This window comes from Schistocerca nitens, chromosome 2 (genome assembly GCF_023898315.1).
Source record: "Schistocerca nitens isolate TAMUIC-IGC-003100 chromosome 2, iqSchNite1.1, whole genome shotgun sequence".
Classification (NCBI taxonomy): domain Eukaryota; kingdom Metazoa; phylum Arthropoda; class Insecta; order Orthoptera; family Acrididae; genus Schistocerca; species Schistocerca nitens.
In genome coordinates this window covers 772,112,305-772,184,393 of record NC_064615.1, presented here as the reverse complement: position 1 = coordinate 772,184,393, position 72,089 = coordinate 772,112,305, and positions in this window count along the sequence as shown.

Genomic DNA, 72,089 nt, shown 5'->3' with positions numbered 1-72,089 from the left:
AAAATGACATAGGACTTGTCAATAAACATTACAATTTAAAATACATGTACATGAAAATTTATAATTGAATTTACTTGTCACTTAGACATCACAATTTTAATAGAACTATAAGAACATTAACATAAAAATATACAAGTAGGATAACAACGAACAAGAAAAGGTAATGATTCTCACATCAAAGATTATTTCCATTCTTACATTAACACTGTTTCACACTTTCATAGAAACAGCAAGTATTTAAATGTGAGCAACTACACATATTTATTATGTCAGAGAAATATTAACTGAGCTTTTATTGTCAACGATTCATAAACTCTTCAATACTGTTAAAACTATTGTTCAATAACATGTTTTTTAATTCTCTTTTAAATATGTGCAGTTTTGGTATTATTTTTAGTTCTTTGGGGAGAGCACTGTAGAGGATTTTGGGTTGGTATAGTACACTTTTGTGATACATAGCTGTTTTATGAATTTCTCTGTGGAAATCATTCCTATTCCTTGTTTCGTAGTTGTGAAATTCTCTGTTTACTGTAGCAAATTCCTCGTGTTCTTTTAAGAAACATATGCTTTCATATATGTATAAGGATGATAGTGTCATAATTTTTAATTCTTTGAAAACATGCCTACAAGAGTCTCTATATCCTATACCTTTTATTATTCTGACTGCCTTCTTTTGTAGTCTAAATGAATGTTTTGTTAGACTGTTGTTCCCCCAAAACTATACACAGTATCTTAATAAATTGTGCATGAATGAGAAATAAACACATAACACTGTTTTAATATTACATGAGCTTTTAAGCATTCTAAGTATATAACATGTCTGCTTGTGTCTGTGTATGTGCGGATGGATATGTGTGTGTGTGCGAGTGTATACCTGTCCGTTTTTCCCCCTAAGGTAAGTCTTTCCACTCCCGGGATTGGAATGACTCCTTACCCTCTCCCTTAAAACCCACATCCTTTCGTCTTTCCCTCTCCTTCCCTCTTTCCTGATGAGGCAACAGTTTGTTGCTTGAATTTCGTGTGTATGTTTGTGTTTGTTTGTGTGTCTATTGACCTGCCAGCACTTTTGTTCGGTAAGTCACATCATCTGTGTTTTTAGATATATTTTTCTCACATGGAATGTTTCCCTCTATTATATTCATAAGTATATAACATGTTTGACTTAATTTTTTGTTCAATGATATTACATGCTTTTTCCCATCTTAAGTGTTCATCAAACCATACTCCCAAGAATTTAGTGTATGATGCTTGTTCAATCTTACACTTACCCATTTCTACTGTAAGGTTAGTTTTTATTTTATTTGTAATATGTCTGAAGTTGATCCACTTTGTTTTTTTGGCATTCATAATGAGTCTGTTTTCATTAAACCATCTGTTTGCTTCATCTGTTGCTAATGCGACTTTTTCCTATAAGTCAGCTTCACTATTTGCTTTAACAAACAAACTTGTATCATCAGCAAACAGCACTGCCTCTACTTCAGATAGTTCACTTGGTAGGTCATTGATATATATTAAAAACAGTAATGGCCCTAATACAGATCCCTGGGGTACTCCATACAAAACTCTCTCGAATCTTGATGAATATGTCCTATCTGCATGGCTTATCTCCACCTTCTGATACCTGTCTGACAGATATGATTCAAACCATTTGTGGGCAACTCCACGTATCCCATAGGCATATAACTTCCTAAGCAGTAACTTATGGTCGATGACATCAAAGGCCTTTGATAAGTCTAAAAACAACCCACAGTTTAATTCCTTTCTATTCATGGAATTTAGAAGAAGTTGCAAAAAACTGAAGATAGCTGTTTCAGTTGATTTATTTTAACGGAAACCATTTTGCACATTAACCAATATTCTATCCTTAATAAGAAATTTGCATAGTCTATGATACAGTATCCTTTCTATTATTTTTGAGAAACCTGACAACATTGATAAAGGCCTAAAGTTACTAACATCATATTTATCACCATTTTTGTAAAGAGGCTTTATAGTTGACATTTTAAGTTTTGATGGAAACACCCCTGTGTTAAAATATTCATTTATAATTTCAGTGAGATGTGAGGCTATGTTTCTTGCACTTTGCTTAATGACTTTGTCAGGAATCCAATCGCACCCACATGACATTTTATTTTTTAACTTATTTATAGCATTTAGTACCTCTGTTTCAGTTACTGGATAAAGAAACATTGTCATGTCATTCATGGGGATTTTTAACTTGCTATTGGAATTGCATTTAGTTTTAATTAAATTTATGGCAATATTTGTGAAATATTTGTTAAATATGTTGGCAATCTGAAGTGGGTCCTTAACAGTTTTACCCCCACTTTTAATGACAAAGCTGTTATCTTTTCTTTTGTATCTACCTATATTTTTATTTATTTCCTCCCAAGTTGACTTCATTTTGTTGTTACCTTTCTCAATATATGAATCATTATCAAGCTTCTTAGCTGCAATTATTACTTTCTTGTACAGGCTTCTATAACATTTCACATGTGCTTTCAGTACTACATTCTTCCTGGCTGATTTATTTAACTTTCTGAGGGTATCTGATGACTTTCTAATCCCCTGTGTAACCCATGTTTTGGTTTTATGTTTAGTCTTGACTCTTTTTATAGGAAAGGCAACATCGAAGCAGTGTTAGTAACTTTCAAGGAATGAGTCAAACTTTGTGTTGACATCACCACTTGATTCACTACCCTAGCTGTTATTTTCCAGAATGTAATTAAAATTCTTATGCTGTCATCATTTATAAATCTCCTTTCTCTGTAATTGTTATTGATAACAGGGTCCTTGTAAGATGTGACATTTAAACTCAATTTGATACCCTTGTGATCCCAGAAACCAGTGTCAGTTACTTCAGTGTTATATTCACACTTGTTCTTGTTTATAAATACTTGATCTATTATAGTTTCAGACATATTTCTGCATCTGGTAACTTCATTTACAGTTGCCATCATATTATGATACAAAAACAGATTGCACAGTTGCTGTTGCTTACTAAATCATTCTTAAAGTTAACATTAAAATCACCAAGAACAATTACATTAGGTTTAAGTTCATTCAGTAGTCCCTCAAGGTTTTCCATAAAAATTGCAAAGTTGCCCAATGGTGATTGGTACAAACGCACAATAGTAATTTTTAATTTGGTTAGCTCACACATACTGTATTCAAAATCTTTTTCTATGCATTTTAGTTTACATTTAATTTCTTTTGATTCTACCCCTGTCCTAACATAAATACATGTCCCACCCCCTTTATGGTTGATTCTACAAAATTTGCTAATCATTTCAAAATTTGGAATAATTATGCTAGACGCTTGCATTTCTTTTACCCAGTGCTCACTTATGCATAGTATGTTAATGTCTTTTAGATGGTCAGTTAATATAACTTCTATTTCAACTAATTTACTTTCTAGTCCCTGCACATTTTGGTATACAACTGTTAAAGTTTCATGTAGTGGATTTGCTGCACTATTTACCTTTGTACTTTCTTGTTGCTGACACTGTAAAGATTCTGCCTTTTCTTCTTCTTCGAATTGCAAAGATCCCATAAAAAATAGTCACTACGCACAGCAGCTCTTCTTATCCTGAGGCTCTTCCTTTGAGATGTCTGCAGAGCAGGTGATGAATTTCTGGATCTAGTAGTTTGGTTATTGGCTGTTGGTGTGGTTGCAGTCCTAGTTACAAGTGAGCATGAGGCATTAAGTGTGTCGAATGTGCTGACAGCTTCATCCTTGGAGGTTTCAGGCGCACATGTGTTTACACGAGGTTTGTAGGCTTTCTCATCTGGAGAAATTGTTTCCTCTTCAACTCTGCTGGATGTTCCTGACATTTCTGCTGGTACCCCATATTTTACCACTCCTTCAGATACTGGTACCGGTATGTTAGATATCTCTCTCATCTTAGACGTTTCCTTGCAAATTTCCATTTGTTCAGTTACTGCTATGGTGAGGATACCAGGCAGTTTGTGTTGTTCATTAAGATTATTTATTGTTTTCATAATTTGAGCACAGACATACAGTTGTCCTGCTCTTTTTAGGAGATCTCCACTGTTTATGAAATGTTGTTTTCTGAAATCTAGCTGGACAAATGTTGAATTTGGGTAGCACTTTGTTATTTTGTGAAGCAGTGTGTTCGTTTTTTTTATTCCTTCGTTAACACGAGATTTCTTAAAAAAATCGTATGGAATGCTGGTTACCATCTCATGTACAATTCTGAGCTTTTCGAGTGTCTCTCTTAGCTCTCATCTTGCTGAGATTACATCATTGCAGCGGACGTCTACTCCGCCCCCTAGGAGTAGAGCACAATCATTTTTCTTTATCTTGATACTCAGATTTTCGCAGTTATTGATGATATCTTTCAGTGGAGCATCAGGTTTTATTACGCAAGTAACACTGCATCCTGAGTTATATAGGGTTTCTTCCAGTCTTTTTCCGAGACTGTTGGCAAGTATATATACAGTAAAAGCATTATTTGTTGTGCTCAAGTATTCCAAAGTTTTGCAGTCTATTATACAATCTTCTTTCTTTTCACAGTCTCTATGTATTATATTATTAACAGATTTTAATGTTTTGAGCACATTATGGGCTGAGTTGTTAAGTTTTTGCTCGAGGTTTTTGTTAACAGTTGCTTGTATGTTAGGTGTAATGAACTTTTCGGAGGTTTGTTTACTTTCAGTTCTCATGACACTTATTTCTTCCACTCTGTCGCCACAAGTTTTTATTTCATCACATATTTCCAGAGCATTGTATCTGATTTGTACAGTGATCTTATTAGTTGCTTTTAGTTTGTATTTTTTTTTAAATTTACACTCATTTTAGGAAGAATAGATGTGTTGTAGATTTCGGAGTTTGTGTTAAGTGACGATACTCCATTCAATTCACATTCATGAAGCTTTGCTTTTAGGACTTTTAGTGTTTCTTTAGCACTTTACTGCACTGCACTGAAATTGTGCAGAAGTTATGTTGTACTTATATATATACACACACAAATCAGTTGGTTCAATGGAGTAAAAGGAGTTGGCCACCAATAAATCCTTTAGGCTTCTCTTAAACTGAATTTCATTGGTTGTTAAGCTTTTTATGGCTGCTGGCAAGTTATTGAAAATGTATGTTCCTGAATAATGCACACCTTTTTGTACAAGACTAAGTGACTTTAAATCCTTGTGAAGATTATTCTTATTTCTAGTATTGATTCCATGAATGAGCTGTTAGTTTGAAAAAGTGATATATTTTTAATGACAGATTTCATTAAAGAATAAATGTATTGGGAAGCAGTAGTTAGTATCCCTAGTTCCCTAAACAGGCTTCTGCAGGATGTTCTTGAGTTTACACCGCATATAACTCTTACTGCATGTTTTCGTGCCGGAAAACTTTAGCTTGGCTTGATGAATAACCCCAAAAAATAATCCCATATGACACTATGGAATGAAAGTAAGCATTGTATGCCAGCTTTTTCATTTTTTTTATCCCCTATGTCTGACACAATTGGCATTGGAAATAGGGATTTGTTAAGACGCTTCAGCAGTTCTGTGGTGTGCTTTTCCCAGTTGAATTTATTATCAAGCTGTAATCCCAAGAATTTAACACTGTCTACTTCTTCAATCTGCTTGTCATCATATGTTAGGCATATACTCATGGGACACCCCTTACAAGTTCTGAACTGCATGTAGTGTGTTTTTTCAAAGTTTAGTGACAAGAAATTGGCTAGGAACCAGTGATTAATGTCCACAAATATTTTATTAGCTGATATTCCTAAGACTACACTTGATTTGCTATTTATTGCAATGTTTGTATCATTGGCAAACAAAACGAACTTGGCATCAGGTAATGTCAATGATGAAAGGTCATTGGTTCAATGATGAAAGGTCACTGGTACACACAAGAAAAAGTAAGGGCCCTAAAATGGAACCTTCTGGGGACCCTACATGTAATTAGTTCCCAGCTGGATTATGCCTGATAGCTTGATACATGTCTCTTTCCTAATAACACTCTTTGTTTCCTGCCAGAGATATAAGATTTGAACCATTTTGCAGCATTTCCTGTTACATAATAATATTCTAATTTACTTAAAAGGATATTGTGATTTACACAGTCAAATGCCTTTGACAGATCACAAAATATACCAGTTGACTGCAATTTTTTATCTAATGAATTAAACACAGTTTCACTGTAAGTGCAGATAGCCTTCTCAATATCAGAACTGTTTAGAAATCTGAACTGTGACTTTGACAGTATGTTATTTGAGATAAAATGGTTATAAAGCCGATTGCACATTGCTTTTTCTAAAATTTTTGAGAATGCTGGCAAAAGTGAAATTGGACAGAAATTTATCTCCCTCCTTAAACAATAGCTTAACTTCAGCATATTTTAACCATTCAGGAAATATTCCACTGATAAATGACTGGTTACACACATAGCTTAATATGTTACATAACTCAGAATCTTTAATTAGCTTTGTTGATATTTCATCATACCCACTAGATGTTTTTGATTTTAAAGATTTTATGGTGGACACTATTTCTGCTGGGGTAGTGAGGGTCACATTCATATTATGGAAGTTACTTGAAATGTCTGGTCTGAGGTATTCCACAGCAGCATCTACAGAACCTGACAACTCCATCTTTTCAGTAACAGTTATGAAATGTTTGTTAAAAAGTTCTGCAACACTAAACACATCTGTCACCAATGTATCATTTACTCTTAATGCTATTTGTCCCTCTTCATGTCTGGTTCTACCGGTCTCCTCCTTCACTATATCCCATATTGCCTTTATTTTGTTATCTGATATGACTATCTTTTCCTTGTAATATATTTGATGTCCATATAACAGTCTTTAATATTTTGCAGTACTTCTTGTAATGTGTTATAGCTTCAACATTGGAACTCTTTCGGATTGACAGATACATTTTTCTTTTTGTTTTACAAGATACCCCTATTCCTTGAGTAATCCATGGCCTCTTTGTAGACTTTGCTCTAACCTTGGTAAGTTTTTGGGGAAAACAGTGTTCGAATAAGGTAAACAGTTTATTCACAAAAGTGTTATATTTTTCATTCATGCCATGAGCACTGTAAACATCAGTCTAGTGAATGTCTCTGAGGAGTGTCCTAAAGTAATCAATTTTTGGCTTATTGATTACCCTCTTGAGCTCTGATTTAACAGATTTTATATCCTGTCCAGTGTTAACATTTGACAGAAGGAACTGCATGTCATGATCTGAGAGGAGGCCATTGATTATTATTGGTTTTGTAATATAATTTTGTTCATTGGACTTTTCCATAAATATATTATCAATGGCTGTTTGTGAGCAATTGGCTACACTAGTAGGGAACTTTACAGTGGGAATTAATTTGAATGATAGTGTTACTAACTCAAATACACTCCTGGAAATTGAAATAAGAACACTGTGAATTCATTGTCCCAGGAAGGGGAAACTTTATTGACACATTCCTGGGGTCAGATACATCACATGATCACACTGACAGAACCACAGGCACATAGACACAGGCAACAGAGCATGCACAATGTCGGCACTAGTACAGTGTATATCCACCTTTTGCAGCAATGCAGGCTGCTATTCTCCCATGGAGACGATCGTAGAGATGCTGGATGTAGTCCTGTGGAATGGCTTGCCATGCCATTTCCACCTGGCGCCTCAGTTGGACCAGCGTTCGTGCTGGACATGCAGACCACGTGAGACGACGCTTCATCCAGTCCCAAACATGCTCAATGGGGGACAGATCCGGAGATCTTGCTGGCCAGGGTAGTTGACTTACACCTTCTAGAGCATGTTGGGTGGCACGGGATACATGCGGACGTGCATTGTCCTGTTGGAACAGCAAGTTCCCTTGCCGGTCTAGGAATGGTAGAACGATGGGTTCGATGACGGTTTGGATGTACCGTGCACTATTCAGTGTCCCCTCGACGATCACCAGTGGTGTACAGCCAGTGTAGGAGATCGCTCCCCACACCATGATGCCGGGTGTTGGCCCTGTGTGCCTCGGTCGTATGCAGTCCTGATTGTGGCGCTCACCTGCACGGCGCCAAACATGCATACGACCATCATTGGCACCAAGGCAGAAGCGACTCTCATCGCTGAAGACGACACGTCTCCATTTGTCCCTCCATTCACGCCTGTCGCGACACCACTGGAGGCGGGCTGCACGATGTTGGGGCGTGAGCGGAAGATGGCCTAACGGTGTGCGGGACCGTAGCCCAGCTTCATGGAGACGGTTGCGAATGGTCCTCGCCGATACCCCAGGAGCAACAGTGTCCCTAATTTGCTGGGAAGTGGCGGTGCGGTCCCCTACGGCACTGCGTAGGATCCTACGGTCTTGGCGTGCATCCGTGCGTCGCTGCGGTCCGGTCCCAGGTCGACGGGCACGTGCACCTTCCACCGACCACTGGCGACAACATCGATGTACTGTGGAGACCTCCCGCCCCACGTGTTGAGCAATTCGGCGGTACGTCCACTCGGCCTCCCGCATGCCCACTATATGCCCTCGCTCAAAGTCCGTCAACTGCACATACGGTTCACGTCCACGCTGTCGCGGCATGCTACCAGTGTTAAAGACTGCGATGGAGCTCCGTATGCCACGGCAAACTGGCTGACACTGACGGCGGCGGTGCACAAATGCTGCGCAGCTAGCGCCATTCGACGGCCAACACCGCGGTTCCTGGTGTGTCCGCTGTGCCGTGCGTGTGATCATTGCTTGTACAGCCCTCTTGCAGTGTCCGGAGCAAGTATGGTGGGTCTGACACACCGGTGTCAATGTGTTCTTTTTTCCATTTCCAGGAGTGTAAGTTCTTATTGGGTCTTTAAGGAAGTCTACATTGAAATCACCAGCAACCACTATTTCTTTATTTTTGGTTGTTAAATGGGCCATTACAGCTTCAAGGTGGTTTTTACGAACACATTAAAGTTACCTGCAGGTGCTCGATATACACTTAATATTATCAAGGATTTTTTTCTGAAATTCTACTTCTGTTGCACATGCTTCCATATGCTGTTCTAGGCAAAATTTATGAATGTCTATGTTCTTAAATTTATGACAGTTCCTGATGAATGTGGAAACTCCTCCTTTCTCCATTTCTGATCTACAAAAGTGAGATGCTAGCCTAAACCCTGTAACACCTAAAAGTTCTATATCAGTGGTCACATGATGTTCAGAGAGGCAGATTATGTCAGCTGGGTTTGAAGACTTATTTCTCATTCCTCGAATATTTTGATGCAATAAAGGTAGCTGACATTTCACATTGACTGAGTTAAAATTGGGTAGAGTTAAAATATCTGCTGACTGTTGAAAATTCTTAACCAATTGCTGTTTATGCTGATGTAATAAGCTAGAATAACATTTTTTGGTTTCTTTCGCAAACTGAAGGTTTGTCTCAGTCCTAACCTCTCTTAAAATTCGGTTTCTTTCTATCCTAACTACCCTAAAGAAGGGTCTCTTCTGAAACCTATAACCACTGGTATTTTATCACTCATGACAGTGCCTGCCCCTTTAACTTTCCTGCTATTTTCCCAGCCTGTTTACCCTTTCCCTTCCTGTTGAGGTGAAGGCCATGCCTAGTATAATTGCACCTATTAAGAGAATCAACAGCAACCACACCAATGTGTGACCCTGCACCTGACATAAGCAACTGTTCCAACTCCAAATTAACTCTCTTGACAGAAGAGTTCAAATGAGTTCGGTCATGGTGACCAAGAAAAGATACAAACTCAACACTAGTATGCTTCGATGCTGATGCAATCTTTGCCAGGTCACACTTTATACTGTACCCAGGATCTCTGTCAATACTATTACCTGCCCCACCCACTATAACCACAGCATCTTCCTTAGTAAAATCTTTGAAAAGTGATCCTAAATCCTCTGTCCCCTGCTCCAGACCAGCACTATGTTTAAAAAAATTTGTATGAAAGTAAATCTAATCTAATCCAATCTGATGATGACTCTCCATCCAAGACAACACACTACATCCTCCCTATCAAAAAGTATTCAATCCAGTCACAAATTTCACTGAATACCCATATCATCATACTTTTGACAATAAATGAATGCATGGTACTGTGTCAAATCATTTTTGGAAATCAAGAAATACTGCACCTATGTAACTGCCTTGATCCAAAGTTTTTGGTATGTCTTGTGAGAGAAGTGTGAGTTGTGTTTCACATGATTGTTTTCCGAATCCATGCTGGTTGGCATTAAGGAGGTCATTCTGTTCAAGATACCTCATTATGTTTGAGCTCAGAATATGTTCTAAGATCCTACAAGAAATTGATGCCAAGGATATTTGATGGTAGTTTTTTGGATGACTTCTACTATTCTTCTTGTAGATGGGTGTGACACACGCATTTTTATTGAAATGGGATCTACAATAAAGCTTTGTTCATTTTTAAAGATTTCAGCTGTTTCTCAACATCACTGATACTAATAATTATTTCATTCATTTTTCCAGTGTCGAGGATTACACGGGGGCAATTCTCCTGGGTTTTATTTGTAAAGGAACATTTGAAAACAGAGTTAAGCATTTTAGCATTTGCTCTGCTACCTTCAATTTCAGTTCCTGTCACATTTTCTAGGGACTGGACACTAACTTTGGTGCCGCTAACAGTCATTACATAAGATCAGAATTTCTTTGGGTTTTGTGAAATACCATTTGACTATATTCTGGTATGACAATCATTGCAGGTATCATTCATTGCTCTCTTGACAGCCAAATATGTTCCATTCAGCATCTCTCTGTCTACAGCCCTATGCTTTGTTTTTCACATATTATGTAGTAATTTGTATTTATTTAGAAGTTTCTTTACAGTGACAGTATACTATGGAGGATCCCTACCCTTATGAACTTTTCCGTTGGGTACATGTCTGTCCAGTGCATGATCTATCACTCTTTTAAACTTGAGCCATAGTTCCTCCAGATGCTTCTGCCCTGCGCTGAAACTTTCAGGTTACTCACTGAGATATGACACTAGTGATTTTTTATCTAGTTTATTGAAACCCTGCCTTTTCCAGTCCATACCACCATTAAACCACGACCTGTCCCTTCTCCCACCTAACCACATGCTGGTCACCTTCCAGGAATTCCTTGCCTCCAATTTGACCTCACCATTCTTTCCCAGTTCCCTTCCTCAAAACACCAACCTTTCAGTGGAAGAAAGAAAAGCCATACACAACCTCAATACAAATCATGACCTAATCATCCTGTCTGCAGACCAAGGTTCCACTATTGTTGTTATGAACTGCAGTGACAACCTAGCAGAAGGCCTCTGCCAGTTTCCTAATTCCTCCACCTATAAGCCCTGCCAGAGTGAACCCTACCCATATGTACAACATAGCCTTCAGTCCCTGCTTAAAACATTGGGCTCCTCCCAGAAAACCTCTCCCCTAAATCTATATCTCCCCTCACCCCTATGACACCCTGCCCACCCACCTTCTACATGCTCCCCAAAATCCACAAACCCAACAATCCTGGACACCCCATTCTGGCTGGTTATTGTGCCTCCACTGAAAGAATTTTGGCCCTCATTGACCAACAATTCCAACCAACTGCCCATCATCTAGCCCCCACATCAAGGACACCAACCACTTCCTTTACTGACTCTCTGCCCCCCCCCCCCCTTTTACCTCCTGGATCCCTATTCACCACTGTTGACACCACCTCCCCTCATGCCCATGGTCGTACCTTTCCCAGCATCCTTCACACTCCAAACCCACTGCCTCATTCCTCATATATCATACTAACTTTATCCTAGCCCATACTACTTCTCCTTTGAAGGGAAGGCATATAAATAAATCTGAGGCACAGCCATGGCCACCTTCATGGCACACTCCCATCCCAGTCTTTTTTTTAACCATTTAGATGGGACTTTCCTAGCCTCCCAAAGCACCAAAACCCCTGGTCTGGTTCAGATTCATTGATGGTATCATGATCCAGATTCAAGGTCAATACACCCAACCTTCGTTCCTTCACTACCTCAACACCATCTATTTCATGTGGTCCTCCTCAACTCAGCGTGCCACCTTCCTAAATGTTGAGCCCCTCCCCTTTGATGGCTCCATTCACATCTCTGTCCACATTGAACCCACCAACCAACAATAGTACCTGCATTTTGACAGCTGTCATCCCTTTCACACCAAAAAATCGCTTCCGTACAGCCTGGCCACCCAGGGACAGCATATCTGCAGTGACAAAAATTCCCTTGCTCAGTATGCCGAGGGTCTCACTAAGGCCTTCACAGACAGACACTATCCCCCAGACCTAGTCCACATGCAGATCTACCATACCATTTCCCCACACACCCCCAATACTCCTACTACCACCAAGAACCAGCCACAAAGGAGTGTCCCCTTTGTCACTCAGTAGCACCCTGGACTGGCACAACTGTACCAAATCCTTCACCAGGTCTGTGTTACCTATCATCATGCCCGGAATGAGGGACATCCCACCCGAGATACTTCCCACCTCTCCTAAAGTGGTGTTCCATCGCCCATTCAACCTCTACAACATAATATTCCATCCCTGTGCCACTCCCAGTCCCATCTCATTTCCTCAAGAATCATATCACAGCTGTGAAAGCTGCCATGTCATTTACCAGCTCTGCTGCAATCATTGCAAAGATTTTTATATTGATATGACTACCAACCAGCTGTCCACCAGCATTAACAGCCACTACCAAACTGTGGCCAGGAGCAAAATGTACCACCTTGTGGCACAGCATGCAGGACCAAAGCACACTTAATTTCAATGGCTGCTTCACTACCTGAGCAATCGAGATCCTTCCCACTACCACCAGCTTTTCTGAACTGAACTGCACAGATGGGAGTTACCCTTACAGCACATTCTCTACTCCCATAATTATCCCAGCCTCAACCTATAGTAACATACTGTCCCCACACCCTCCACCCAACAGTTTCCACCCCCTCTGTCATCATCTCCTCCCCATTATCATCTCCCACCCTGTTTATTTGTAGCCCTCTGCCAAGGCATCTGCCTGTCTTTCTCCACTCCTCGCCTTTTTAGCTCCTTTTTTCCCCACATCCCTGCCCACAATCTCCTGATGGTGGACCGATTGCTGCTTGCATCCCACATGAGAGTTGCATACTAGCCTGAGATTGCTGGAGTTGGTGGTCATGTGGTCATGAGGTGTGCTTGCTTTTGTGTGTGAATGGTGTGTGACACTCTTTTACTGATAAAGGTTATGTCTGAAAGCTTTATGTATGTGTCTTATAATTGTGGCTGTCTGCAACTTAACTTATCTTCTTTACCGTAAGTAGCAATCTGTCTTTTCCTACATTATTGTTACTGAAAGTATATATCTTTCTGCTTGTTTCAGTTGTCCTTTATACTTCGGTAACCATTGTTGCCACTGCCATCTTGTGGCCACTGATACCAGTTTCAATGTGGACATCCTCAGAGAGGTCAGGTCTATTTGTTGTGATCAGATCAAGTATGTTTCTATCATGAGTGGGTTCAGAACTATCTAGTTTTCAGAGAAGGCATTCACTAATGTTTCACAGGATGTCTTATCACACCCACCACTAACAAAACTGTAGTTTTCCCAATTAATTCTAGGATAACCAAAGTCTCCACTAATGATTACAGTGTGATTGTAAATGTACATCCAAGTCAACTGAGATTTTCTCTAAAGTTTTCAGTTACATCAGGAGGTGAGACTGGTGAGCAATAGAAGTACCCAATTATCATTTTATGCCCAAACAATCTCACATGCACTTTCAGTTATTATCTTGATGGATCTGAGTTTCTTGTCTACTGTGGCAAATACACTACCTCCATTTTCCATTTGCCTATTCTTTCAAAACACACTCATATTTTCTTCATAAATCTTACTGCTATCAGTTATACTACAGCCCAATATGCATTTCTCACAAAGGGCCTATGAAGGTAAGATGAGACTAATTCAGTATACACAAAGGCACGAACAGTCATTCTTCCCATTCTGCATGTGCAAATGGAGAGGGAAAAGGCCTTAAGGCCTTAATATGTGGTACAATGGAAAGTACCCTCTGATGTGCGGCTCACAGTGGTTTGCAGAGTACGTATGTAAATGTAGAAAATCTACCTGAACACATCAGTAACACTCTACTCCAAAAGCCTGAAATATTCCTTTTGTACTACTCGGTTTCTGTTAACTCCATAGGCTTGGTCCACTATGAACATTATCTGATGAGAATGATGATTCCAGGACCAGTAGGATGAAAATGGTTCTCAGTTATAAAAATTGTTAAACCAAGCTAAGGGTTAGATCGGTCTTTCTTTTTAAACTTGGTAGAATGATAAACTAAATAAGAAATTAAGACATTTATTTTGTAGTTACTGGGGATAAATTGTCAGCACATCATTAAAGAAAACAAAAATAAATCACAGTGTGGGTTTATAGAGCCCATAATTCACTCCACTGAGTCTGTTGTTGCATCTAGTTGTTGTTGTAAGATAGAAGGCACCAGATAGTATAAGACATTGGCGGATTATTTTGACTGAAACAGTGCCACCACAAGAACTGCCAGTGGTAGTTTATATTTTTGTTACATTGTTGACACAACCTACTATCAACATTTCTTAGTAGGTGAGCTATGTTATACCAATAGAACCAGTCACACATGCAACCTCTCTGCTGAAGTGATGGGGCTGTCATTTGCCATTTATTGCCGCAACTTCATAATTTTCAGCAATAAATTATTATTGTCTGTTCAGTATCACTGCATCTGTGTAATTGCTTTTCCTGCCATAGAACCGAAGTCTATAAACCACTCACAAGTAAGGAAGCATTTGGCATCTGCATGCAACAACACATATTCACAAGTTAAGTCAACTGCCATACATGTTGATTAAGAGTCCTGAAATATTTTGGATTTGCTATATCACAAGAGGGGGTGTACTTCAAGGGTTTTTTTCCAGTGTAAAATATTATGATGAATCTAGACCGGGAGTCAAACTTAAGTGACACTAACTGAACATGTTCTGAAGATCCATTTGGTTCATAAATTTGCTGAGTTTAATACAGAACTAAAAGCAATCTTGATGAACTAAAAGCAATCTTGATGACACTAAGGTAGATGATATCTGTTCACGCTATGAAATTCATCCTCCATCCAGACTGTGTGAATGTGAATTCAGGTATTCAGTACCCTCTAGAGTAGTGGTTCCCAATCTTTCTAAGATCATTACCCCTGAGGAGAATCAGATATTAGCTAGTACAACCCTTCCCACACAACCAATTCCCAGATTGTCATGAGTGCTTCCTACAGCTCCTTCTCACAAAAGAAAGCTAACTCTCCACAGTGATTGTAGATACTTGTTAAGCACCCTTATTTAAAATCAACCAAATTAAAATGTGTGCACTGTATTTGGGCCTACTGTCTGTAAATCACTTGATTTGAGAACTCTGTACTTCTGAACTGGCAGGAACTGAAAGACTGAAGGCTGCCAATGCTCTGTATGACCACTGCCATTAATAACAATAATAATAATAGTGATTCAATCACCTCAGACATGCCATTTGTAGAATTATTTCAAACATATGGGAAACTGAACAAATACCTACAGAGTGCAAATGAGTAAAAATTCATGTTCTTCACAAAAAAAGGAGATAAAAACCAATTAAAATAATTTCAGGGGAATTTCATTGCTCCCTGTTGTGTACAAAATTTTCTCAAAAATCCTGTTATTGCAACTGGAAGAACAGGCAGACCCATAAACAGGAGAGCATCAGACAGGGTTTGACAAACGCCTATCTTATATAGAACAGATATAGAACCAAATGGCAGTTTTACAAATAAGAAGAGGTATAAATACTATGGTAACTTTTGTCAACTTTAGAAAGGCTTATGATTTGATAGATAGGCAGACATTTTCCTATACTTTAGAGGAATTTAAAATTGATGGAATACAAGGTCAGCTATCCAAAATGTACAATCTCAAAAGTTAAATTCGTAGGAGAAACTTCAAAAGTATTTAAAATGACACCAGTGTCCACCAAGGAGGTGGACTCTTCCTCCCCCAACCCATCCCCCACCATGACCCTCTATTTAACATAGCTCTGCAAAAAATTGTGAACTGTGAAGACATGGTAAATGGAAATGAAAATTCAACTCAGGGCTGAAAAAGAGCATATAATCAATATGAAGTGTCTGGATCTCACAGATGATCTTGCTATTCTAACAAACAACAAAGAGATGTCAAACTTGTCAAGGTGAAGTTTCAAAAATCACACAGATATCTGTCCTACAAACCTCTTATGAGAAATCTCAGTATATGGAAAGGAAGCCTGCTGATAATTTCCCCATTGTAGCTTGGAATGGGGAAGTTTCATAAGTGAAGCAATTAAAATATCTAGGAGAGCTCATCCAGTCCTCAGAATGGGGCACAGCAGCCAATTTTTTTTTTTTTTAAAAAAAAAACATATATAGCCTATAAGCTCACATGGACTGATTTCAATAAAAAAATTATTTCTTTGAATGCAAAACTAAAGCATTACAACACAGTAGCTCTGTCAGGAGTCCTCTGTGTTGCAGAATCTGCAGTGATACATGCTCAAACAAAAGTATGAGAGACTGAAAAACAGGAAAGGAAAATTCTCAGTGGTTTTTTATGAAGGAATTTTAATAAAGGGGCCATCAGGAGATGTCTATAGACATAGAGAAAAAATAACAGACACCTTTAGGTACAGGAGGAGGAAATTTTGTCCACATATCCACAGGATGAACAAAAAATAGGCTCACTGGGCAAATCTTCAAAATAATAAATACTAGCAAAAACAAGACAAAATGGGTCATTGAAGCAGAAAAATATTTTAAAGAAGTGAGAATGGCACAGAGCAACATTAGCAGTTGAGTACATTTCAGAAATATCATAAAAAACATACACTTAAACAAAAACACATGGAAAAGAGAACAGGAAATAATTTGTTGGAAGAAGGCAAGAGAGAACATCATAAGAGTGTGAAGAGAATTTGGGAAGAACAAAAGAATCAGAAAAACTCATGGCTACTGAAATTCAAACACTCTATTAAAGGGGAATATTTGAAAATAAAATAATAATGATAATGATAATAATAATAATAATAATAATAATGTAAGAAAAATAGCATAGTCAAGGGAAAACACACTAAACAAGAAGATTACATACTGGATAACCACAGCGACTGCATAGAAGCGATGGAAAAAACAGATGCCTATAAATATCTAGGATACAGACAAAAAATAGGAATAGATAATACAAATATTAAAGAAGAACTAAAAGAAAAATATAGACAAAGACTAACAAAAATACTGAAAACAGAATTGACAGCAAGAAACAAGACAAAAGCTATAAATACTTATGCTATACCAATATTGACCTACTCATTTGGAGTAGTGAAATGGAGTAACAGAGACCTAGAAGCACTCAATACACTTACACGATCACAATGCCACAAATATAGAATACATCACATACATTCAGCAACAGAAAGATTCACATTAAGCAGAAAGGAAGGAGGAAGGGGATTTATCGACATAAAAAACCTACATTATGGACAGGTAGACAATTTAAGAAAATTCTTTATAGAACGAGCAGAAACTAGCAAAATACACAAAGCAATCACTCATATAAATACATCGGCTACACCATTGCAATTTCATAACCACTTCTACAACCCTTTAGATCACATAACATCAACAGACATGAAGAAAATAAATTGGAAAAAGAAAACACTACATGGCAAGCACCCGTATCATTTAACACAGCCACACATCGATCAAGACGCATCCAACACATGGCTAAGAAAAGGCAATATATACAGTGAGACGGAAGGATTCATGATTGCAATACAGGATCAAACAATAAACACCAGATGTTACAGCAAGCATATTATTAAAGATCCCAATACCACAACAGATAAATGCAGACTTTGCAAACAACAAATAGAAACAGTAGATCACATCACAAGCGGATGTACAATACTAGCAAATACAGAATACCCCAGAAGACATGACAATGTAGCAAAAATAATACATCAACAGCTTGCCTTACAACATAAACTTATAAAACAACACGTTGCCACATACAAGTATGCACCACAAAGTGTACTAGAGAATGATGAATTCAAATTATACTGGAACAGAACCATTATAACAGATAAAACAACACCACATAACAAACCTGACATCATACTCACCAATAAAAAGAAGAAATTAACACAACTAATCGAAATATCCATACCCAATACAACAAATATACAGAAGAAAACAGGAGAAAAAATTGAAAAATACATCCAACTGGCTGAGGAAGTCAAGGATACGTGGCATCAGGATAAAGTTGACATTATACCAATTATACTATCAACTACAGGAGTCATACCACACAATATCCACCAGTACATCAATGAAATACAGCTACATCCAAACTTATATATACAACTACAGAAATCAGTAATTATTGATACATGTTCAATTACCCGAAAGTTCCTAAATGCAATATAACATATACTGTACTGTTAAAAGGAAGTGACGCTTGATCAAGGTCCGTGTCACTCCATTTTTAACCAGACTTAACGTCTGAGAAAGTGAAGAAATAATAATAATACAGTGTAGGCCTTACAGTAGTGTTGTTTTTTTCATAGTTACTGTTGTGTTGTGCTGCCAGTTAGTTAATTCATTGTGGCAAAGTGAATCATGAATTAATTTATTATCTATTGTGGGAACTACCTGAAATTCAGAGAAGGCATTTCCATGAGGTAGTTAAGCATATGTGATTTATATGTCTGAACTTTACTGACATAGATGCACTGTACAAAAGCTATAACTCCACCACGTTGTGTCATGCATTAATGCTATTATTTAAAGAAAACTTATGTAATCAATATTGCTGTCTTATGAAATAGTAATTATCCTTTAAAAATAATATAGTTTTCTGACCAAAACACAACTGAACCCTTCTGTTTTTACCCCTCAAAAAATTACATTTTACCCATCAGGGAGTAATTACTGCCAGGTTGGGAACCACTGCTCTGGAGAAATGTGTTATGATGATCCAAGACTCCACTCTCTGCCTACAAATGATAGGGTGTAGGGAGTCATTTTACTTTAGGAATTCAGTGATTTTAAACAGTATGTGCAGCAACTGGGAAACCCTGCATGATACATACTATGGCACAATGTGCTCCCTTTCACACATATGGCTGCTTTGCTGTTGATGCATTTGATTATACATGAGTAAGAGGAAAAGTATCCACTGATCAGCAAAGAAACATAAGAGAAAGGCAAGGTTTGGTCAGTGAGCCAGTCATCTGTACAAGGAATTGCTACACTGACAAAAGGAGACATACACTCATAACCAAAGAATAGCCAGGACACCAACAGAATACTCAAATAACTCCAGCCAGCATCAATGTCAAACCCTTAAATAGCAACTTAGCACTAATCATAGCAAGATGGCATTCTGATGGCAAGTGTGTGATATTAAGCTGGAAGAAGCAGACTTATAGTTCAGCTAGTGGTGCAGCTTGATCCCAAGACAGCACCACGACAGTAAAGGTTGCAGTACTGCGAGAGATGAAGCTTGATACCTTCTCTGTGTTGACACTGTTTATATTGGAGGAGGTCAAAAATTTTCAGAAGCCCCTGGCCTCTGTGATGTAGCAAACTGGGATCTCTTTACTTCTCCTCTTGTTTTGCCATCTGCCTCCTTAAATTCAATTTTATATTCATTATTGCCTAATTACCATTAGAATGCATGAGTATAATCTGCATTTCCATAAAAGAGAAAAGGTGTCCCTCCATCTTAAGGAATATAGCACCAGGTCTAATTCTGTGCTTAGTTTTGTGTATGTGATTAATTTCCTAATTTATTTTGACCATTTCTAGTTAATACTTTTGTTATAGTGTTAAATCTGTAATAGTTTTGTGACATAGATTCCATAGTTGACTTAAACAAATATAAATTCTGTACTAATCATAAGCATTTGGGAGAAGAACTACTAGAATTCTTAATGTATTTATTTGGCTCTATTTGAAAACATGTTAGCAAAGTCAGCCCTTCATTAATTCCAAAATAATTACCAGGTATGTCAAAAGTATTGTTTGTATAACTTTATCTGATAATTTCATTATTTAAACAAATAATTTGGCCTAACCTTTGTGGTAGAAGAAACAGTTAAAAAGCAGGAATTTTTTGATGTATTCAATTAATTGAATTAGTTATGTTTTAATTGCCCATTACAAAACTAAAAACAAAATAAAAATTATGGCTCCTAAACAATTCTGTATATTCATATTTATTTATTTATTTATTTATCCCATGTGATCTGATACCACAGTGTGTTGCAGATGTCGTAAAATATCATTTAACATTGTTAACATATATTAACATAGGCCTATAGTATCCTAATGTATTATATTGCTCAATGTTTTCAGTTTAACACAAACATCAAGATTACTGTTCTAAGTATTCATTTACAGAATAAAAACAGTGACATAACAAATATGACTTCACGACTTTGCTAAATTTTATGTTGTCTTCGATGTACTTAATACTAGTGGGAAGATTGTTGAACAGTTGGAGGCCCGGGTGGAAAACTCCCTTTTTACACAGTTGAGTGTTTGTACGTATGACATGCAGGTTTGCGTTTTTCCTGGTGTTGTGTTCATGTATTTCATTATTTTTTACGACTCTGAGGTCAGTTGGCACTATGTGGTTTCTGAAAAATTTTAGAGTCTCAAGAATGTAGAGACAAGGCAGTGTAAGGATTTCTAACTTTCTGAAGATGGGTTTGCAGGAGACTCTAGGTTTGCTCCCAGTACTAATCCTCATTGCTCTCTTCTGGATTCTGAATGTGCTCAGAGCAGTTGGAGAATTTCCCCAGAATATTACACCATATTTTAAGTGGACTTGTATATAAGCGTAGTATGCACTGGTTAATGTTTTCAGGCTAGCATATGTTTTCAGTACACTCAATGCATAACAGCCAGTACAAATCCTGGCATTTACCTTTCCTGAACGTGTATTCCATTTCAGGTTTGTTGATTTTTGCCCAGTTGCTGAGTTGTTCAGTGGCCAAGTTCACAGCTCTTTGCACAGCCTCTGTATTCTCCCCTTTGAGGAGTATAGTTGTGTCATCAGCAAATATTATTGTTTTGTGTGCATCAACATTCAGGATCAAGTCACTAATATACAGGAGGAAAATTAGGGGTCCTAATACTGACCCCCGTGGAACACCTTGCTTTACAGTTTTATTACTTGATAGTATTTCGGTTATTGAGTTGCTTTGTCTATTAGTATATTCCATGCTGACTCTCTGCATCCAATTGGTTAGGAATGTAGCAATCCAGTTGTTTGCAATACCTCTGATACCGTAGTGTTCTAATTTTTCCAGTAATATTCTGTGGTCAACAGTGTCAAAAGTCTTTGACAGATCCAGAAATATGCCTGTTAAGGGTTGTTTTCTATCTAACAGTTCTAAAAGCGTATTTATGCAATCATATACTGCAGTTTTAGTAGATTTGTTGCTTCTGAACCCATGTTGAGCTAAACTTAGTAAATCTTTTTTTTTTTCAATGAAGTCCATCATTTTTTTGTACATTATTTTTTCAAAAACTTTAGAAAAGCAGAATGAGATTGAGATAGGCCTGTAGTTATTCTTATCTTTATTATCACCTTTTTTGAAGACAGGAATTATTTTAGAAAGTTTCAGAGCTTCAGGGGAGATACCTGCCTGGGAAGAACAGTCACAGAAGTGAGTTAATGGTTCAGCAATTGTGTGTTCACAATTTTTGATTACAGTTGTTAGGATACCATCAATTCCAGCTGAATATGAATTTTTTAACTCTCTGAGGGCTTTTGCAACATCATTTTCAGTGACTTTGGTAATGAAAATTGACTCTGCACATGTGTGATATTTTTGGTTTGCTGGTTGGTAATTTGTGTTAGGATTATTTTGGACCAGTTTTTCAGCTATGTTCGTAAAGAAATTGTTGAAAGAGTTCACCACAACTTTGGGATTAGATATAGATTCATTGTTGAGTTTGATTTCTATGTTCATGTGTGAAGCTTTAATTTCCCCTCTTTCCCTTTTTATGATATTCCACATTGCTTTTACTTTATTGCTGGATTTGTCAATGTACTCATCATTCTGCATCCTTTTTGCTTGTTTTATCACTCTTCTTAGGATACATGTGTAGTTTTTATAGTATTCTGTTAGTTGGGGGGAGTCACTACTTTGTTTACATAACATGTGGAGTATTCTTTAATGAGATTATTATAGCTGGTGTAATCCAACTCTTGTTTCTATTATTATTATTATTATTATTATTATTATTATTATTATTATTATTATTATTATATCTAAAAACAAATATGATGTGACTTACCGAACGAACAAACACAAACATACACACGAAATTCAAGCTTTCGCAACAAACGGTTGCTTCATCAGGAAAGAGGGAAGGAGAGGGAAAGACGAAAGGATGTGGGTTTTAAGGGAGAGGGTAAGGAGTCATTCCAATCCCGGGAGTGGAAAGACTTACCTTAGGGGGAAAAAAGGACAGGTATACACTCGCACACACACACATATCCATCCGCACATACACAGACACAAGCAGACATTTTGTGTGTATGTTTGTGTTTGTTTGTGTGTCTATCGACCTGCCAACACTTTTGTTCGGTAAGTCACATCATCTTTGTTTTTAGATATATTTTTCCCACGAGGAACGTTTCCCTCTATTATATTCATATTATTATTATTATTATTATTATTATTATTTATTCTTACTGGTTTTTGCAGAAAGGCCTCTTCAAAGTGGTGGATTATTTTGTCAAGAAATATGTTGAATTTCATGTTGACAAAACTGCCTGTGTACATCTCTGTCCACTTTTCTTTACTAAGGAGGGCATTTAACTTGCTCAAGTTCTCTTGGGTGAAAAACCTTCGTAAAGTTTTAGGTGGGACTGGGTTTGAGGTATCTTTGCTAACATCGACCTTTAGAATGGCAGCATGGTGGTTGCTGAATCCTGCATTGTATACTTCTAGAGTTGTGTTAAGTTTATTTATATTTGCAAAAATTTGATCTAGAGCTGTCTTGGATGTGGGTGTTATTCTAATGGGCTCGTTTACAGCAGATTATGAGTTTTTGCAATGTTAATCAATGTTTCCCTGTTTATGTTGTGGGTGAGAAAGTCTATATTAAAATCACCACATATAATCACATCCTGTTTCCACTGACTTATTTTGGATAGAAACAAGTCCATTTGTAACAGAAAATCATTAATACTACTGGAGGGGGGACGGTAAATTGTAGCTACAATTAGATTTAGATCTGTAAGCTTTATGGCTGCACATTCAAAGATCTTATCTGTTCCTATTTCCTTTAGGGTAGGAAGTGGGCTATATTCAATGTGTTGTTTGATGAAGATGGCAACCCCACCATGTCCATCATTTGATCTGGAGTAGTGTTCACACAATTTGAAGTTGGGTAGTGAGATTAACTTAACCACATCAGTGCAGAGCCAGTGCTCTGCTAGGCATACTACTGAGATATCACTGAGTTCACTGGTCAGCAAAATGCTTAAGTCATCAGTTTTGTTGCTCAAGGATTGGACATTGTGATAATAGATTTTCAGGTCTGAGTGGGGTTTACTCAGGGGGCTCGAAGTCATATTTACTGTGTCACTGACCTTTAATTTAAATTGTGCTGTATTCCAAGTATGTTGACTTCTGAGCAGTTGTGCTGGTTCTGTTGGTCGTCCTTGGCAGTGGACTCATCTTCCAGGTGGGCCTGAAAAGTATGCACTTCACACTGTTGAGGCATCACATTGACGTTTTGGAGGGATGTCTCGATAATGTTCACCATCACATTATTGATCCTTTCAGGTTCCTGACCTTTTTGAGGGGTCAAGGGGTTTGTGTTTTGTCTCTGCGACTTCGTGACCCATTTGTCTAGTGTAGTTTGCACAGTATGGCCACTATTACTCTTTTTATTTCCCATCTTGTTTGTCTTTATCCAATTGCTTATTAGTGTCTGTTTATGGTTTCTGACTTTTGGTTTCTTATTGTCCCCCATAATTGTCAGAAAGGTCAGTCTATTGCAGATAATCTCCTTGCCACATTTGTTTAGGTGTAAGCCATGTGTTGTGAAGTGGTTTCTGACTAGTCTCTCTATTTCAAAGTTCACAGCAATTCTTTTTTGTATGCATGTTTAGCTAAATTCAGAGCCTGTATCAGGTGGAGATTTGCAGTATTAATTTCACTATTTAAATTTTGAACATCATATCTCCTGGGTATAGGATGGATAATGATATTCGTTTTGTGACTTAGAGCGAGTATTGGTTCCAATGGTTCTACCACATGTTTCAACATTAGATCGAGAGGTTTGTCTATGTCGTTAGAACCCCCTATTACAATCAAAGCATCACGTGTACCGAAGCTTCTTGTCAAATTTTCTGTGTTTTTTATCACTTCTTTTAGTGGGGCGCCAGGTTTTACTATGCTTTTTACCTGGTATGAGGGCCCTAGTTTGTCTTGCAGTATTTGAGCACAGTCTCTTCCATGACTGTCACTTAATATTAGTAATTTCATTTTTTCGGAGATTTTCTTGCTATGTAACGTTCTGGAATTACTTTTGTTTTTGTTTTGGTGCTTGAGAGATTATGTTCGTCGGTGGATTACTCATACACTTTGTGGCGGATTGTTCACTTTGTGTTAATTTTTGCATAAGATATTCAATAGATGAGTTTCTGGATTTAGTAAACTTGTATGATGGAAGACCATCTATCTAAAAATATATGCAATCTCAGATCTTAGACTGTGTCACAAACTGTAAATATTTGAATGTCAGATAGGAATACTATGTCACAAACTGTAGATTCCTTAATCTAAGTATGGCAATAACAATTTTTTATATATAGTCCATATATGTAACTCTGTTCTCTCAACTAAATTTAGAAAAAGTTGTGTAGATGGAAGTGCCAGCCAATAATATGTAACCCTAGTAAGTAAGGCTCTGACTTATCCAGAAGACTGGAACAAAAAAACCTTTTTTTTTGTAATCAGTTGATGTTGGATCAAAATAAATAAATAAATTGTAATTTCTGTAACTTAAAAATAGAACAATGTATAGTTTCAGTGCCTATTATTGTGAGGATATATAAAGGACCAATTTCCAGTCCCAAGACAGTCAGTCCACGGACGATTTTCAGACAGGATATGTGTATTGGTTAGACTAACAACAATGCATCAAATTAAAAAGAGGAATAAGTGTAACACAAATAGGCCATGTGTTAGAACAATTAATGACAATGTCATGTTTAATGTATTTGAAAAATAGTGTCACACTGAAATATTACTGTATCTCATTGCTACCGATCAGAACCCCTCGGAGAGCATTAAAGATAAACACCAGTCCTAATTGCCCAATTGTAAAGTGACCTGTTTTCAAATTACATTCAAAAATAACCACTATTTCAGTATACATATAACTCGAAAATGATACTTTGCTGATTAACATTGTTCTTATGTGAAAAACACAAATAAATGTGAAATTAATACTGTAACTAATCAAAAGAAATGGACATGGTCAGGATGTACCAGTAAACCTATCATTATAAAATTACTACAGAAAATTAAATAGAACATATAAATAAAGAATGTTAATTGAATCTCCGATACATGTTAGAACAAAAATTCAGGCACTAGTTGATTTGTTATAAACAAATTTAGAAATATAATTGTTACCTGTAAGATACTTAGTCAGAAAATGTTATATTAACTCTTAACTAAGTTGAAAATAGGTTCACCTTGTTCAGCACTGAGATTGTAAATTTTTAGCAATGTGTATCTCATATTCGGTTTAACTTTTAATTGTGATTTTACATAAAATTGTAATTTTCATTGTAGGCAATTGTTAACAAAAGTATAAATAGAGGTCACGCAGGTGCCTTGGGGCACTCGTTTTTTGGCTAGGGTTGCGAGCAAATGTATTGTAGGCTCACTCGTTTGTTGATTGTTGTGAACTCTTTGTCGTTTGATGTCAACTTTGGGTACATGTCATGTAACCGGTACAGTTCTCCAGGCTCGGACACCAGAGTCCTGTAAATATATTGGTGTTAAAACTGCACTGTACTTTGGAATTTATTTGGGAGTCTTCCGCAATCCTTTTCATAGGCTGCACAGTGATGAGACGAATCCAGGAATCTTACAACACCCCGAGAACTAAACAACTCTCACTGTTGGTAGAAATGACGTGAAAACAACAGCACATCGACTGGCATTTCACTCAAAAGTCAAAACATTTGCAACAGGGAGGTGGGAAAATATAAACATCTCAACACATATCATATTATTCTGCAAGAATTGTGGACTGTGTGGTTAGGTTTTTACTGCTAATAGATATTCAGTACCAAACTATTGTATCGGTATGCTGATGTTGCCTGCAATCTATTAATGAGGCTTTTCAACATTCGCCTATAGTGAACTGGCCATATAATTGTGTAACATTGGGAGGGGGGAGGAGGGGGGGGTTGTGAACAGTGAAAGTAAACAACTGTGAAATGGCAGTTGTGCACCTGTCGGCCACATCATTTACAGTATTCAGTGTTGAACTTCCACCCCATATTTTTCCACCAGTATAACAATGCAGTACGCCAACACTGAGAGCTATCAATGAAGAAATAAATAAGGCAAACATCACACCTCTTAGGTACTGGTTTCTTCTATGGCTTGCAGCCACACTGAAATGTATAACTCATTGAAATGCATTTCAGTATTTCACATTTTAGTGGGATGCTTCATGTTTTCTAGGTAAGTAGTATCCCATGCTTGGTGAGTATTTACCTTCTACATTTGTGTGACCTTCCATATCATACATAAATGATAGGAAGGGGAACACACACACAAATGGATTTAAATTTTACAAGCTTCCTCTGGCAGAAGAGTTGAAGGGGAGAAAAGAGGGATGAAGGAAAAGGACTGTAGAGGTTTAGGGAAGGAGATACAGTTCAGAAAGTCACCCAGAACCCTGGCCCAGGGGAGACTTATCAGACAGGGTTAGAAAGTCAGACTGATTGTTGTGGACTGCACCAGACGAGATTTGAAAATGTGAGAGGTTGAAGGTGGAAGTCAGAGTAATATGCAAGACAGAGATTACTACTAAAACATTGTGCATAAGTTAATAAGAGTGAAAGCTAAGTGCATTGTATGTAACCTCTTCCTTCCCCTTCAACTCTTCTGCCAGAATAAGGAACCACTGGCTCTGAAAGCTTGTAAAAGCTAAATTCTTGTGTGTGTGTGTGTGTGTGTGTGTGTGTGTGTGTGTGTGTGTGTGTTTTCCCCTACCGCCACTTGAATGCCACTTGGTGAGTAGATTTTTTATCTATCCATTTACATTATATTATCAGTAATTGATTATTTACATTGTTATTAATGATAGAAAGAATTATTTATTTTTGTCAGTTGTCTGGTTTTATCAATAAATGGAAAAAATGTTTATCTTTGTGGTTTCCTAAGCATTACTGTATTACTGTAGCACTCTATACCTTAGGATTAATTTAATAATTTCATAGGAACTGTCATGTTTTACTGATGTTATTTCACTGACTATATTTTTCCAAGATTAAAAACGTAACTAGTTCAGATCTGTGTCTGTATATACAAATTTCACAAAATCAGCACAATAGCTTCTACATCACTCAGTTTTTACCTTTCAATAATACTGCTATTATACAGGGTGTAAAAAAAATCATCCAAATTGGTACATCTGTATTTATGAAACTAATAAATATATACAATAATTTTTTTTTATGAACAGGAAACACAAGAAGTTTTCTTCACATGACTTTTCGTAGGTCTTCAATATGCTCTCCTTGAGATGAATGGTATATGTTAATGTGCTACTAAAATTGTCCCACACTGCAGTGAGCATGTCTTGAGTTACAGCTTCCACAGCTGCTGTTATGCAATGTCTCAAGTCATCGTTGTCGTTGGTGATGGGGGCACAGAAACAGTCTTTTATAAACCCCCACAAGAAATTATCACATACAGTCAGGTCTGGTGGCCTTGGGGGCCAGTAATGTAAGGTTGAATCATTAGGTCCAGTGTGACAAATCCATCATTCAGTAATCCTTTGATTTAAAAAGTCCCGCGTTTCCAGATGCCAGTGTGGCAGAGCCCTATCCCATTGGTTAAATGAAGTCATTTGAATCAGTTTTCAACTGTGGGAGAAGAAAGTTTTCAAGCATATCAAGATATGTACTTCCCGTAATAGTGTTCTTGGCAAAGAGAAATGGAGCATACGCCTTTTCCCATGAAACTGCACAAAACACGTTAAATTTTGGAGAGTCCCTCTCATTTTGTACAACTTCATGTGGCTGTTCCATACCCCATATTCTCACATTATGACAGTTCGCCTTTCCATTTAAAAGGAATGTTGCCTCATCACTAGACACTGAGTATGGAAAAAAACTGTCATCCTCCATCTTGCCAAGAATGAAATTACAGAACTCCATGCATTGTTGTTTGTCACCTTCATGAAGAGCTTTCAGTAGCTGAATTTTGTATGGTTTCATGTGTAAATGTCACCAAAACACATGCCAGATGGACACTGGGAACATGCTAAGCTGTGAAGCTATGGTGGATGTGTTCGACACATGTGTCAGACACTTGGAGATGGCTTGGTGGTTTGCCTTCACGCAAATGACCTGTTTCTGGAAATTGTTCATGCCATCATCTAATGCTCTGTGCTGTAGGAGGAGCCACACCATACCTAGTATGAAAGACACGCTGAACAGTTATTATTGATCCGCATTGTGCAAAACATAGAACACAAAATGCTTTCTGTTGTCCCAACACCATTTTTATTTGAACTAAAGTGGGCAAACTCTGTTGCTACCTAGAGGGAATCATATAAAACTCGAGAGTTTGCTCTTTCCAACAGTATTTTGTTCACATACATATCTCAAATAACATAATAGTTATGATTTTTCCTAAATTGGATAATTCTTTTTGATACACCCTGTATATTTCAGCACAAATAGTCTAAAAATGCACATAGAAGTATGTTACATTGCAGTATATGCAACTAGAACACATTTTTATTAATCTTAGAATTTTTGCTACTTATGCACTTGAAGCATATACCTATCTGTAGTTCGCATGATGTTTTAACTTCGCATGATGTTTTAACTTCACCATTGACTAAAGGAGTATAATATTGCACCAAGTTAATGACAAGCATGGTACATTTTAACTAGATTAAAGCAACATGAATAAATATTTACATTATTATTCTTATGATTACATGAAATCAGTCACTGATGTACGAGGGTAAGTCAATTATTATCCGCAAAATAGTTATAAAATTTTATTGTAATCAAATAGGAAACTTACAAGAACATCATTTTTTGACATAGTCTCCTCGCATTTCATTGCACTTGGTCCATCATTGTACAAGCTTCCTGATGCCTTCATAAAATGTTTCTTGGTTGGGTTGCAAGCCAGGAATGCATCACTTCTTTCAGTGCTTCATCTGAGGCAAATCAGCAGCCCCTTAATGCCTGTTTGAGTGGACCCTCAAGTGATAATCAGAAGGGGCAAGATTGGGACTATATGGGGGATGATTCAGTCCTTCAAATTTGAGTTTTTGGAGTGTTTCAGTAGTGTGGGCAGCAGTATGCAGATGGGTATTGTCATGCAACAACACAACACCTTTTGACAGCAATCCTCAGCATTTGCTTCAAATTGCACGCTTTAGCCTACCAGTAAGAACCTCACTGTAATGTACACTGTTTATTGTTGTGCCACTTTCCCCATAATGTTCCAGTACTGGATCTTGTGCATCCCAAAAAACTGTAAGCATCAGTTTTCCTGTGGAGGGTTGGGTCTTGAACTTTTTCTTGTATGGCCAATTTGGATGTTTCCATTCCATACTCTGCAGCTTACTCTCTGGCTCATAAAGATGGAACCATGTTTTGACACCAGTAATGATCCTGTCTAAGAAGTTGTTTCCTTCTGCCACTTACTCTCTGTCTCATAATGATGGATCCACGTTTTGTCACCAGTAATGATGCTGTCTAAGCAGTTGTTCCCTTTGTTACCATAGCGATCCAAATATTTTTTGCAGATGTACACCTGCATTTGTTTATGCAACTGTGAGAGTTGTTTTGGGACCCATCTTGCACAAACTTTATGAAACCCAAGTCTGTTGTGGCAGATTTCATAGGCAGAACCATGACTAATATGCAGATGATGTGCCACTTTGTCAATAGTTAATCATCTGTCTAAGAGAATCATTTCACATGAGCGCTCAATGGTTTCTTCATTTATGGTGGTAAACAGTCATCCGGCTCCTTCATCATGCGTAATACTTGTACAATCATTTCAGAATTTTTCAATCCATTCGTAGACACTCTGTTATGGTAAAACATTGTTCCTGTACTGTACCAAAAGTCTTTGATGAATTTTGGCCCCTGATATGCCTTCTGACCACAACAAATAGATCATTGAACGTTGCTCTTCTTTGGTGCAAATAGACAGCAGAGTAGCCATGATTAACAGCACGGCAGCAATAACAAAACTAACCCAGCAGCTTGAAAATTGCAAAGATATAACAACAAATAAACAAAGCATGCATCATCAGTGTAAAATGACAGTACTACCAAAGTAAACAAAAATATTGCAGATAATAGTTGACTTACCCTCGTAATTTGATACAGGGTGTAACTTAAACAGAAAATAATTTTGCAGGATAAGTTCCACAATTTCTGTCTTTCTTTTTTTAACCATACTTGGTGAGCCTTTTTAATTACATTGTGTGATTGCCTCATTAGGAGAGCCTCTGCTTTTTATATTTTTATTTTTTTGTTTCCAAGCATTGAGTTACTTTATTGATCTTCTGGTGATACAAATTCTTTTCAGGTTATTACTATGTAAATCAGTTAGTGACAATCCATGTAAACTTAACAATACTCCGTAAAGCTCAATGGACACATATTGATTTAGTATGGATGATGACAATGCATCAAATTTGGTTGGGACAGGTAGCAAATATTTCAAGTGACATTATTGAATCATACAGGTAAATAAAATGTGGTAATACAAAAGTTGTGAAATGAATATGTTCTGATATCTATATAATTTTTATACAATGGAAAATTTAGGTTTATTATAATTAGCATATAGCTATTTGTTTGTTTTTGCTATCAGACTTGATGCTAAATAATTTAAGAGTATAGGTAACAACTCACTAAATGGTGTAGCTCTTGAGTTGTTAATAGGCACATAAACAAGACTGAAATTTTTCTAGCAACATGTATTGAGCAAGTGCAGTGTAGCTCTCTCTCTCTCTCTCTCTCTCTCTCTCTCTCTCTCTCTCTGTGTGTGTGTGTGTGTGTGTGTAGTTCAAATAAGGATTCATCGAAAAGCTAGCAAATTTTTCAGGCTTGTATACGAGCCTTTGATGACTTAATACCTCCAGTATTTGGTGAGTCATTACCTTTACTCCTAAATTATTAAATTCTGACGTAACTCTCCACATCACACTATAAGATTTAATTTTCTCATTTCAGGATTATTATATCTATCTTTCTTTTCTATTCAAAATTAAAGCAAAAACTCAATTCAAACATGTGTCATAAAAAAGTATCTGCCTATGACTCACTGAAAAATTAACAATTGCAATAGGATTCTTAGTCATTTGAATTTTAAAGCAAGTTGAATTTTGAGATTCAGGAACTTTTGAAAGGAAAATCTCAGTGAAGGAAAGAAGAAATAGCTCCTAGCATTAAATTAGGAGAGAAATGTGGTACAGCAAGTGAAAGGAATTAAAAGTGGGATAACAGCATTGATATATTACAGAGTACTTGTGATAATGAACTATGTGTGATTAATCAGTTAAAAGTAAGCCCTACAATCAGATGAGGTAAATAACAAATGATACAAATAAGATTAGAACTTTGCTCGAAGAAAATAACTCTATGAAAAACGAGGAAAAAATACAAGGTGCCAACACCAATGAAATAATATTTAAAGATAAAGCAGAAAAATGAAACAGCAGAAAAGGCCTTGTGAAGGATGTAAATATAAACAGAAAAGAATGAAAAGTGGAGAACAGCAGAGATAATAAGGCATTAAGAGAACCACTGAAGCAAACTCTTGTTTATTTTATGCTTGTAATACTAGTGATTAATGACTGAGGTATGTTAAAGTAATTAGTGTGAAGTGACAATATTATGAAAAGGAAAGTTGCTACTCACCATATAACAGAGATGCTCAGTCGCAGATAGGCACAACAAAACAACTGTCACAGTGTAAGCTTTTGGTGGCCAACAAGGCCTTTGTCAAAAATAGATGACACACACACACACACACACACACAACTCACATAACATGACTGTAGCCTCTGGCAGCTGAAGCCGCACTCAGCTTCAGATGACCGGGGATGCAGTCATGGGTGTGAGTTGCATTTGCATATCTGTGTGTGTGTGTGTGTTTTTGTGTGTGTGTGTGTGTGTGTGTGTGTGTGTGTGTGTGTGTGAGAGGAGAGAGAGGAGAGAGAGAGAGAGAGAGAGAGAGAGAGAGAGAGATCTGTTTCCAACAAAGGCCTTGTTGGCTGAAAACTTATACTGTGACAGTCTTTTATTGTGCCTATCTGTGACTCAGCATCTCCAATATATGGTGAGTAGCAACTTTCCTTTTCTAATATTGTTACATTCCATCCTGGATTTTCCATGTTTTATAAGTGTGAAGTGAAGTGAAGTTCCTATTCATCAGTTTTTATGAATTTCTTTCATTTTCCTCATCCAAGAAACAAGAACTATAGATATCAATCTGTACTGTGCTGCGTACATTCTGCAGTGTAATGTACAACTTGAAGGACTGAATCAGGCTGCCAGACTTTAAAAGTACTGTATTTATATTCCTAATGTCTGCATTTAATTTTAGCTATTCCAGAAGAATAATAGAAAGATTTCTTCAACAAAGGAAAGTCTGATGTTTTCCTTCTTTCTTGTTATATCTAGCCTCTTGCTCTACTACAAATTATTATATATAAATGGACTGTAAAACTATAACCTTCTAGTATTGTTTAATGTTCAGTGGGCTGGTCTGTGAGAAAAATCATGAATCAGATTAACTATCACTAATCTTGTGACATTATGAGCAGATGGCTAGATTGCTGCTGGGTGGTCTAAAGCAGACAGGATGGTGGTAGGACAGTATGTATGTTTGTCACCATGGCCAGCTGCCCACTGGGCTGTGGGCTGCTGAAGTGAGATGGACAGACTGCTAAGCGCAGGTACAGGGGTGACTAGCAGGCAACAAGGAGCAGCAGTCCTCGAGGTTTTCCTGTGTGTAAAAAAGTGTGCAAGAGTCTGGCAGTCATCATTGTGGGATGAGTTAAGATGGAGCAGCCCCTGTTATGTGAGGTATTGACATTAAATTTAATATTACTGGAAATCTGTAAAATGTCTTGCAGGCATGCTAGGAGAAAAACCAATGGCAACTTTGAAATCTCAGCTATGGGACAAGCTCATTGAAATTTACACAGTTTTTTAAAATGGTTAATAAGTTATTAACATACTATTTGTATTATTTATAAAAGTTGTAAAACTCTACCATTGTTCCTTTTACACTTGTGGTACACCCAGCAGTCAAATTAACAGCAGTTTTCTAACTAAACTAATATACAAAAGTTATAAGCAATTTAGTTAATTTTATGTAAATATAGCCACAGTGGAATCCTTCACAGATACATGACTCAATGTCTGTTTACTTGTATTCATGAGTTATAAATTATATATGTTTGTGTTTTGACTGGAGTGTTGGATATGCCAAACATATGTTTAAGGTGTACCAGGTGTACCAGTATGAAATGCGCGTTTTTTGTGAAAATGAAACACTAATTTTGAATTGAAAAGTAAAAATATTTTATGCAAAGTACTGACCATTGCTTTCTATACGTTTTGACCACCTTTCTGACAGTTTGTGGATACCACGCCAATAGAAATGTTCGTCTTTTGAAACAAACCAATCAGACACCCAATTTTCGACTTCTTCGTAGGAATCGAAGTGTTCCTCAGCCAATGTGTGTCCCATTGATGAAAACAAACGGTAGTCAGAAGGGGCAAAGTCTGGTGAATACGACAGGTGGGGTAGCAGCTCCCAGCCAAGTGTTTTGATTGTATCCTGAACCAGTTTTTCTTTGTGTGCAGGTGCAATGTCGTGTAAAAAAATAACTTTCCCATGTCTTCTGGCCCATTCTGGTCTTTTTTCGATCAATGCATAGTTCAAATTGATCATTTGTTGTCTGTAGCAATTAGTATTCACAGTTTCACCAGGTTTTAGAAGCTCATGATACACCACATCTTTCTGATCCCACCAAACACAGAACATTGTCTTCTTGCCGAATCAATCTGGTTTCGCAGTCGATGTTGATGGTTGTCCCAGATTAACCAATGATTTTCCCCAGTCAAGATTCTTAAAATAAATCCATTTTTCATCACCAGTAACAATTCCATGCAAAATTGATTTTCTTTCATGTCTTTGAAGCAAAATTTGACAAATGCTTTTTCGGTTTTCCATCTGTCTTTCATTCAATTCATGTGGCACCCATTTTCCACACTTTTGGATCTTTCCCATAGCTTTCAAACGGTCAGAAATTGTTTGTTGTGCAACATTTAGCATTGCTGCCATTTGCTTCTGACTCAAAGTATCATCTTCATCCAATATTGCTTGCAATTCGGCATCTTCGAACTTTTTTGGTGATCTTCCACGTTCTTCATTTCTTACATCAAAATCATTATTTCTGAACCATTGAAACCATCTTTTGCATGTTTCTTCTGATAGAGCATGATCATGATATGCCTTGACAAGCATCTGATGCGACTCTGCGGCAGTTTTTTTCAAATGAAAACAAAAAATTAATGTTTTCCGCAAATCATCACTTTCTGGTACAAAATTCGACATTGTTAACACGATGAAAACATATGATGATGTTTGTTCCATGACTTGATGTATACTAAATCTCTTTGACAGATGTCATATCAACCAAAAAAACAAAAATTAAGGCTCATTCACAACAAATGTTCCCTATCGACACATTTGTATCTTAACGCTCATTTCATACCAGTAAACCTGGTATGTTAAATTATTGAAATAATCCATAAATGTTTTATTAAGAGGTTGCAAATTGACAGCGAAGATTTACCATTTGTTATATCATATGTATTTACATGAAACTGCTGTAAAAATTCTGAATGCTGGTCAGGATGAAAGTATCTACATTGAGTCAAGTAGCAGCAGAGCATAGGGTCTTTCACTGCAGTCTTTCATTTCCAGCCATTCATCTTGTGTCTCTCATCTTCACTCTGTCATGAGGAGTATGTTGTGGTAAAGTTCTGGGTGTCACTGTGCCACAAATGTTTACTCTGTGATAGCAGTACTTAGAATAATTTTGCTGTTGCTTGTGAAAACTTGTTAATACATGAACTCTGATTTCAGTCAGGAGTTAGAATCTGTAAAGTCATTTCAGTGAATGACTAGCAGCTGTGACCTTTTAGGAATTTAGCTGTGCTTAAAATATTTGTATTGGATGAAAAGGAACATAATAGTATTGTGGCCTACTGTGTTCAGATCTGCTGAGGATAATAGTGAGAGGTCATACTAATGAATATCAAGAAGTCATTATAGCTTTTTGCAAGTTAATGTGCTAAAGTGTGTAATTATTTAGTGCATACTGATGTTTGAAAATCCTCTGTCTGCAAGAAGTGATTATAAACTTTGCACTGCTGGTTCAAATATTGACCAATGATTCATTTGGTTTTAAGTAGATGAGGCCACCATTCACACATGTTGTCCACATCTGAATTATTTATCTAAAGCTGTTTGCAAACAACCTGGTGTGAATAAATTTATTCTCCTTTGGGATTTTATTTAACATTTTTATCCTTACTTCAATTATTTATTAATATATATTTCACTAATTTGTCTCATTACTGTTATTAGATTTTGTATGAACATTATTGTGTTGAATGTTTGGGCTTTAGAGCGACTGTGTATGGCCAACTCCTACTGATGACAGTGAGCCACACTAAATCCTACAGGCTGTACATTGCCTGTATTTCATTTGTACCTTCTACTGCATTGTGGTTATTTATCTAGAAAGAAATACATGGCGTGTGAGAGTAAGTCCCATAGGTGATATCATAATTGGGTTGGCTCATTCAGAATAGGACTGCATTTGCCATTCTAAGTGTGAATTATTTCAGGATTAGTTGTCCCAGTAGATGTTCCAAACCTTAGTAATGAGCGTTTAGCTTGGAATCTTGTGAGTTTCTTCATTGTGCAGCAGTGGCAATAGCAGCAGGAGCAGTAACAGTATATTTAGTGCAAATGTTATAACTGATAGCGCATGTTAGTAACAGCAGCAGCAGCAAGCAGTAGCAGTGAACTATAGCTTCATGGCACATCATCAGCACAGCGGTCCACATTGGCAGTGTCATCGAGCAGCAGAGGCAACATCTTCAAAGCAGAATCACCGAGCAACAGAGGCAGTGTCTTCACACAGTATCACACATGGCCAATGGCAGCCCACATGGTGGGCAACACAGAATCAGCAGTCTCTTGTGAATTCTGTGACATTTAGCTTGAAACCAAATACTTGAATGAGAGCAATAAATTCTGTAGATTTTCTGGATTCATTTATTTTGTTGATGTTAAAATCAGCAGCTAAGAAAAGTATTATTATAGAATTCACGAGATAAAGTAAACAAACTGCAACCTGTGTAAATACCATTCTGAGAACTTAATTATCTGATGATGTAAACAAATTTCACATTGATTTAGGTTTTCCTGATCATCCTGCACTATTTTTGGAGCTACCAAAAAGAAATAAACCAGCCATTAGAGAGACTTCCATCAAATGATGCTTTAGTAAGGAAAGTGGAAACTTGTTTTATGGTGGCTTAAAGAAGTAAACTGATCAGTGGATAATTGTACTACAAGTTCTAAAAACTATGGCATATTTCTTGAGGGCTCTTTGCATGTTTTTAACAAAATGTTTCCCCAACAGTCTGCCATAAAAATATAACAAACAAACTGAAATAAATAACTGCTGGCATGAAAGCTCAACAACTAAAAAAAAAAGTTACACAATGAACTTAAAAGTGATACAAATGTAGATTTTATGAACCATGTAAAAAGGTATAAAACTGTATTTAGGAGGGTGGTAAAGGCAGCAAAAGAAATGACACACAAAAAATGAATGATACGAATAAGTCAAAGGCAGTATGGTGAGTCATAGAATCTAAAATTGGTGTACTAGCCAGCAGTTCACAAAATACCAAAATTAAGGTAGGTGACAAATCCATTGTAAATTCCTCAGAAATATCAGAATATTTCAATGTATTTTTCCATAAATGTATCAAAATCAGATGTTGAGTAAATGGTTACCTAGTGAATGGTCCTATCTTTTGTTTCAATCAGGATAGCAGGCAAGTTATAACTCAATTTGAATGAATTATAGCTATTATGATGTAGAGAAGTAGTATTCTTCCTTAAAAATAATAATTCAACTTGATGGAATGAAATACCCACTAGAGTAATTAAAACAGTTTCTGGTGTAATAACAGTATCCCTATCTGAAATAATAAATCAGTCATTTGAAGAAGGATGCTTTCCAGATACTCTAAAGTATGCAGAAGTAAAATCATTATTAAAGAAAGGCTCAAAGGAAGATGTAGAAAACTACTGACTAGTAAGTCTTCTCCCAATATTTTCAACAGTATTCAAAAATGTTGTTTCAATCCAGATTCAATATTTCATGACAAAATCTAGTATCATCACATTAAATCACTTCAGCTTCCTGAGTGTGGCTGTGCCAGCAACAAATTTGTTAAGAAAATTCACTTATCTCTCGATAAACCCAAAAAATAACAGGCATTTTTTGTGACTTTACATAGTATAAACCATTCTTTACTGTTACATAAATGGTAATGCTTTTAAATGGTTCCAAGGAAGTAGTTTTATTTATTTATTTATTTATTTCATGTTCCATAGATCCATATGAGAACATATCCCTGGATATAGAATGAGTCAAGGTTTTTTTACAGATTATTGTTTTGTGCACAGATACATTGATCTTGTCATTAGATTAAAGAAACTGTGAAGTTTAGCATATACCCTTACATATTAGTTAAGATACAGGACATCTGAAAGAATATATAGTCATACATAAATTTGAATATTGTTCTTAAGTTAAACAGGCATCATATACAGACATACATAAATTTGGGTATTGTATTAAGTTACACTGTACTTACAGAGTATGATTTATCAATTGTAGAGGTCACACAGTAAGGTTTAAGCACAAACAAGAGATTCTATGCATTTTTGCTAAGAAATTCATCAATACTGTAACAAGATTCATCTAAAAGGAACTGCTTCAGATTTTCTTTAAACTTTGGCATGTTTCCATCCAGTTCTTTAATGTGCGGTGGGAGGGCATTAAAAATCTTGGAGCCACAGTACAAAACCCCCTTCTGGACCATGTTTTTCATTTTTAGCTCATAATGGATATCCAGTTTCCTTTGGGTGTTATAACTGTGGTATGAGCTATTGATTTTGAATAAGTTGCTATTTTTTGAAACAAAGCACATCAAGGAAACAATATATTGGGCAGGTGTTGTAAGAATTTGTAGAGCTCTAAACAGACCCCTGCACGAGTGCCTAGGATGTTCTCCACACATAGTTCTTATTGCTCGCTTCTGTGCATGGAACACTTTTTTTGCTATTGGTTGATTTCCCCAAAATACTATACCTTAGGCCATAAGTTGGTGAAAACAGCCAAGCTGGAAAGGGAGCAAGGGGGGAGTGGGGGGGGGGGGGGGGGAGTCCAAGGAGCCCAAGCCCCTCCTATCATCTAAATGAAATGACATATGACCTAGTTGCTGTATAGTGAAATTGAAAGATATTTTGATTTTGAAATTGAAAGATATTTTGATTTTCAATTATGTGACTAAGAAAGAATATTCACTGTCAATATCCAACAAGACCACTGACAGAGTTAAATTGTTAAATTAGTAATATATCAACAGAACTATCAGCTATTGGCCGATTGCCCATCCATACTTTAACTAAGACCAATTACTGGCCATTGTTGGCCTTACTTGAGATCAGTTGTTGCTTTGTTAATCAGTTCAGTTCTTAACTGTAGCTGAGTTTAATGTATTGATTTTGTTCTGTGAGCTATTGTGATTGTTCCTAATTACAGGTAAGTTTGTAACAAGAAAGAAAAGGAAAACCAATTTCAATTCATTCACTAGCATTAGGCCTAATTCAGAGTGTCACTGTCACATCACAGAACCATCACAACAAGGTGCATTCACACTGCCTGTCACATAATGGTGCACCAAGTCAGTTCAAGTCACTTGATCCCAGGTTGCCCTGCTGTCCTCAACTGTTCTTTTTATGGGAACTGCGATCTTTGCAAGCTGATTTTCAACTGTTTTTACATAAAAACTGCTCATATACAACATGGTAGCTTATATATGTGGATGCTGGAGTCCACATTTGTACGAAAATGGCATTTATTGGGTTCAAATGGTATGTAGATTGCAGGCACAGCATGTATTTCAGAAGGGAGACATAAGTGCAAAACAACGCAAAATGAGTGTGGGTCCAAAAACATGTCATTACATGGTACAGAAGACTCAAAGCATCAGTTTTTTCATTTGTAACATCCAATTTCATCAAGTATTACTAAAAGGAACACAGCGTTATGAGCTATCATGAGACCCCGTGAAAATTTGGTTTACTTTAAGGTTAACTTTAGTTGCTAGTTCAATTCAAATGCTGGGCAGTAGTTTTACTGAATCTCTCTCAATAGCTTTCCCTTCAGGTTACCCAAGGAGTTCAAAAAAAGTGCTAAATACTTTGAGAACTGATAGTAGTCATCAAAGTATGAAAAATAAGACCAATAAACATAGGTCCATAAATGCAACTTTCTGAGATAAATCCAATAAATTTGGGTCCAGAAGTGCATAGTTTCTGCAGAAATCATGTGTTTACAGGAGGTGTTCAACATGGTGTCCATTCATGACAATGCTCCCCTCTGTCCTCCAGCATAAGGAATGATGCACCCTTTGAAGTATACCCAGTTGTTGTTGTACCTTCTGGCACACATTGAACACACGATCCTGTAGTGCTCACACATTGCTGATTGGCATGGTGTATGCCAATTCCTTAAAATGTCCCCATAACCAAAAGTCTAGGGGACTGAGGTTTGGGGAATGAGCAGGCCAAAGTGTGGGGCCCTCCTAACCAATCCAGCAGTCCTTGAATGTCTGCATCAGATGTTCATGGACACTGTGAAGAAAGTGTGCTGATGCACCATCACACAAGAACCACATTTGTATTCATTGCTGCAGTGGCACAGCCTCCAGTAAGACAGGTAAAACATTAATGAGAAAGTCAAGATAATTTTCCCCAGTTAACCTTTGTGGTATCACATATGGTCCTGTTAATTTATCACCAAGTACATCTGCAAATACATCGATTGATAATCAGTGTTGATGCCCCCTTTCCTGAATTTCTTGGGGATTTACATCTGCTCAAACATGTCAGTTATGGAAATTCACAACACCATCTCTTGTGAACCCTGCCTCAACAGTAAATAATGTCTTAGATGTGAACAGTGGATCTGCATAATGCTTCTTCAACAGCCATTGACAGAACCATCATCTGCCATGGTGGTCCTGTGAACTTAGAGCTTGAATGTGCTGTAGATAATATGGGTACAGCAATTGTTTATTAAGTGCTCCCCAGATAAGAGTGTAAGACATGCCTTCTACTGCTGCTAATTGGCACACACTGGTCCCAGGGGTTTCTTCCACCAAACATAGCACATGCTCCTCCACGTCAGGTGTGCAGACTGGGTGGGGCCCTCCACTGTCAGTCTTCCAAGGTGCAAGGGTACCTGTGCTCCTCAGACACTAGAAAAGTCTGATGAACAGTTTGTCTGAGGGCACTCTGTGCTGTGGGTATTTTTCATGGCAGAGGGCATGGGCTCACAGGCTATGTCCATTTGCTAAATCATAGTAGAATATCATACCTGCCATTTCACTTGTCAAGTAGTGGCTTCCATTGCTAACAAGTGTTTAAAGAGAAAAAATGTAAATGTACTACACCATTTGTACGCACAAACAGCAAAATAACAGTAAACACATAAGTGAATCTGCATTTGGAAGAAAGTAAAACAACTTGATACATACCCAGAGTTGATAGTACTGTACAATAACGCACACAAACATGATGAAAACTAATGACTCGAACTACATGATTGACTGCAGTCCACCTAATAGTAGGTAGAGTACTCTGAGTAAGATATCACAATACCATGGTGACACATTTGATGGAGTGCCAATGCAATAACTATGCTAATATCTGCAACCAAGCATCACACAGCCCGTCCTATAAGCGTGTGTTTATCTTGGAAACTATGCATTTCTGGACCCATGTTTGTTGGTCTTATTTTTGTTGTTATGATGAGTACTACCATCTCTTGAAGTATTCGACACTTTTTTTTATCACCCTGTATAGGTTTTCTTTACATGTAGTATTTGGCTTTTAATAGATTAAGTGCCTTATTTGTACTGAGGTTCACTAGTGATACCATGCAAATATTGATCACTGATGCTTGCAAAATTGTTTCACACACAATTCAGAGAACTACTTAACAATAAATAGGTGTGCTACAAATACAAAAAAACAACTTGCAGTGTCTGAAGGTTTCAGTGCATTTCTTTATGTAACACTACAAATGCCTTACAACATACAAATAAGTTCCACCTACTGGGTCACTTGAGCGGCAATGGATGGATGACATCAGGTGTCAAAATTTTCCTCCAGAGAAATCCTGACAGTACCACAATGTGACATGATGTGATGGGGCAGCAAGGGTGGATAGAGCCATTTGACGTGTATTGAAGAATGTTTTGACAGGATGGGAAGTGATGTGACATGAAGTGACAGCCAGTGTGAATTGGCCTTCATGGTAAATTAAAAATATGTATGGGCTATATGATAGCCTAATTACCTATCAACAGCAGTTTAATGTTAGCACTGGAGTCATTATTTGTAAACTAAAAGAACTCTGTGGTTGGAATATTTCAGTATTTCACAAACATAACTACACCCAACATTAAATTAAAATCAGTGAATCAAAATACACTTGAATTTCCTGTGTCACTGAAAACTTGCCATTTATCAACAAAAATATCACACAATTGGCAATTGTTGCAGTTATTTTTAAAAAAACTGATCAGCTTTCTATCATTAGAGGTCCAAACGGAAAATTTTACCCAAAATGGTCACCAGGGGAGCACTCGATTATGAAAACCAGTCCTGATGCAAAAGGGTGAGGAGGGATTTATGGAGAGCAGAAGTGTTATGTGATGATACACACAGTGGCGTAGTGTAGGGGGGCAAGGTTGGTTATTTTGCCCCAGGAGCTGTTTGCAGATGGGTGCCAAATGGTCTCCAAGGCAAATGAGATTTTCTGTGAAATATATTATTATTAAAGTAAACTCTATGTATTACATTAGTATAAATGGGGGAGCAGTGAGGGGGGGGGGAGTCTGAAAATAAAGAGTACTGTTGTACCCTGGGTGCATGCCAAGGGGGCAAAGCCAAAAGAAAGTGTTGTGCCCAAAGTGCGGATGGGGGGTGGAGAGCAATGAAATGTTGTGCTCAGGAAGTTGTGTCTGCTACTCCATTGACAGACATTCTATAACTCATTCATTTCTAAAAGATTTTATCAGTGGGTTGCTTGAATATGTCTGAGCCTACTGTGTCCTGCATCCCCACCCTGACCCCTCCCCCCTCCACTCCTCTTGTCCATAATGTATTTACACTCTTGTAACACTCAAGACTGAGTTGTTGGGGGTTGATTTGGGTGAGGAGACCAATCCGCAAGGTCATCGGTCTCATCATATCAGGGAAGGAAGTCAGCCGTGCCCTTTCAAAGGAACCAACCTGGCATTTGCCTAAAGCAATTTAAGGAAATCATGGAAAACCTACATCAGGATGGCCGGATGTGGGATTGAACCGTCATCCTCTCACATGCAAGTCAAGTGACCTAACCGCTACGCCACCTCACTTGGTGACTGAGTTGTGTTTTGTTAGCAAAGAGGTAATACATCATATTAGAGTTTTACTTCATTTGGCAATAAAGTGGCATACATGCAGATGTCCACATGTACATGCATGCATGTGTGTGCGCGCACGCGCGTGCACACACACACACACACACACAGAGAGAGAGAGAGAGGGAGAGAGATGCATTTTTTTATTTCTTTTGAGCCACACTGGCTCATATCAATACCTGCTACTCGGCCTACAGTCATGACTTCACCATTCTGACACACCATGATGTGATATAGCTGCACACAATAGCAAGTTTTGCAGTGATCTCTGAACTGAGGGCGAGACTGGGCTTTCTGGGGAAAGGCAGAGAGGAAGAGATGGCTATTGGGGCACAAGGCAGAGCCTGTGTTGAAATATTGTGCTGCCTTGTATGCGGGAACTGTTATGGTGGAAAGTTGATCTACAGCAAACCAAGAATGCTTGGTATTTGGAAAGGTATCTTTTTGTTGCAATCTGTTCAAAGGCTAAGTGGATTGACCCACCACATTCCTGGCAGTTTATGCTACATTAACCTGAATGCCATGTGCCCCTTGCAAGAGTCTACAGTTTCCTTGTGCAGTTGGTGAGATGCTCAGCCACGTGGTTGCTGATGCTGTGAGTTGTTTTTAGGTGTGCTGCCTATACCTTCCTCTTGCATTGTATTGATCTCCAGAATTTCAGTAATGTTACTGTGAGTGTGTTTGTTTCAATATAGGCTCAAGGTGTTCCATTTGTAATTGTTCCCCTATTAAGATCTTTGTCACTCTAATCAAATAATTTGTAAAAACTCCTCTGAAAGATATCGTCAGTGGCCTTCGTAGTGACCTCATAGTGTATTTAAGGTTATTGTTCTGAGCTAAAGGTTTCAGGGCATGTTGTTGTTGTTTAATATTCTCCCTTCCTGGGATGCTAGCATTATACAAGTTTCTGCTCATTTGTGATTAATCTTGGTTATTTATTTGATTTATGTTCATGTTGTAATATGTACTGGTTTTAGTTATGTTTCAGATGTATGGCGAGACCAGTTCCTCGAGGTGTTTATTGAGGCAATTAATAAGGAGACATCAGTTTGTTGCTCGCCATTGCCCTGTCTGATTCCGAGATAAGATCTAGTTTGGCTGTTCTTACCTGGCTGCATCAATCTCAGGACTTACATTCGTGCCTCAACACCCAAAAATTTTGGGGGTGCTATTTGACCTTTCTCACAATCTCTCAGGGCAAGTAATTGTAACAGTTTTCAATTTTATTAACTGGTGTTGCAAATTGCATTAAATTTGTTTTGTCTCCCTTAGAGCTTTTAGTGAGTGAATTTGTTTAGTACATAATTTAATGTATACTCAAATTCTAACTTAGTGGGCAATATGTTGATTCAGTTTGTTTTTTAAAAAATTGTCATTTAATGGCACCCAATTGAAGGGGCTTAGGTGTCTATTTATCTTGCACTTCCTTTGGTGAAGAGCTATTGTGCCTGTATTACTATTTCATTTGACCTGTCTTGCTTAGGCAATTCCTTCCCTGTGCTGCATCCTACCTGGCAGCATTTCTCATCCTGGTTGTGGGACATGGGAGGATCTGCTACTGGAGTGGCTGTGTATTGCTATGTGCGTCAGAGCAAATCCAGCATGCTGTTTGTCAGGCAATGTGAGGTCTGAAACTGTCACTTACCTCTGTGGTCACCTTTCATGTTGGTTCATCAGCTGTCTAAGTTTAGTTTGCCTTTACTTATGTAATCTTCAGCCACTTGTTCCTCAGTGCCTCATATTCTGAAATTTTATAGCAGCTTGATCATAAGTGCTGGTGCAATCTTTGTGATATACAGCCCTTGACCCAAACACTTGTTATTCAGTTCTATTCTTACTAATTATTACTCTCTTAGAAGAGACCTTTCTTAAAATTTTTGTTCTGAAATCGTTTCAGGGCCTACTGATAACTTGCTATTGTTTTAAATACAATTATAAGTTTTTGTAACTGTTCAGTTTATTAAATTCACAAATTATTCAATATTCAGTATTTGTCCAGCATCTTATATGTCAATTCTGTAGTTGTTATGATTGTCACTCAGCACTGTTTCAATTAGGAATTTTAAATCACGCCCCCCCCCCCCCCCCTCCTTTTCTTAAAAAAAATAATTGAAGTAGGAAACACAATATTTGAACTCAAATCAAGCAATAGAAAATCCAGGATGGATAGTAACAATATTATGAAAAGGAAAGTTGCTATTCACCATATGGAGGAGATGCTAAGTCGCAGATAGGCACAACAAAAAGACTGTCACAAATAAAGCTTTTGGACCATAAGGCTTTTGTCAAAAATAGACAAAACACACACTCACGCAAACACAACTCACACACACACACCACACACACACACACACTCACACAAACACAACTCTCACATGCACACACATTCACGCAAACACAACTCACACTTACATGACTGTAGTCTCAGCCAACTGTAGCCACACTACAGTTGCCTGAGACTGCAGTCATGTGTGTGTGAGATGCGTTTGCGTGTGTGTGTGTGTGTGTGTGTGTGTGTGTGTGTGTGTGTGTGTGTGTGTGTGTGTGTGTGTGTGTGTGTGTGTGTCTGATGAAATGCCAAACGCTTCATTTGTGAGGGTTTTTTTGTTGTGCCTATCTGTGACTCAGCATCTCCATTATATGTCGAGTAGCAACATCCCGTTCCTTAATATTTGAACTTGTACTGTCATGAACTGTTTTACAGTTCAAATTCTGTGGGTCAAATTAACTGTTTCTCAATGTGATTATCTCCTTAAAAAAAATTCAAACTGCGAGAAATGATGAACGAGTTCATAACCAGAGCTTAGTCTTCCACAAGCAGTTCCAGTTTCACAGTTCAGTTTCATTGGTAGCAGAGCATGGTCAATTTCCACCAGTAAAGGGAGGGCCAGGGGGGAAGGGGGGGGGGGAGAAGTGGCTTCTTCCTTGACATCATTCATCAGATGAAGTTATTCTAAAAATTGTATTTGATTTGCTACAGGAAAACAATATGCTACAATGGAACACAGAGGTTGCCTTGGTCTGTCATATTTCAAACACGACCAATTGGAAAATGAAATTAAGCAACAGCTGCCAATCGAGGGAGGTGTCACTGGGCTGGTAGCCAGCTTGTGTGTGGTGTTGGATAATCCTGTTGACATATCTTCTGAGACTTGCTCTGCAGTACTGGCTGAACTGCACAGCAATATCCAGTTCCTTGAGGGTAGTCAGCCTACACGAAAAGAGCTGTGTAGGGTTTAGGCCCAGCTCTTTCACTGGGATAACAATCTTACTGATTTAAGGTATTTTCAGCTTAATAAGGAGGACATGGTTAATCAGTTGATGGTGAGTGTGAAGGAGTTACAAGTCAGTGCAAGTACCTTGAGTTTAGATGGGGAAGTGGATGGTATGGAGAAGGGTGCCCTCATTGTGAGTTGATCATACCAGGCTTCAGAGCATATAAACATCCAGTGCTTTAATAGATCCATTCCTGATTTTTGTGCTAAGTTGCCTCACATGATCATACATTTGCTTCATGATGCTTTGGAGCTGTCTAATTCTCAGTTAGCCCAGGCTGACAAGTTTTGTGGTTGATTGTGTGTTTTGAACTCCATGCTGATGCCTTGCAAATTTCGCAATCCATTATCCTTTGTTTGTTGTATCCTTCATACTAAGGATTCTTGAGTAATTTGTTTTCTGGATTTTGCAAGATCAGGGCCCCTTAGGTGAGTTAAGAGCCTGTATAATAGAACAGAAGTTATCATCAAGCGTTTGACATGAGCTCAAATGTGCACATTATTCACAGGTAAAAGGTTACATGGAAACCCTGGCTGAATATATTGAGCATGTTCACACTGTGGTGTCTGCCTTTCAGATTAAAGTTATGGAGCAGGATGGTGTTTCAAACAGATTGGATGGGATGAGGCCGGAAGACTGCTCATATAATGTTTTCTATTGAAGACCTACCACCTTTTCCATGAGTTGGTGTTTTCTGCAGAGGCACTTAGATTCCCAGATGAACAGCATTATCAAGGAAAAGGGCCCAAGCCCATGGCTCATCCCTGTACTAACAACTTATGTGAGCTACTTCCCAACTCCCCAGACCATAACAGTTGTTTTCAGTGTGTCGTGGATGATCACTTTGTGTGCAGGTGTTTGATTAGGCACGATCCAACTGCTGACACCACTGGGGGTATAATAAACTCTTTTTGGGCAAGGCCCCTGCACACTGTGCACATATTGTGGCTGTTAGGAATCTTTCTCTTCCATATTTATGTCCTCATCTTAACCAAGAATCTACCTGTGGCCTTTTGGATTCAGAGAGTTTTGTTTCATTGCTGGATTACAGTTGGTATCTGGAATCCAGGAATTTGTGCAAGATCCCTCTCTAGTGCCCTACTTTGCAGAGATGTCAGGTTGGAAATGAGCAGGAGCTGCCTTTGGTGGGGGAGGTGCAAGGGAGATGGTCTACTTGTAATTTTTCTTGGCCTATGAAGTTAATTGTGGTTAAAAACTTCATTGTCAGCCTGATTATTGGTTAACACTTTATTCACAGAACTGATTTGATGCTCAGTTGTAGTAGTGACAACTTCATCTTTGAAGTTTTGTCATTCAGAGAAGGTAACCCCCCATTCTTGCTGTACCACTAATAATGTTAATTCTGTTGAAATAGGGCATTTCAAGTTTGAGGTTGATCATCTTAGTGGAAATGAGGTCAAGTGGTTGGGGGCATTTTAAGGGACTTCCCTAATGTCCTTACAATCAGTTGGCAGCAGTGGACCAAACATAATATAAAATTTGTTTGATTGATGACATTCCTGGATGTAAAACCCCATATCAATTATCCTCTCCGAAGATCAGAATATTACAGCAGAAGATTATGGCATGCTTTGGGATGGGGTCATCAGGCTATCAAATTCATGTATGCTTCTCTGATATTTTTGGTGCCCAAAGGGCAAGGCAAGTATTGCCAAATAGTGATCGATTACAGAGCACTTAACAAAGAGGTTATTCTGGAATTGGTGCCACTCCCTGACCTTCACAATGGTATCAATTGGTTTTCCAAGATCCATTATTTTTCTGTATTTGATCTTAATTAAGCTTATTATCAGATACCTTTGACTGAGTTTTTCAAGCATATTACTGCATTTTGTACCAATTAGAGCCTCTATTAGTTTAATTGAATGTCGTTTGTGTTTCTACTGGTGCTGCAGTGCTCTCCCAAATTTTAGATCAGGTTCTGGGAGATCTAAAATTTAGCTATGGCTGGATAAAGTTTTGGTGTATAACCTTTCCTTTGATAAACATTAGAGGCTTCTGGAGCAGGTGTTACTCAGGCTTCAAGTGACTGGATTGACAGTTATGCTGTCAAAGGTTACCTTGGCTAGGCAGCACATTTCCTTCTTGGGGTACCTGGTGTCAGGTGATGGAACTAGGATCAACCACAAACGTACCTTTGATTTAAGGAAATTTCCTCCCACAAGGAATAAAAAGGCAGTGGCCATGTTCATTGACATAGCCATTTTTTTCAGGAAGTTCATTGCCAGTTGTTTCCAACTTGCTGCTGCCCCTTAACAATCTCTATAAAAATGGGAGACCTTTGTCTGGGGGAAGAGCCAATGGTCTGCTTCCAAGGCTATTAAGACTGTCTTGGGTAATCCTCCTGTGCTAGCCATTCCCAATTCTGAGAAAAAGTTTACTATCCAGACCAACATGTTTAATGGGGGTGTCATAGCTGTGCTCTTGCAGGGTGACTGTGGGGACTTGCTTATGCTTTGAGGAGGTGAACAGCTGCTGAACTTAAATATTTTGACAATGAGTGTGAGGCTTTGAGGAGTTTAGATTCTACCCTGGGCACAGGGAGATTGGACCTCTTTCTTTATTTTATTTTATTTTATTTTGTTTTGTTTTAATTTTATTTATTTATTTTTTTTAGTCATCAGTCTTCTCACAGGTTTCATGTGGTCCACCACAAAGCCCTCTTCCATGCACTAACTCTTCATCTCAGTGTAGTGCTTCCAACCTACATCCTCAATTATTTGCTGTATGAATTCCAATCTCTGTCTTCCTCTACAGTTTTCAGTTTTCACGCTCTTAAGCTCTCTCTATTACCATGGAAGTTATTCCCTGATGTCTTAACAGATGTCCTATCATCCTGTCCCATCTTACTGTCAGTGTTTTCCACATATTCATTTCCTCTTTGATTCTGCACAGAATATTCTCATTCTTTACATTATCAGTCCACCTAATTTTCAACATTCATCTGTAGCACCATATTACAAGTACTTCAGTTCTCTTCTGTTCCAGTTTTCCACAGTCCATGTTTGACTACCATACAATGTTGTGCTCCAAACATTCATTCTCACAATTTCTGTCCTCAAATTAAGTTCTATTTTTGATACTAGTAGACTTCTCTTGGACAGGAATGCCCTTTTTGCCAGTGCTAGTCTGCTTTTGATGTCTTCTTTGTTACATTCATCATTGGTTATTATGCTGCCCAGTCAGTAGAATTTTTAATTTCATTTACTTCATAATAATCAATCCTAACGTTAAGTTTCTCACTGTTCTTATTTCTGCCACTTCTCATTGCTTTTGTCTTTCTTTGATTTACTCTCAACCTCTGTCCTACACTCATTGGACTGTTCATCCCATTCAGAAGATCATGTAATGCTTCTTCATTTTCACTGAGGATAGCAACATTTTCAGCAAATTGTATTATTGGTATCATTTCACCTTGAATTTTAATTCTATTTCTGAACCTTTCTTTTATACCCATCATTGCTTCTTTGATGTATAGATTGAACAGTAGGGGTGGAAGACAACAGTCCTGTCTGATACCCTATTTAATCCAAGTACTTTGTTCTTGGTGTTTAAGTCTTAGTATTCCCTCTTTGTTCTTGTATATACTGTAGATCACCCATCGCTCCCTATGGCTTACCTCTATTTTACTCAGAACTTTGAGACGTCTTACACCATTTGACTCTGTCAAATATTTTTCCAGGTGAACAAATCCCATAAACGTGTCATGATTTTCCTTTAGTCTTGCTTACATTATATTTCACAACATACAGACCAATTTCACTTTTGCCATAATTCTCAAAAATTTTAGAAAAAGTAATGTAGAGGTAGATGCTCAACCATCTGACCACAAATAACATATTATCAAGAACACAGTTTGGATTTCTGAAGGGTTCTGATATCGAGAAGACTATTTACACCTAGAGTGAAAATGTACTTAATTCATTAAATAACAAATTACAAGCAGCAGATATTTTCTGTGATTTGTCAAAGGCATTTGATTGTGTGAACCACAACATCCTTTTAAGTAAATTAGAATTCTATGGTGTCACGGGCAGTGCTGCAAAATGGTTCAAGTCATACCTCACTAACAGGAAACAAAGGGTGTCAGTGCAAGGGACTAGTGAATTAAGTCATCAGTCATCATCAGAATGGGAAGAAATTATATGTGGTGTCCCACAAGGATCCATCTTAGGGCCATTGGTTTTTCTTGTGTACATTAATGATCTCTCATCAGTTACACTGCCAGAAGCAGAGTTCATTTTGTTTGCAGATGACACAAGTATTGCAATAAATAGTATGTCAAGTGTAGTTCTAGAATGATCTGCTAATGATATTTTCATGGATATTAATAAATGGTTTAAAGCCAACTCACTGACATTAAACTTTGAAAAGACTCACTATACGCAATTTAGAACCTGTAAGAGGTTTCCACCCAGCATATGCATAAAATACGAAGAAGAGCAGATAGAAGAGGTTGACAGTCTTAAATTCCTGGGATTACAACTTGATAATAAATTCAGTTGGGAAGAGCACACCACAGAACTGCAGAAACGCCTTAAAAAATCTGTATTTGCAATTCTAGTGTTAGCAGACATAGGCGACATAAAAATGAAAAAGCTTGCATACTTTGCCTACTTTCATTCCCTAATGTCATATGGTATAATATTGACTCTTCAAGTCAAACAAAAGTTTTCAGATTCCAAAAGCGAGTAATCCGTATTATTTGTGGAGTAAATTCGCGGACGTCCTGTAGAAACCTCTTCAAAGAACTGGGTATACTAACTACTGCCTCTCAGTATATTTACTCATTAATGAAATTTGTCCTAAATAATATATCTCTTTTTCCAACAAACAGCTCAGTTCATACATACAATACCAGGAACAAAAATGATCTGCACAAGGACTTGGGTCCACTACTCAGGAACACTCATCTTGTCATCTTGAATAATTTGCCAGTAAACATAAAAAATTTAGTTACAAATAAAGATCAGTTTAAAAGGAGCCTGAAAGACTTACTAGTGACCAACTCCTTACGTAAACTAATCTAATCTAATCTAACATCAGGGTTGTCTCCCTAGTGCCTTTGTCTTTTCTAAAGCTAAACTGATTGTCATCTAACATATCCTACTTTTCTTTTCCATTCTTCTGTATATTATTCTTGTCAGCAACTTAGGTCATGACCTGTTAAGCTGTTGGTACAATAATTCTCACACTTCTCAGCTCTTACAGTCTTCAGAACTATGTGGATAATATTTTTCCAAAAGTCAGATGTATATTGCCAGACTCATGCCTTCTACACAACAACATGAATAGTCATTTTGTTGTCAATTTTGCTGAATGATTTTAGAAATTCCAATGGAACTTTGCCTATCCCTTCTGCATTATTTGATCTTAAGTCTTCCAATGCGCTTTTAAACTCTGATTCTAATACTGGATCTCCTCTGTCTTCTCTGTTGACCCCTGTGTCTTCTTCTGTCATGTTATTAGACAAGTCTTCCACCTCATACAGACCTTCAGTGTACTCTTTCCACCTGACTTTTTTCTCCTCTTCATTTAACAGTGGAATTCCCAGTGCACTCTGGTGCAGTGTTAGTGCCCTCGATTTTAATTTCTCCAAAGTGTGTTTTGACTTTTCTATATGCTAACTCAGTCCTTCCAACAGTCATTTCTTTTCTGATAAATTTTTCCTGCAGCCATTTTCCCTTTACTTACCTCTATATCATGTTTATTTAATTCCTAAGTGACTTGTTTTTCTGTATTCCTGAATTGTCCTGAACATTTTTCTATTTCCTTTCTGTTGTCAATCAACTGAATTATTTCTTCTGTTACCCATAGTTTCTTCCAATTTACCAACTTCTGTTTTTCTTCCCAACTTCTGTGAGTGCCCCTTTTAGAGACATCCATTTCTCTTCAACTAAACTATCTGTTGAGTTACTCATTGTTGTAATATCTATAGCAGCAGAGAACAAAAAGCATATCTTATCATTCCTTAGTAATTTTATATCCTGCTTCTTTTCACATAGATTCTTCCTTACTAGTCTGTTAAATTTCAGCCTACTGTTTATTACTACTAAACTGTAATCTGAGTCTATATGTGCTCCTGGGTAAGCCTTACAACCACAGATCTGATTCTGGAATCTCTGTCTGACCATGATGTAATCTAGCTGAAATCTTCTGGTATTTTCCAGCCTTTTTCATGTATATCTCCTCCTCTTGTGATTCTTGACCAGAGTACTCACTATTACTAGCTGAAATTTATTACAGAACTCAGTTAGTCCTTCTCCTCAATCATTCCTTGTACCAAGACATATTCTCCCATAACCCTTTCTTCTGCTCCTTCCCCTACAGCCGCATTCCATATCCCCGTGACTATTAGAATTTCATCTGCTTTATGAACTGCATTACCTATTCAGTACCCTCATATACTTTCTCTATCTCTTCATTTCCAGCTTGCAACCCTGGTATATGTACCTGAGCTATCATTGACAGTGTTGGTTACTGAAATGTTCCCAGTAAGTAACTCTCTGCCCTACCTTCTTATTCATAACAAATCCTACTCCCTTTATACCACTTTCTGCTGCTGTTGATATTACCCTATACTCATTTTGACTAGAAATCATTGTCATCTTTCTATTTCACTTCACTGACCCCCACTATACCTAGATTTAGGCTTTGCAGTTCCCTTTTCAGATTTTCTGGCTTCCCATCCACATTGAAGCTTCTGACATGCCCAGACTCACAGAATGTTATTCTTTCATTGGTTATTCAATCTTTTTCTCATGGTCACCTCCCCCTTGGCAGTCCTCTCCCAGGGATCTGAATGGGGGAGTGTTGCAGAATATTTTGCCAATGGAGAGCTCATCATGACAATTTTACCATTACATGCTACATGTCCTGTGGATGCACATTATGTGTCTTCAAAGCAGTGGCATCCATTGCCTTCTCCATTCTCATGCCCTTGATCATTGATGATTCTTCTGTCCTTAGGGGCAGTTTCCCACACTAAGGACAACAAAATGCGCTGAAACTCTGTCCACTCCTCCACCCTCTTTGGCAAGGCTGTTTGCAGAATAAGGGTGACTTCTTATGCCAGAAGTATTTAGCCACCAATGCTGATTATTATCCAGAATTTTTAAGTAATGGTTGGTTCAAATCCTGGACTGAAGACATTTTGATTTCTAATCAAAGACGCTGCCCCTAGACCATGGGTGAATCCTGAGTTTGATCTTGAGACAGGTAACCAAGCCTTGAGTTGGGGTTTGGTAAGGCCTGGAAATACCAATAGAATTACTATAAGGGCAGTGTGTATATGTGCATTCCATTTCTAGGTTCATCATATTAAAGGCTCTGATAACTAAGCCCAATGCCCTTAGTCATATGTTTCACAAAGGTATTTAATATCTCCAAGTCGACCATTTGTAGTGTTTTGGCTGAGGTATCTGAGCTTTTTGGTGATCTTCAGTGCAAGCAAGATCAGGACCCCCAGGAAAGTGTTTTGTTTCTCAGAATGGAAAATTATTTCACAGGGCATTGCACTTTAGGTCCAATCCTGTTTTTATTTTATGTAAATGATTTACTGCTCAATATAACATCACTCTCATTTTTGCTTCCAGATGACACATCTGTACGCATTGAAAGTGAGACCACAGAACAAATTCCCTAGAGTCATTGCCACTCTAAATACCTTAGAACATGGGTTTGATATAAATCTATTAAATCTAAACATGAGAAAAACCACATCACAAATTCTAAAACTAAAAAGTCAAAATTAAGTGACTTCCATATTGTCCATAAAAATCTGCTACTTAGGGAAGCAGAATCTGTTAAATTCCTGGGGTAGTTTTATAACTATCCTTGTCTTCACATAGAAGTCACTTTCCAGACAAACTAAACAGTCTAGCATTCACAATGATAATAATGTCCTATGCAAGTGCCATTGCCCCTAGGAAAGTTGTTTACCACAGCTATTTCAAAGCCATTGCAATATGTGGAATGATCTTTCAGGGGAATGCAAGCAGTGTAAATAGAATATTATTAGTTAAGAAATATATTATTAGAAATATGTTTAAAATTAAGCTTAGAGAGTCAAGCTGACCTTTGTGACAAAGCAAGCTGGAATATTTTTGCTTCCCATCTTGTTTTGCCATCTGCCTCCTTAAAATTAATCTTTTTCATTTCTGACTAATTACCATTAACATAGGTGAGTATAATCTGCATTTTCATAACAGAGAAAGGTTGGCTCTCAGTTTTAAAGAATATGACACCAGATCTAATTTTGTGCTTAGTTTTATGTATGCAATTGATTTTATAATTTATTCTGACTATTACTAGTTAATACTTTTGTTATAGATGAAAGCAGTAATTGTTTCCTAACTTAAATTATATTGTTGGTGTATAAACAAATATAAATTCAGTACTAATTATAAACATTTGGGAGATGAAACAGTAGCATTCTTTAAGGATCTATTTGGCTCTATTCGAAAACATGTTAGCAAAGCCAGCTCTTAATTAATTCCAAAGTAATCAACAGTTTTGTCAAAAATATTGTTTGCATAACTATATATGTTAATTTCATTACTTAAACAAATAATTTTGGATATAAGGGCCAGTTTTTGGTCCTGAGAGAGTCAGTCCAAGGCCGAATTTCAGACAAGAAACCTACGTTGGTTAGAACAACAACAATGCATTGATTTAACTGTGAAATAATTGTAAACAATGACAGTGTCTGTTCAATATGTACTATAATATTTGAAAGACTGTGAAATGTGTGATTAGGTTTTTACTGCTCATAGATGTTCTTCAGTAAACTATTGTAGCAGTATGTGGATGATTGCCTGCAACCTGTTAATGAGGCTTAACAAAAGACAAAAAAAAAAAAAAAATGGAGCACTGTATTATTGGGGGGTTGTGAACAGTGAAAGTAAACAACTGTGAAACACAACTGTGCACCTGAGTCTGTGTTGAAATTACAAACCCCATTTTTCAGACAGTGTAGCAATGCCGTACGTTGACACTGAGGACAATCAATGCAGAAATAAAGCAGGTGAAGGTCACACCTTCATTCAGGGATCTAAAAATTTTAAACATGCCATGTATTTACATTTATGAACAGTTTGTTTTTATCTATATCAATCCAAAATTATTTACAGATGACCATTTTCAACATATGTATTAGTACAACACAAGAAACAAAGATAATTTCATGTTGCCATCTCATAGACTAATACTCTACTCCCAGACTCCTCATTAAATGGCCACAAAAAATTATAATAAATTAAAAATGAAAAAGTTTCACAGTATGTAACTAGGTTTACTGAAGATAAGATTACTGCAATCCCAGTGCAAAAATGTTGTTATTCACTCTTGGAATTTTTAAATGGTGATGAAGATTTCTATGTAGAATAATAAATACATTAGTAATGATTTTTGTAAATTAAGACAGTTTTTATTCTTTGTACATTATCTATATTAATTTGTACATTACCTATGTTAACCCTTGAGAGGAAGCACCTGTGCATGTAGTACAACAATGAAAAATAAAATGACTTTGTGCAGTACCATTGTTGTTTCACAACTGCAAACCCATACCCATTCTTTCATTATTGGTTCACGTAACACAGCAATAAATTGTATAGCCATTTGTCCAAGTGAGCAGTAGTAATATAAAACACAAAGTGAGCTAGGTAAGTAAAAATGTACATCCGTGCAAGAAAATGACCCTGATTACAAACTAGCAACATAATCCCACATTGAGACAGTTGTCTATGAGATAATTAGTGATCAAATAAACAGCTGGTTGGGATGTGATGCAGCTGCACTGCTTAATACTTCAAGTGGGTCATTACTCTCTCTGCAACACCTGCCCCTGACAACAGAGTGTTATAGTGAAAATTTATTTCATTATTAAATAATGGAAAATCCAGGATGGAGTGTAACAATATTATGAGAAGGAATGTTGCTACTTGCCATATAGTTGAGATCCTGAGTCGCAGATAGGCACAACAAAAAGACTCTCACAATTAAAGCTTTCTGCCATTAACGCCTTTGTCAACAATAGACACACATAAGCACATGCACACACACTCATGCAAACACAACTCGCACACATGACTGCAGTCTCAGGCAACTGAAACCACACTGTGAGCAGCAGCACTAGTACATGATGGGAGTGGTGACTGGGTGCGGGTATAGAGGAGGATGGGGCAGGGAGGGGGAGGGATAGTATGGTGGGTGTGGCGGACGATGTCCTGCCCACTATCCTCCTTACCTCATGGCTCATACCCCTGTAACAGACCTAAATGCAAGACCTATCCCATATTATCCCCCTCCACCACCTTCTCAAGTCCAGTCACTAACATCACCTATCCCATCAAAGGCAGGGCTATCTGTGAAACCAGTTACGTGGTCTACGAGCTAAGCTGCAACCACTGTGCTGCACTGTATGTAGGCATGACAACCAACAAGCTGTCTGTGCGCATGAACGGCCACTGAAAAACTGTGTCCAAGAAACAAGTGGACCACCCTTTTGTTGAACACATTGCCAAACATGATATCCTTCATTCTAATGACTGCTTCACAGATTGTGCCATATGGATTCTTCCCACCAACACCAGCTTTTCTGAATTGTGCAGATGGGACCTTTCCCTGCAATACATCCTACATTTCCGTAACCCTCCTGGCCTAAACCTTTGTTAGTCACTTACCTCACCCATTCAGCCCCTTCCCTGTCCCTATTCTAGCACTACACAGCCATCATTCCACTGCCACAACCGGTCTTTTTTTTTTTATTTCTCTCCTTTTCTGCTACTTCCCCCTCCCCACCTCACCCCAGCCCACTGTCTAGCCTGCAGCACTTTACTGTTCACCACACCCACCATACTATCCCTACCCCTCCCCACCCCAGCCTCCACCTTACCCCACCGAGTCACCACTCCCATCATACACTAGAGCTGCTGCTCACAGTTTGGTTTTAGTTACCTGAGACTGCAGCCATGTGTGTGAGTTGCATTTGCTTGAGTGTGTGTGCATATGTGTGTCTATTGTCACAATGGCCTAAATGGCCAAAAGCTTTAATTGTGAGAGTCTTTTTGTTTTGTGTCTCTGTGACTCAGCATCTCCGCTATATGGTGAGTAGCAACTTTATTTCATTATTATTTAATAAAACAGTGGTTAAGCTCATATTTTTTCCCTGTTTAAATAAACTAAGATTAAACTGTGATTCTGATCATACATTACTTACCTTGATACACAAAGAAAGCTATCCTCTACTTGCGCACAAACTGCGCCGTGCGCCCGCTTGTGTTACGAAAAATGGCACACCCACTTGTGGGTTAACAAGTCTCCTTTATATCGATGTATGTATGTACATCATGAAACAATAAAATTCTGATTCTGAGCATCAACAGCTCACAAAACACAGATTAGCAGAAGTAGCATGTGTTGAGTAGGAAATGCAAGCTAAGTACAATCAATGGTTGTATTGTGAATTCATGTTGATATCGTCAACCATGGCCAAAGAAATTGATAATAAACAGAGTGAGCATCAGTTCAGAGGGTGCAGGGAGCAATACTAGTAGTCCTAGTATACCAAAGGCAGAAATAGATTGGGTACAAGAAAATGATCTTATCTTGTTCCTAAAGACACTGAGTGGGAAATTAGCAGGTGAAGTTACATCCAAATCTGGAGAAACGACCACTGGATTTGGAAAATTACAACCAAGCTTTGAGAGTACAGAGTAAAAAATAGAGGAAATAAAATCCATGCTTGCTGATAAGATTCAATAAAATTAAAGACAAAGCTGAAAATAAAATAAAGTGGTGGAGGGGTGTAGTCTCAGAGTTGATGAGCTTGAGAAAGAATGTACTAGTCAAAGTGAAAGCTGTAGAAAGTGATCATGTGTAGTGAATTGCGGCACAAGAACAGAGGTGTATAACTTATGAATTACAAACAAATGGAGAGTTTAAGGCTGTAAATGTAGGCATGTCTGAATTTTGTAAAAGTATAAAGGATAATAGTGAAAAGCTACAAGGGGAAGTTAGCAAGAGAGGAAAGAAGAGAAATGCAGTAGGTAATGCAGCAGCTGGGTGAAGAAATTTAGCGATGGGGCATCACATGTGGGAAGGGTAATTTTGTTGCTGGCATGGGTGAGGTGAGTAAAATTAAATTTGTAAAGCGCCAATTATAAGGGGGACCTGAGGTATTATGTGATCACCACACAGAGTAGTTTGTTGATGTAAATAAATTCTTGGTGCAGGCTAATCAAGTAGGGTTATAAAATAAATTTTTGAATGGGCTAGGATAAATGAGGGGCAAAGAGAGTATGAGGGAATTTTGTGTGAGAGAGATAAATAAAAAAATGTATTTGGATAGGCTATTAGTGATGCTTACAGAAATCTCTAAAGTAAAGAGGAGACTTCCAGAATCATTGTAGTGGGAAATGATCCACAGTCCAAGTGATTTTGTGTAGGAATTTCTGAATTTCATAGAAAACATGGGTAGAACTCTGCATTATGGATCAAAATTTGTTGAGCAGAGGGTTAATAACAGAAATCATGACAGGAGTAATTACAATAATAATAATTTCATTGGAAATTATGGGAATGTCAGGAGAGCTGATAGGAGTAGACATAATAATCACAATAGGAATTGGGCAGCGGTTGGGGGGGGGGGGGAGGGGGAGGGGGGAGGGGGAGGGCGTAGGGGGGGGGAGGGAGGAAATAGGAACAGGCAGCTGGTAGAAAATGGGAATTATAATGATATAATGAAAGAAGAGAGAATTTTGAAGAGAGAAAAGAGGATGCAAGGCAAGAGCCAAGACAAGAGAGTGCACAGGCTGCAAGTTTCTGAAGCAGACAGTCAGAAAGCTGACCAGAGCCTCACTTAAGGTGAATGGGGGGAGGGGGGGGCACTAGTAATTACGCAAAGAATAGTACCAGACAAGGTGTTACAATAGGCGGAAGAGTTACAGTTATATACAAAGGAGAGAAGTGGTTATATGCAACTTGGATGCTATTATCAGCAATGAAAACACGTGGGAAGGTTTTGATAAATACAGTAATTGGAACAGGTGCAACAAATTTAATCATAAATGCAATATTAATAAATATAACAATGAGGAAACTAATTATGATTAGCAATATTTTGCTAGAAATAAGAAGGCTGAACTAGAAGATAATGAAGAAAACAGTGTGGGTTTAGCTTAACAAAAATTACTGAGGTATTCAAAAGAGACTAAAGAATCAAGAACTTTTATTCACCATTGATCATTTTACAATGAAATAGGCATCATCATTGTAGTATAATACAGGATGTAGTAATAAACACCAATACATAATAATAAAATACACTAATGTCAATAAATTATAGTACACATATTAAGCACAGCCCAATAAAATACACTACAGGAAAATTTCTGAGAACAAGTGCCAATAAGTTATTACAATATATATATATATATATATATATATATATATATATATATATATATATATATATATATATATATATATAGTATGTTATAAAACCTGTGCAATAATAACTGGATAGACTATACAGAACAATTATACAAAACATAAAAACATAATTATGCCAAAAATAGCCACAGCACTTGATAATACAATAAACTATAGGGAAATGTGTTAAATGCTAACATCCTTCTCAGGCATCTCAAATAATTCTTTGATATGGTTAAATGGGTGATCTCATAGCCAGCAGTACAGATCCCTAAATCGAACATAGATTGGTAATTTGTCAAAAATTCTCAGTGGATCACTTTATGAGTATTTTCAGTTCTTGCTAGCCTTATATATGGTGTTGTGTTCATGAATTTACCTGCTATCAGCAAATTCTGAAATCTTATTTTTAATATAGAGCATGGTCATGTACACTATGTGATCATAAGTATCCAGACATCCCCAAAAACATGCATTTTTCATGTCAGGGGCATTGTGCTGCCACCTGCTGACAGGTACTCCATATCAGCAACCTCAGTAGTCATTAGACATCATGAGAGAGCAGAATGGGGCACTCTGCAGAACTCTGTGGGACACGTACAACACAAAAGCGTACAGGTCACCTTCATCTGTTGACTGACAGAGACCGCCGACAGTTGAAGAAGGTCATAATGTGTAGTAGGCAGACCTCTATCCAAACCATCACACAGGAATTCCAAACTGCACCAGGATCCACTGCAAGTACTATGACAGTTAAGTGGGAGGTGAGAAAACTTGGATTTCATGGTAGAGCGGCTTCTCACAAGCCACACATCATGCTGGCAAATGCCAAACAACACCTCGCTTGGTGTAAGTAGTGTAAACATTGGATGATTGAACAGTGGAAAAACGATGTGTGGAGTGACAAATCAAAGTATACAAAGTGGCTATCCGATGGTATGGTGAATACTCAGTGAACGTCATCTGCCAGCGTGTGTAGTGCCAATAGTAAAATTCGGAGGCAGTGGTGTTATGGTGTGGTCATGATTTTCATGTAGAGGGCTTGCACCCCTTGTTGTTTGGCATGGCACTATCACATCACAGGCCTGCATTGATGTATTAAGCACATTCTTGCTTTCCACCAATGCAGAGCAATTCAGGGATGGCGATTGTATCTTTCCACACAATTGAACATCTGTTCCTAATGCACGGCCTGTGTCAGAGTGGTTACACAACAATAACATCCCTGTAATCGACTGCCTGCACAGAGTTCTGAACTAAATCCTACAGAACACCTTTGGGATGTTTTGGAAGGCCGACTTCATGCCAGGCCTCACTGACCGTCATTGATACCTCTCCTCAGTGCAGCACATCTTGAAGAATGGGCTTCCATTCCCCAAGAAACCTTCCGCCAGCTGACTGAATATATGGTTGTGAGAGTGGAAGCTGTTGTCAAAGCTAAGGGTGGGCCAACACCATATTGAATTCCAGCATTACCGATGGAGGGAACCACGAACATGTAAGTCATTTTCAGCCAGGTGTCTGGATACTTTTGATCACATAGTGTATATGTATAAACTTATAAGTCTGAGTATTCTGAGCCTAGGAAAAAGAGGATGGCAGCACTCAATATGAGCTGTTTAACACATTATGTATAAGATTTTTTTTTTTTTTTTAATATTCTTGATGTGAGTGGAGTGTCCCCATACAATCAGACCATATGACATATTGACTGGAGTAGTCCAAAGTACGCCACCATAAAAAAAGTAATCCAAACTCACTACATTCCTAAGTTTCAAAATAAGGTCTGACATCCAAGATACTTTTTCACATATGTGGTTCCTCCAGTAGAGTTTGGAGTCAATATAAAAATCTAAAAAATTTTCTTAATTATTTTCTCCTTCATTTGACATTCTCATTAGGAGTTGTTGGGATTACACATGAGTTTATTAGCTGCAAAACAGTCTGAGGTGAGTTCTGTTGGGATTACACGGGATTTTAGTAGCTGCAAACCAGTCTTAAAGTCATATCAAAAGTTTCTTTTGTTCTTGTACTCAGATCTGAAATTCTCTGATGTGTGGTGAGTAGTATTGTATCATGAGCATAGTACATGACAGAGTGAGCTATGTTATTAGACACGTCATTGATTGCTGTAATGAAGAGGAAGGATCTCAGAATAGATCATTGTGGACCCCCTGTGCTGATTTAGAGCATATAGGAATTTACATTTATGACTGAGACAAATTGTTTTCTGTTTCTTAAATAAGAATTCATCACAGCTAACATGTTCCCATGCATCCCTTAAAACTCAACTTTCTTAGTAGAATGTCACTGGGAACGGAACTGAATGCTTTTCTTAGATCATGTAATAGCTGTGATACCATGTTTTTGTCCTTAAGAGCTATGAAAATTTGAGCCATAATTTCCAAAACAGCTGCTGTTGTATTTCTCACCTTGTGAAAACAAAACTGATTGTTACATAGGAGGTTGTGTTTTTCAAAATAGCTGCTTATTTGTTTGTGTAGTGCTGTCACACATATCTTCGAAAATATTGGCAGGGGTTTGCCAGAAATAGAAACAGGTGGTGATGTGGAAACAAGGTGCAAAGCAAATAAGAATAATGGCATTATTGGTAATGAGGTTATGTACATAGATGCAGAGATGAGTAATGGAGAGAGTTCTTCAAACATTAATGTATGTGAGCTTCCTTGAAGCGAAGCCCATGCTTTTATTCAGAATGTGATGAGCCTGTACCAGTGGGTGCACATGGTGATGAAGCAGTGGGTAATGCTGTATATGTCAATGCTATCCCTACACCAGTGGGTGCACCTATAATGTTATGTGTGATAATTATGAATTAGTGAGGAAAACTGAAGTTAATTTGAGTAATGAAAAGTCAAGTTTTGCCCTAAGGAGGAAGTGGAGACATATGTTTTTATGGAAAATAATCAGAGGGCCTCAGATTCCTGAAGAATGGGTTTCTTTAAAATTTAAAATGTCAAAGAAAATTCAAGGATTAAGTGGTGACCACAATATGAGGGAAGTAATTAAGGATTTATTTAAAGATGAAGCAGGTATAGAATGTGCAAATATGTATAAAAATGTTTGTTTAATGGATAAAAAGATCAGGGACAAAGTTTAAGCTGATTGTTGGAAAAGACTGAATTAAAGAGGGTGGTTATTGAGAAACTTCAACCAATTACAACTGTCACTATCAGATTTTGGATCTAGTCCATCACTTGTATCTGAGCCATTCTGGCAACAGATAAGAAGCAGAGATTTGGTGGAGTAGACGGAAACTGGGATTAAAGTGAAGACTGCAGTTGGGGGGGGGGGGGGGGGATGATTTAAGGCAAGAAAGAGGGAAATTCTTTAGATTTTAAGATTGGAAATTAGTTTTTTGATATAGGTTGCTTTGTGGTTCCTGGCCATGCTAAGGATGTTAGTATCAGAACTGACTTTCTTTATAAGTATGGTTGCAGTGTAATTGTAAAAGTCAGAGTTTAGGAGTTTGATGATGGAAACTGCAGAAAGAGAACAAGATTCAAAAGAGAATCAAAAGATAAACAGATGGTAGCACATTTAGAGGTAGAGAAAAGACATGAGAATGCAATGTGCTAAAGTATATATGAAGCATACACAGTGTGAGTCACTAACTATTGCCGCATAGAATAACTTCAAAACTATGATAGTAGCTGAAAAGTTTGTGGGACAAATGTTGCATGGGACAATGGGAGCCACAATATGACGTTGGTTTTTTGTTGCTAGGTGGGGTCACATCAGAGATATGAAGGTCAACTTTGTTTTTTTAAATGGGATGCTATAGTATGGTACTTACTTTCTGATAGCGGCTATCGAGATGAATCCAATGATATGTAACAGTGAGGTCTTTCAAAGTCAATGAAGGTCAAAAATGTGGCATGAACGATCATTTACAAAAGGTGTTTGAAGTGATGACCATTAGTATCAGTGCAGTGATGCAATATTCTTGTCATGGATTGAGTGGTATTCCTTATCACTTCGGCACTTATTGAAGCACGTGCTCTGACAATTCTCTCTCATATACTGTGCAGTTAGTTCATGTAAAATGAAAGGGAATCTGGAATGAGCCAGAGTAGTGTTGTTCACGTTCTCCATCACCATAAATATCATCCTTACCAAATCAGTCTCCACCAAGAATTAACTGGTAAGGATTGTATGCATTGAACTGAATTCTGCTGATGGGCTCAACTTCAGAAGCAGAGGGATGACATATTTATTAATTTGATTTTATTCACTGATGAGGCTACATTCACGAACCATGGAAATGTTTATTTGAATAACATGCATTATTGGGCAACTGAAAATCCATGCTGGCTGCAGCAAGTTGCACACGAAAAACATGGTCGGTGAATGCATGATGTGACATTCTGGAGGACAGAATTATAGGGCCCTAATTCATCAAAGGAAATCTTAATGGTAGGAAGTACACCACATTCCTGCAAGAAACATTAGGCCTGTTATTGGAAAAAAATACGTTTAGGAACAAGGAACAGAAAGTGGTGTCAACATGATGGGTATCTGGCACATTTTTCGCTGATGTTTAGCAATGAGTTGCAGTGACAATTCCCATATCATTGGATTGGATGCGGAGGAGATGTGTCATGGCCAGCTCATTCACCAGACTTGACATCTCTGGATTTTTTCTTCTGGGGATTCGTAAAAGACATTGTTTATAAAGATGTTCCAATTACACCTGAAGATACGTGAGAGAGAATTGTCAGAGCATGTGCTTCGATAAGTGCCAACGTGATAAGGAATACCACTCAATCCATGATAAGAAGATTGCAGCATGGCATTGATACCAACGGTCATCACTTTGAACACCTTCTGTAAGTGGACGTTCATGCCACCTTTGTGACCTTCATTGACCTTCAAAGACCTTACTGTTACACATCATTGGATTCGTCTTGAAAGCCACTACCTAAAAATAAGTACCAAACTATAGCATGCCATTTTAAAAAAGTTGACCTTCGTATCTCTGATGCAACTGCGACCCCACCTAGCAACAAAAAACCAACGTCATATTATGGCCCCATTGTCCCATGCATCTTTTGCCCCACAAACTCTTCAGCTCCTATCATACTTTTGGAGTTATTCTATGTGGCAATAGTTAGTGAATAGAATAGAATAGAATTTTTTTTATTAGTCTTTCAGTATTTTTCATGCAATTGGCTTCGTCATAGAGGGAAACATTCCACGTAGGTCACATTATCTTTGTTTATATATATATATATATATATATATATATATATATATATATATATATATATATTAATAGAGGGAAACATTCCACGTGGGAAAAATATATCTAAAAACAAAGATGATGTGACTTACCAAACAAAAGCGCTGGCACGTCGATAGACACACAAACAAACACAAACATACACATAAAATTCAAGCTTTCGCAACAAACTGTTGCCTCATCAGGAAAGAGGGAAGGAGAGGGAAAGACGAAAGGATGTGGGTTTTACGGGAGAGGGTAAGGAGTCATTCCAATCCCGGGAGCGGAAAGACTTACCTTTTTTCCCCCTAAGGTAAGTTCTACCATCGTTCTACCATTCCTAGACCGGCAAGGGAACTTGCTGTTCCAACAGGACAATGCACGTCCGCATGTATCCCGTGCCACCCAACGTGCTCTAGAAGGTGTAAGTCAACTACCCTGGCCAGCAAGATCTCCAGATCTGTCCCCCATTGAGCATGTTTGGGACTGGATGAAGCGTCGTCTCACGCGGTCTGCACGTCCAGCACAAACGCTGGTCCAACTGAGGCGCCAGGTGGAAATGGCATGGCAAGCCGTTCCACAGGACTACATCCAGCATCTCTACGATCGTCTCCATGGGAGAATAGCAGCCTGCATTGCTGCGAAAAGTGGATATACACTGTACTAGTGCCGACATTGTGCATGCTCTGTTGCCTGTGTCTATGTGCCTGTGGTTCTGTCAGTGTGATCATGTGATGTATCTGACCCCAGGAATGTGTCAATAAAGTTTCCCCTTCCTGGGACAATGAATTCACGGTGTTCTTATTTCAATTTCCAGGAGTGTATATATATAATATATATATAATGTGTGTGTGTCTGTGTGAATGCACATATGTGATAAAAATACTAGAAATTAAGAATATTAACGACTATGGCTGGCAAATAAAACATGGAGATTAGGTCTTGTGTGTTGGGGTGAGATGAGTTGTAGGATTTGCAGTAAAATTGATTTATTTGTTCTCTCATATTTTAACATGTAAATCTAATTTTCATATTCAGAACTAACAAATCAATGAATTTGCTATTAGGTTCATATCTTTTTGTGGGTACTGTTACAGAACACCTCTGAACAGCCATTTAAGCCTAAAATACGCATATAAAATACTGTAAAACATTTGAATATTGCAATTTGATACTATATGAATTACACAGCAATTAATAAGGAAGTTCCAGTTAGAAGCATATAGAAAGCTCATGACTACATCAGATTCAAGTATACTTACTATCCAGGCTCAGTAATTGGTAGGAATATTTTTTGTTAAGATTGAAGCCACTCATTAGCTAAATTCTTTAATGACTACCAATTTTCACTAGAACTTATATTTATCTCATATTCTATTCACATTGTATGCATTCTTTCATCAAAGATTGCAATATAATAAGTCAGCAACATAAAATATTTGCAATGTTGTTTGTAATTAAAGAGAAATTATGCAGTCCTTTATTACAATGTAAACATATACTGATTTTCAGCAATAGCAATCATTCTGAAATATGTTGTTACATTTAGATGGAAGCATATTTAATTTGTAACTCCAGTTTATGTTAGTAAAATGATGCAACTGATACTTTGCTTATGAATAACCATGTAATTCTTATTGTTAATTTCTGTATATCATCCTGTTTCATGCTTCTAAATTGTTTTATTTCACAAATTACCTATATGTATTCATCAGGAAATAGTTTACCTGCACTATGCTGTCTTCAGTTTACCTCTGTGTATTAATTTTCTATTGTAATTTTGTAAATTTTCATTTTGAACAATGCTGTTGACTGTTACTCAAAGTATGAATAGGCATGCAGCACACAGTCATTATGCAGCTTATTGCCAGTTTTCAGAGAGTCAGGATGTAGCCAGTTTGTAACACCAATTGTTCATTGCTGCATGCCAGCTATGGAGTAATAAAAGAATTCATTACAACTCCTGAACTTTCACTGATGATTTTCACAATGTGGCAAGATTGCCGCAATTTCTACAGCAACATATTGCAGACAACAGGACATCAGCATTAAAGAAGATATGAAGATATAAAAGATGAGTATTACCCAAGAACTTTATTAACATTTTCATTTTCAGTGGTTTCAGTCTAAAGTTTTAGTACAAGCACATCATGTTATGTTCTCTTGAGGTGGAATCTTTTTTGTTACTCATTTTTGGTGAGACTACTGTTTGATTTTGCAAAGTGAACATTACTATTTAGTAGTTTTAAATAATTATATTTACTTAAATTTCCTGATGTAATGTTACAAAGTGTTGGTAGGAGTTGGGACGTGTAGGGGAGGTGGGGTAAGGTGATGAAGCAAGTAAGGCAAACAACACGGTCTTTCTTCTATGCATTTATAGATAGCAGCACCTCTCCCTGCAGTTTCTGAGACTCAGGCGATGAGTTATGAAGTTTGCCAAATGGTATTTTGGGACTGACTGTTTATGGAGCAGTAGCAACAAAGCTGTGTTTTGTTTATGTGCATCTGAAATCTTTGGACCTTGCAGTGTAAGGAATTACTTGAGTGTGGTTGCTGTTTATGCTCTTCCATAAACTATTCTCAAAATAGAACTAATAATTTAAAGAACTACATATGTTGCAGGTAGTTAATGATAAACTAGGATAATAATAATCGAGTTGGAAATGGAAAGAATGGTGTGAGATAAGATGATGAATGGCAGGGTGGGCAAGATGATCAAGAACTTTGCTAGTTTGTTATCTTACCCAATATATTTTGGAGAAGCCACTTTTTGTTAATAGCTTTTGTCATTATTTAATAATTGATTTTGAAACTGAATTTTAGACTCAGTTTTTCTTTAATTTTAAATTCTAATATATGGCTGTTCATCTATTAATGTTTCAAATTTTATAAACCTAGTGCCAAAAAAGTACCAGGAAAAATAACAAGGGAACTGGGATAAGGAGGCAATGAATGCAGCTATTGCTGAAGTAAGAGACAAAACCTCTGGTGCAAATACAGCAGCAAAGCCTCAACATCCACATCTCTGTACAAATGGGGAAATTGTAAGTGGGCTACAGTTGTAAAATTTTTTTAAAGAAAGGCCCCAAAAATGATTCATCTTTAAACTTATGGATAAAACTTTTATTTGTTTTAGGAGTATTCTCAAAACTTAGGAAGATCCAAACAAACATTTACCGACCATCAAATGGAAGAGCTGAGATGACATGTGATTTATTTGAACAAAGGAGAATTTCTGATAACAAATAAACAGATGGGAAATTGTGTTTCTCACAGGCAGAAAAACTAGGAGGAAAGCACTAGAAAAGACTTCATAAACTAATTTCAAAACATCTGCAAATTGACTCTGAGAAAGACAGAAGCAACATCAGTAGCTCTAATCATGGCCTTCAGTCAAGTCAAGGTAGTCGAATTTTATGAAATACTTAAAGAACTTAAACTGAAGTACTTGTTCAAAGCCCAGAATATCTACTAAATCAATGAAACAGGGTTTTCAACAGGGTCAACAAACACTCCTGAGTAATCTCACACACTGGTTCCTGTTGAGTGATTTAAGTTCCTTCTATTTAATGAGGAGTGACACTCGTGGCTTTATGTACTATGAGTGCAACTGGGACTTACATTCCACCTTTTTATTGTCATTCCATGGTAAGGATGAATCCTGATTTTTTAAAACCAGTACACCCCAGGCACCAATGGAGTGGCTTGTGAATCAGGATGGATGACTGCTCAAAATTTTGTGAAGTTCACATGTCACTCTGGAGTCTACTGACTTTTGTAGGAATAATGAAGGAATAATGAGATATGCCTACTAGGATTTCCAGCTTGTACAAGCTACAGGTTGCAGCCACTCAATCTGTCTTTCTGTGGTACACTGAAGACTGCCTAATATCAAGGCTGTGGAGATTATTTAGTGTCTAGCTCAGAAACTGTGATTACAATCCAAGAGGTAGCTGGAATTTTTGTCAAAAGACACGTCTGTATTACCCAGACTGCTGTGAACAGGTTCAGAGCTACTGGTACTGAGCCTCTAGACAGCACACATTTTCATAGATGAAGACTTTCAAGTCCCACACACCACTGATCTTGTTTAAACAATCAACAGGTTTCTGCTGCAGCTGGTCAGCAGCTCATTCCCTCAGCCTTTCCTCCAGATCCCACAATGTCAGAAACCCCACCTCCACAACCTACCATTTCCTCAACACTTTCTTTGCAGCTCCCAAATTGCTCTGCTCCTCCTCCATTTCTGATGGCAAAAAAAAAACCTATGAGGGAACCAAGGTAGAAACTGCCTTCTTACCACATTTCTGGACATCCTGTGAAATGAATTCTTGAAGACGAAAAGAATTTCTGGGACTGAAAAGACAGGAAAGACTGAAAACAAAATCTGAAGTGTTAGCTTCAAAGAAATCCAAGTGTCCCAAAGGATTGAAAACACCTAGAAAATTAAAGAAAACTAAAAAGTATCACCTGGACTCTCGTTATCTGATGAGTCATCACAAGAGATTCCTCACATGGAAGATGACAACTCTGGTATTGAAAGATATTAAAAGAAGATGAAGAAGGCTGCATTACTTGTGGGGAACATAGAAAGGAAGAGCTGTGGAATCAGTGATTCATATGCAAATCTTGGGCACATGCTACATGTTCTAGTTGGGATGATGGTGAATCAAAAGTCACACCTTGGAAGCACAGTTTTTATGTATAAAAAATTGCCTAAAAAATTAATATTATCCTAAATTTTTGTTGTGACTAATATTTCACAACTGAGTTTTATTATTAGCTATCATTTATTGTATTTTTAGCATTTCATCTTTGACTTTTATATGTTCTAACGGTTTTCAGACGACAGGAGACATTGTGGTACTGGGGTGCAAGAATCACACATCTCTCACAGTTGACTCATGTATTGTGTGCAGCCAATCTTCTTCTCAGGTCAGATGGCTGTATCAATCTTCACACACTCTTCTTCTCTGAAGACTATAGCTGGTTAAGGGAATTTCTTCAATAACCCATATAAAAGCAGTTCTTGTTTCTCGCAAGTCCAGCACCAGAAAATTCAATGTAAATGTCATTAGTTCAATACATAATTCATTTGTTCACACCAATACAGTCATTACATCATCAAAGAATAGAGCGTGCTTGCTCCTTGTACTGGATATACAGCATCTATGGCACACACTGCAAACACTTGTCCGTGCCTGTCGACCATCACTATTGCAGTATTTTCCTGATACGTGTCCATCCTGCACACAAAAAAACTGGTGGCAAGGTAGACACATCTGCACTCTTTCACCCTCTTACTTAAAATATCGGGTGTTCGAGACGGTGGAAAGCCGAGTATCTCTAGAACTTACACCGAAATTCTCGAGGCACTACATATCCCTCCCCTTAGCTCGAACACATGGTATTTTATACATATTTATTATGTACAATTACACAAAATAATTCTTTAGCTTTTAACAATGCCTCACTTTCTACTAAGAATTGTGCATATTTTACCACACTTATAACACATGACCCTTTCAATCTCCAAAAATTCATGAGTACCAAATCTTTGTTTTATATTCCTCTTCCAGTCATAAAATCCAGGTGTACATAACTCATGAATACTCTACTGCTTTGTTCTTACTTCCCGAACTACTTTCCCTAAGTATGTACTAACTCATTACTTATTGGAATCTGGAGGAACTCTGGGTAGAATAAAAGTGTTCCCTTTTTGGATATTTGTAAATCTGAAACTTAATAAGGCTACTAATATATAGAATTCAAACTTATCAGACTCATCCCTTTAAACATGTGATTTCTGTCACAATACTGCCCTTTTTCACTTTAGGAACAGAACCTATATCTTACACGGGTTGATCCTAGGAGTACCCTTTCTCCTTCCATTTTGGTAGGTACGCCCCTTTCTTATTCCTATCCTCCTATGGTATAGGTCAAACCCCTTCTTGGTGCCCCTGCCCACGCAATATATGTCAGCCTTTCATAGGTCTGCCTATCCGCCCTTTTTCTCATCCAATAAATGTCGAATGTGCCCTCCGTATCCTTCCTGAGTAGGCCTCCTGGTTCATTGCCCTAGCACACATCTTTATGAATACTATTCTTAAATATTCTCTGGTAAAATTGCAAATCTACTTTACACTTCTATTCCACTTTCTAATACATCATCTAATCATCTAATACCCGAGGCTCCTCTTTCACTCCTCACTTTTACCATATAAACAGATATCATGTCCAAACATAGTAGATGCTATGTCTACCAGTATTTACCAACTCCCAGCAGATACTATGCCTTTTCTCAAAGGACTAGTGTGGCACATGTAAATATATTTGAGAGCAACAAAAATAACGATGCATAAGTACATCCCTTGGCAGTTCTGGAATCACTTCAGGTTCCTAATTCATAATTCTTCTGTTTGTGCTTAAGTATATCTTTGTGCGTATGTAGATGTGTGTTTGTGTATCCTGATTCTTTGGCCTACTTATATGAAATAAGTTGAAGGTTATTGGAAACCACAGAAAATAAGAAGGACTTCAGCAATATAAGTATATGCATATGGAAAGAGGGAAAGATAGACAAGCACTCAAACAAGAAGTAAGTAGTAGAACTGCTTACTAAGATCGAAGAAGAGAAAGAAGATAGCCCCAAAGACAGGAACATCCTTCCCACCCCTCTTCCCCAGGATCCCTACTTCGCCAGTACTTAAGCAAGAAGCTGGAGGAGGTATGATGTTAAATGTCTCCTACAGAATGGACATTCTCACCTTCACCTTTAAAGGCCCGAAGAAAAATCTTAGCAACACCCATTGAAAGGCAAATGGTGAAGAATCAGTTACACTTGTCTGCGAGGGTTGTCTGAAAGGTGGGGTGTGTGATTAGTGTTAGTCATGCTTGTACTTACACTACCCACTCCTTCCAAAAGT